Genomic DNA, 60948 nt, shown 5'->3' with positions numbered 1-60948 from the left:
AATTAAAAATATTTAACAATCTTAAATAAAAATAAATATGAGGATGGAATAGGTATATACATACATATTGTTAACTTCCTAATTTAAGAAATGAAATATTGCCTGTAATGATCAAAATAGAAGATGTTCTATCAACGTCTGACAAGATGTTTATCTGTCTTCTACCTGTAGCGAGAAAATTTTTCTTGAGTGATATTTAATATAACTAAATTCATATTATTATAGTATAATATGATCGTTAAATAATTACGGTAGGTGTGAAAATATGATTTTTATCAATTTTGAAACCATGCGTAAATTAAAATTAATATTTAATTCAACAGAGAATAAATTGAGGTTTGGGGATGGGCAGTAAAAACATAAGTATTTTGTTATTTTATATAAACTATTTAAAAAATAAAATTATTTTTTAAATTTTTAAATTAATATTAATGTAAATTTTTATACTCAAACTGACTTTTCACTATTTTTTTAATTCATTATTTTAAAGTAACAAATACTTTCTCCCATTTTCATATCAAATTTTATGTATAAAATAAAATAATTTTTATTTTATTTTCAATCAGTCTTTTTATTCTAAAACTACTAATGAAAAAAATATTATTTAACCAATTTATATTTTTTTTACATATTAATTTTTATTTTTCAATTTTAACTCATTCAAAATTATTTTATATGTATGTTAAATTTTTATTATTATAAAAATTAATTAAAAAAAACGGATAAACAGACAAGCTTGAGACTGTTTTCCGCTAGTATTTTATAATACTTTTTATTTTTAATATAAAATATTATTATAAAGAGGTGTGAAACACATGTTAGTTATTCGTTGGGGATGTGTGTGGCGACAATGAGGTCAATCTGTGAACAGCAATGGATTACAATCGCAGTGCTAACTGCAGCATTTCTGATACCTTTCTCACTTTCAGAATCGCCACCGTTATTATCCTCGTCCCCGTCCCCATTCACCTCCATTTTCAGTTTTGGTGATTCTCTTACTGACACTGGCAACAGGTATCTCGCTTCCCACTCCCCTAATCACTGCTTCTTTCCTCCCTACGGTCAAACCTTCTTTCACCATGTCACTGGACGCTGCTCCGATGGCCGCCTCATCATCGATTTCATCGGTTCCGTTTCTCTTCTTCTCTTACTCCTACTTTTCATTTTTCATTTCAACTATAATCAAATTACAATATGTATATTTAATTAGATCATCCATAAATATCTTATACTATGTGAGATTAGTGTGTTGTTGAGCATAAATATATATGAACTAAAATGTTAAAGCGAATGACAATGATGAAGTTGTAAATTCTGTTTTGTATATTAAATTCAAACATAAATGGTAAGAGTTAATTTAAATCCTGTTAAAAGTAGGTTTTAAGTGTTTGGAGTTGTTTTATGTGCAGCTGAGTCATTGGGACTTCCATTGGTGAAGCCGTATCTGGAAAAGAAGAGTGGGAAAGAGGGAACCAATTTTGCTGTGTCTGGAGCGAGGGCTTTAGACCCCAGCTTCTTTGAAGAGAGGGGCATTTCTATCCCAACCAATTATTCTTTGACAAAACAATTGAATTGGTTCAAGGAATTGCTTCCTTCTCTCTGCAGTTCTTTCACTGGTAAGTTCTCTATTTTTTTCTCTCTCCGATCACTCTGTACAATAACAAACCACTTCCTTACACACCTACCTTACACAACCACAGTGATAATATTAGAGGATCAACTTTAAAAAACACCTAGGGCTATTTTATTATTAATTTAAAATCTTTATTATAAAAATCAATAATACTATATATATAAGTCAATAATATAAAGACTCTTCTACACTGTGAATATGTATTTTCACTAATCATGTTTTCTAGAGCAACTGTGCCCATTTATAGTTCGTTTGACTTAACGTCCTTAAGAAAAATACCACAATAAAGTACATACATGTTTAATTTTGTTATCTCCAAAAGATCTATTGAGATATTATTTATTTGGAATTTCAAGATTTTATTAAGTTTTTCTCTCATGTGTTAAAAGATAAAAGAAGAACAAAAATAACATTTACTACATTCAGATACTTTCTTAAATAAGTCTTAAATAATGTGTATATGTTGGACACACCTATAGAATATCAATACTCACACGATACTCGTAAGACATGTATCGATAAATTGTCCAATTCAAAAAATATTTTTGTATTTCTGACAATTTCAGTACGGTTATAATACAATTTTAAAAAAGAGAAATAAATTTATTTTTCTACAATCTCAAACTTATTGTATAAATTTTTATTATGATTACAAAAATAAAAAACAATTCCCTTTGAATCACACGAAAAACATCTTTTTGTTAAAAAAAAAATTAAAAGATACTTGCGCAAATAAATTTTTATTAACAATTTATATAATTCATAATTATATAATATATAGATCTATGTTTTTTATTCTATATTTTAAAAATTATATATATATTTTTTGTCTGCAGTGTTTGTGTTGTAAATCTATCTACGCACATAATTTAACTTAATTATTTATCCTATTTTTGCTATATATCACGTTTAATAATTTTTAATGATAGTATAATTTTTTATCCATCTTGAATACCCACAGTTTTTTACATGCAATTTAAAGCCAGAAATTTTAATTGTCTTTAACACTTGATATATTCATACTCAATATATAAAATATTTTTGAGAATTTTCTAACACACAAAACATCAATAACTCATAACTCAGTAGTACTTCTTAGATTTTAAACTATGTAAAAACTAATATCAATTAACTTAATTTTAGAAAAACAATACGAAGAAAAAAAATATTAAGAAGGATTAAAAAAATCATAAGAAATTCATATTTCTCTTTATTAAACATATTCTTATACTAGAATAATCGAATTCAATTAATTAAATATTTACTTTGCTTTAAGATTGGAAAACCAATAACTATTTATGTCAAAAACAAATTTCGTATATGAAAACAAAAGAAATATATAAGTGATTTTTTTTAAAAAAATTTACCTAAGGATTATTACAAAAAAAAAACATCACTACCTCACTAAAAATAGCTAAAATAAATTCATAGTGATTTTAAAATAGATACTATTTTTTTTATGTTTTTAATAAAATAAGACTTTACACATCCTCTAATTTTTAAATAGACATTTTCTTTTCTTATCTTCTAAAAAATATGATTCAAATCCTTTACACTCTAATAAAGTAATATTTTTTTATTCATTTTATTTTAAATATTATATTTACTAAAACTTAAATAAAAAATTAAAATTAAAATTCTAAAATGTAAAATTTAAGAAAATTTCTGTATAAAAAAATTAAATGTTTATTCTTATATTCAAGTAATAATTTATCTAAAATGTAAATTTTTGTATGGAAATTTAAAATTTAGGGATAAATATACTTTTATAATATTTTTAATATATCACATTAATTCATTCAATTTTTCTGTTTATAAAAAGTTATTTCATTTTTATATTTTAGAAGATTAATATTTGATTTCGTAATTTTTTATTTTAATGTTAGTTAAATGATATTTTTAAATAAAATAAAAGAGAACAGTCTGGTTTCATAAAAAAGCATAAAAAGAGATTTATATTGTTTATTAAAATATAAAAAATAAATATTTTTTTAAAAGTTAGAAAAACTATAGGTAACATTTTGCTAAAAGCATATCTGGCTCATGTTTATGGATTTTGGAGTGATAGAAGAGTTTAACTTTTCATTTGAATTAGCACAAAATAATTTTTCGATCATTTTTATTTTCTTAGTCTTCTTCATAGATTATTCATAGAAACAAATTATGAGAAAATCTCCGTTTTTCATATTAACGTATTAAAGGTTTTTTTTTTTTAAAAAGTTGACAATTTTTTTCGTTAAATGGGTTGTCTTTCTCTGTTATTATTCTGTTTAAATAAAAAAGAAAATCATGTATTCATAATTTTTTTAGACAACATTTAAAGACAATTATTGTTTCTTTTGATGGAGATCTCACATTGACTAGAGATAAAGACATTTTATTGTATATAATTGACTAGAGATAAGAACATTTTATTGTATATAATTGATTAGGGATAAGGACATTTTATTGTATATAAGTGGGTGCAAACCTCATCTCATTGAACAGGTTTTATGGTATTGAGTTAGACTTAAAGTCCACTTCGTAACATGATATTAAAGTCAGCTTAAAGTCCACTTCCTAACATGGTATCAGAGTCAGCTTAAAGTCCACTTCCTAACATCTTTCCTTTTAATGTCCAAATTCCCCACCCTAATACCCTAATGTCGCAGGTCATCGGTCCTTAAAAATCTGGATAGAAAGGACAGCAAACAAGTTTTGTGAATATTTCAAAATTATAACAGATTTTAAAGTAATTAGTATGACTTTAAAGAGGATTAATGAAAACCTGTCCTTATTACTAACGTACGTTTACTTTCTCTTTGATATTATATTCAACTTTTCTTTAACACATATCTATCACTCTTTTCTACATTTGTTTTCTTATCTTTCTTTCCTCGACCTTCATTCACCCCAAAATAAGTAAATATTTAGTTTTTCTATTTATTTAACTGTGGTCAACTTATAAATAATTCTGTGTTATTTATATATAGATTTTATACAAATTCTATAATAATAATCCCTTTCTCTTTTACAAATTCACGAACATAGTATACAAAATGTTAAACCATAACCAAGTTTCTAAGTCAATAATAAGTGCCATTTTAAGTAATTTTTTTGAAGTAATAGTTCAATACATGTAGGTTTCTTGGTCTATCTTATGAAGAAGGTGAGCAAGGTATTCTTTAAAAAAATTAATATTAAACTTATTGAGATTTATGAATTTATGTGAGGCCTATTTAATTAAAAATGTTAAAGAATAAATTACTAAAAATTTCATAATTTTATGTACTTATTACGAAAAGATGAGGACATGCTTGTGGAAAGTGAAGACAGAGATATAAACCCATTGGCTAAAATTCCAACGTTATCACACATTGGCTAATAATATCAAATTCTGAATTAAAGTTTAATCTTACAGATTGTCGTGAAGTTTTTATGAACTCATTATTTCTTATGGGCGAAATTGGAGGAAACGATTTCAATTCTTTTTTGTTTGAACAAGACAGCATAGCAGAGATTAAAACATATGTTCCATATGTAATCAATGTAATAGCTTCAACTATCCATGTAAGTTTTTATATGTATTAAAACTTTAATTTGTTCTTCTACAATTACATATGTTACCACTTTAATCATCCAAAATATCTCGTCACCAAATTAATGTTTCAGACATTATGATTCTATTATCACCACTTTGATTTTCTATTTTAGACATGGGATAAGATGATATATTTTTTTTTATAGATTAATTTGGTGACTTGTTTTTCAAGATTAAAAATTTGAGGACTAAAGTTTTTGGAGTATTAAAGGTGGTAACATATGAAGATTTACATTTTTGTTTTAAAATATCTCATTAAACAATTTTATTTTAGCTTCAAAGCATCCTTAAAACCTTTTGTGTTGTTTTTTTTATAGGAGTTGATTGGTTTAGGGGCTCGCACGCTCTTGGTTCCTGGGAATTTACCAATTGGATGTAGTGTGAAGTATTTAACACTCTATGAAACAAAAAATAAGAATGAATATGACCAAAGTGGGTGTTTGAAGTGGTTAAACGAGTTTGCTGAATATTACAACCATGAGCTCCAAATTGAATTAGATAAGCTTCGAGCCTTCATCCTCATGCTAATATCATCTTTGCCGATTATTACAATGCTGCATTGGCTTTATATCGTGACCCCACAAAGTTTGGTAATTTTCTCAATTCTCATTGTAATTTATTATATGTTTGCTTCAAATATTCATATTCATACTCCATCAAAACAAATTACTTCATGCCTATAGTATTGTGATATATACTTTGATTCATATGCAGGATTTAGTGGTCTTAAAGCCTGTTGTGGAATAGGGGGTCCATACAATTTCAATGCATCGGTAATATGTGGTGATCCAAGTGTGATTGCTTGTGATGATCCTTCCAAGTATATTGGATGGGATGGGATGCATTTAACTGAAGCTGCATATAAATTAATCACTCAAGCTATTATAAAAGGGCCATATTCTCTCCCTTCATTTAGTTCCTTGAGTTTGAACAATGCAAATTTTGGCTATTTCAATAGCTGAACTTTCTTTTCCTTTCAAATGAAGTGAGACAAGTTCAATGTAATTCCCACTATATAAATATTGTTAGCACACGTATGTTTTATGAACATATTTGTTAGTCTTTAAGATTAATATTGATGTCAAAATTACTTTTATTTGCTGAAACAAAGAAAAATGAATGTCACACTCAATGTTTAAACCGTGGTTGGACAAGTTGTATGTTTTAAGTAAATACTAATCAAATCCTTTATAATTTATTATTTGATTAAATTCAAAATTTCATGATTGGACATATAAAAGTGAGAGACATTTATCTCAATTCATTGAAAGACCTAATTTCTTTTTTCAATCCCTTTTCTTAGTGTATTTTTTTCCAAATTCTTTTTATTTCGCTCTTTTTTTTTATAATTAAATGTGTACAAACCATAATTGCATAAACATATTTTCTTAATCTTTTCCAAATCTCATAAGATGGGTTATTATCAATTTAAAATGATAACTTCCCTAACTAACCAATAGATTTTTTTCCCATTAAATTACTATTCCAGACAAGAGTATTACGTGTAGGAAAAAATTTACCAGCCCCACGGTGAATGTTAAAATGTTACATATAAAAATATTGACGATCTCAAACCTAGAACATTGAGTGTAGCCAAGAATATGAAAACTCTTAGCTAGTGTAATCTGTCTTTCTTTCTTTCTTGTGTATTATTTGATATTGTCATTGGCCTAATTCAATAATAAATGTTGTCTCCTATTTAATGTTGATTATTCGAAATCCCTTAATTTGTGTTGATACGATAGTAATGTCTTACATATGAATGTCACTAGAAGATTTATTGATACGTATTATCGGGCTTGACACATGACGCTACAATTATATTTATGCCAATAACTATATTTTACACAACTGATATTGTTTAATTATTTTACATATTTTTCTTACATAATACATGTTAAATCTCTTAGCCTTTGTCTTTTGTCCTCCATAATAGGTTTTATTATAAGTGGAAGAGATATTTTGCACTTTGATCAACAATTAGCGACAAATTTTAGCTTTGGTTGAAAATAAAGGAGTGAAACAAATTCAAGATTAAGGTTAAAAGTAAAGTTAAATTTTCAACTTTTTTACCAAAAACAAAGGTACAATATGGATTCTCCTTGAAAAAAGTTTGTAATACATTTCTCTCCCTTACCATCTTAAGTATGCTTCTTCAACTTTAGAGAAGCAAGAATCGAATCCAAGTCCCTTTAGTGACCAAAAAACCTTATACCGCTACACCAGACAAGTTTTTTTTGTCACATTATGATTTTTATTATACTTATATTAATGTCATTAATGTCATTTATGTCATTAATGTCATCAATATCATTTATATCATTAATATCATTTATATTATTAATTTCATTTATATTATTAATATCATCAATATCATTTATATTATTAATATTATTATTACTAATAATATTATTAAACTATTAATATTAATAAAAATATTAATATCAATTTATAATTATTAAAAATATTGTGTATGTAATATTCTGTATTAGAAATATCACTAATACTTTTTTATAATTTTAATATTATAATTTTTTCTTTAATTAAATTAAATTAAAAGAAATAATTAAACTCAAATTACTTTTTTTAATTTAATTCTAACAACGTAATAAATCTTAAAATTATTTCAATTCCCTATAACCTTTTTTTATATTTTTTTTATTTTAGTTTGTTCATTACTTTTAATTCTCATAAAAAACTATACAAATCTAAATACGTATTTAAAAATTCGTATGTAACACTCACTTTATATATAAATTTAAATCTGTATGTAAAAATCAGTATGTAACACTTATTTTATATACGAATCCAAATTCATATGTAAAAATTTGTATGTAATGCTCACTTTACATACGGATCCAGATTCGTATGTAAAAATCCGTATGTAATGCTCACTTTACATACAGATTCAAATTCATATGTAAAATCCATATATAATTTCACTTTACATACAAATTTAAATCCACATATAATAATCTATATGTAAATAACAAATTGTAGTGATAGTTTATCTTGAAGTATTGTATTTTGAAAAGTAAAAACAAAACAACAATTTAGAATTTGAAGCAAATACCATGAAAGTTATTACCAACCATAAAATCACTATATGACTAATTAGCTTGGTAGTATATGTACAAAATATATATCATAAATAAGTATAAAACTTAATAAAAAAATTATCATTTGATAAAGTAAAAACTTATTTAAATAAAACGAAATTAAGAACTAAAGACATTTTTTTTAATGACCTAATAAATAAGTTAACATGATTTAACATTCAAAATTGATATTAAAAATTGATCGATAGATATTATCAAATGAAAAAAATAGTAAATAAAATATTAGAAAACAAACAAAATGATCAAATTTATAAAAATTTATATAAAAAGAATATTCTAATAAAATAAATTAAAAATTAAAAAAATTAAAATACATAATAAATTAAATATATTTAATATTCATAAATAAATAAAAATATGAGGATGGAATAGGTATATACATACATATTGTTTACCTTATCTGTGTTCTACCTGTAGCGAGTAAATTTTTCTTGAATGATAGTTAAATATAGCTAAATTCATATTAGTATAGTGTGAAATATGATTTTTATCAAATTTGAAACAACGCATAAATTAAAAATAATGTTTATTTTAACAGAATAAATTGAGGTTTGGGGATGTGTGTGGCGACATCGCATTCTCAATGAGGTCAATCTGTGAGCAGCGATGGATTACAATCGCAGTGCTAACTGCAGCATTTCTGATACCTTTCTCACTTTCAGAATCGCCACCGTTATTATCCTCGTCCCCGTCCCCATTCACCTCCATCTTCAGTTTCGGCGATTCTTTTGCTGACACTGGCAACTGGTATCTCGCTTCCCCTTCCCCTCAACACTGCTTCTTTCCTCCCTACGGTCAAACCTTCTTTCACCATGTTTCCGGACGCTGCTCCGATGGCCGCCTCATCATCGATTTCATCGGTTCCGTTTCTCTTCTTCTCTTACTCCTACTTTTCATTTTTCATTTCAACTATAATCAAATTACAATATATATATTTAATTAGATCTTCCATAAATGTCTTATACTATGTGAGATTAGTCTGTTGTTGAGCATAAATATAAATGAACTAAAATGTTAAAGCGAATGACAATGATGAAGTTGTAAATTCTGTATGGTAAGAATTAATTTAAATCCTGTGAAAGTAGGTTTTAAGTGTTTGGAGTTGTTTTATGTGCAGCTGAGTCATTGGGGCTTCCATTGGTGAAACCGTATCTGGGAAAGAAGAATGGGAAAGAGGGAGCCAATTTTGCTGTGGTTGGAGCGACGGCTTTAGACCCCAGCTTCTTTGAAGAGAGGGGCGTTTCTATCCCAACCAATTATTCTTTGACACAACAATTGAATTGGTTCAAGGAATTGCTTCCTTCTCTCTGCAATTCTTTCACTGGTAAGTTCTCCATTTTTTTTTCTCTCTCCAATCACTCTGGAGACAACTTTCTTCCACACCTACCCTACACAACCACAGTGATAGATATTAGAGGATCAACTTTAAAAAACACATGGGGCTATTTTATTATCAATTTAAAATCTTTATTATAAAAATCAATAATACTATATAAGTCAATAATATAAAGATTCTTCTACACCTTGAATAGATATTTTCACTTATCATGTTTTCTATAAATGCAACTGTGCTCATTTATAGTTTGTTTGACGTAACGTACTTAAAAGAATTTATTTGGATTGAAGAGTGGAAAATTGAGGGTGTGAGAGACTGAGAATGTGAGAAGAAATTGTGAAAAAAATGAGTGTGTTTGTATTAGAGTATGTTAGAGTGGATGTGTGAAGAAAATTTATTGAGATAGATGTAATGATTGTAAGAGTATTTTAAATTATTTTGAACTGTGTAAATTGTAAGATTATAAATTTACCCTTATATATAAAAAAATTATTAATTTGGTGCATATTTTAGTTAATTAAAATAATTTAGAGTTTCATTTATAAATAAAAGAAAAAAATGTAAAATTCAAAAAAATAATTAAATATAATTTTAAATGTAAGTATAATTTTATTATTTTTCCTTTTATTAATTTCAAAATTAATTTTGTTATTTAAGTTAATTTATTTAGATAATTTTAATATTATTTACAATTCTTTAAATTATGTTATGTTATATATATATATAAATTATTAATAATAATAATTTCCATTATTAATATTATTGTATGAGAAAGTAAGAATACCATGGTCTTTTCATCTTATTCCACACTCCTTTCTCTTCAAGAGAGGATCCTAAATACCCTTAACTTTTCATTCACCCTCACTCTCAATTTCCATCATTCCAAAAGCAAACACACACAAAAAAAAATACCACAATAAAGTTACATACATATTGAATTTTGTTATCTCTCGAAGATATTATTTATTTGGAGTTTCAAGATTTTATCAATTTTTTTTTCTTTAATTGGCACTCTGATGTGTTAAAAGATAAAAGATGAATAAAAACAACCTTTGGTCTTCACTCTCAAATGTAAGGAAGAATTAATTTAACTGATTATTTATCTTATTTTTGCTATATATCACGTTTAACAATATTTAATGATAGTATAATTTTTTATCCATCTTGAATATCCACAGTTTTTTACATCCAATTTAATGCCAGAAATTTTAATCGTCTTAACACTTGATATATTCATACTCTATATAAAATATTTTTCAACAGTTTTTATTTATACTCTATATAAAATATTTTAATAGTCTATCACACATTTGATGTAACTCTAATAATATCAAATTCTGAATTAAGGTTTAATCTTACAGATTGTCGTGAAGTTTTTGGGAACTCATTATTTCTTATGGGCGAAATTGGAGGAAACGATTTCAATTATTTTTTCTTTGAACAAAACAGCATAGCAGAGGTTAAAACATATGTTCCGTATGTAATCAATGCAATAGCTTCAGCTATCCATGTAAGTTTTTTTTTATATATTAAAACTCTAATTTGTTCTTCTACAATTACATATGTTACCACTTTAATCATCCAAAATATCTCGTCACCAAATTAAAGTTTCAAAGATTATGATTCTATTATCGCCCCTTTGATTCTCTATTTTAGACATGGGATGAGATGATAAAATGATATTTTTTTTATTGATAAATTTGGTGACTTTTTTTTCAAGATTAAAAATTTGAGGACTAGAGTTTTTGGAGTACTAAAGGTGGTAACATATGAAGATTTACATTTTTTTTAAATATCTTGCTAAACATTTTTATTTCAGCTTCAAAGCATCCCTAAAACCTTTTGTATTGTTTTTTTATTTTATAGGAGTTAGTTGGTGTTGGGGCTCGTACACTAATTATTCCAGGGAATTTACCAATTGGATGTAGTGTAATCTATTTAACAATTTATGAAACCAAAGATGAGAATGAATATGACCAAAGTGGGTGTTTGAAGTGGTTAAACGAGTTTGCTGAATATTACAACCATGAGCTCCAAAGTGAATTACATAAGCTTCAAGCCCTTTATTCTCATGCTAATATCATCTTTGCCGATTATTACAATGCTGCATTGCCTTTATATCGTGACCCCACAAAGTTTGGTAATCTTCTCAATTCTCATTGTAATTTATTATATGTTTGCTTTCAAATATACATCTTCATACTCCATGAAAACAAATTACTTCAAACATATAGTATTATGATTTATACTTTGATTCCTATGCAGGATTTAGTGGTCTTAAAGCCTGTTGTGGAATGGGGGGTCCATACAATTTCAATGCATCAGTAAAGTGTGGCGATCCAAGAGTGATTCCTTGTGATGATCCTTCCAAGTATATTGGATGGGATGGAATTCATTTAACTGAAGCTGCAAATAAATTAATCGCTCAAGCTGTTATAAAATGGTCATATTCCTCTTCCTCCATTTAGTTCCTTGTGTTTGACCAATGCAAATTTTAGCTATTTCAATAGCTGAACTCTTTTTTTTTTCTTTCAAATGAAGCGAGACAAGTTTAATGTAATTCTCACTATAAAAATATTGTTCGGACACCTAACTTTTATGAACATGCTTGTCAATTTTTACAACTTTGATCTTTATGATTGGTATTGGTGTCAAAAGTTTTATTTGAGCAAGTTTTATGTTTTGAGTAAGTACTAGTCAAAACCTTTATAATTTATTATTTGATTAAATTAAAAAATTTCTAATTAGGACATATAAAAGTGAGAGACATTTATCTTAATTCATGAAAGACCTAATTTCTATTTTCAATCTTCTTTTCTTAATGTATTTTTCTGCAAATTCTTTTTATCACTCTCTTTTTTTATAATTAAATGTGAACAAACTATAATTACATAAACATATTTTATTAATCTTTTCCAATTCTCATAAGATTGGTTATCATCAATTTAAAAGGATAACTTTCCAAACCAAGCAATATATTTTTTATTTTATTAAATTACATTTAGATCAATAACTATATTTTACCTAATACATAAGTGATATTATTTAATTATTTGACATATTTTTCTTACAGCATACTTGTCAAATCTCTTAGCCTTTGTCCTTTGTACTCCATAATAGGACACATTTTTAGCTTTGGTTGAAAATAAAGTAGTGAGGGAAATTCAATACTAAGGCTAAAAGTAAAGTTGAATTTCCAACTTTTTTACCAAAAACAAAGCTACAATATGGATTCTCCTTAAAAAAAATGTGAAATATGACTAATTTAAAAAAAATGTTACTTGATTGTGGTGGAGGATATTGGATATTTTTGGTGCCTACACTGATTTGGCCTCTCAGCTGGTTTTGCTTTTCCATTGTTTTGAATTTGTAGGACGACCTTAGCATAAAATAATACGGGCACAGGTAGCACAGTGACAAAATTAAAGAACAGCGTGCATAAGCAAACTCGTCATTCTTATTCCGTTCTGCTTTTTCCTATTAAAACGTCAAAAAAGAAAAAGGTACACAATCATTCATGTGTATTATGTGTGGTAGTGCCACAAAAAAATACACTTATTTAAAAGGCAAAATTATTTATAAAACAAGTTGATTAGGTTATGGACACTCACGCAGTATTTTTATTTAATATTTTTTTATTGATGAACGAGAAGAGTCTGGGATTTGAAAAGAAAAAGAAAGCGGTTTGTGTGGAATTGTAACAGGGTTGTCTGTTTTTGAATCCGGCAAACAAATGGCACATGGTTTGGGAAACCCCTTCATCATAAACCCCTCGCTCGCTCCACACTCACGCAAACCGATTATCCAAACCGAAACCTCCGAACATGGAAAGCGCCACTAAAGTCGGAGCGGCGGCTCAACCCACCACGGCTCCCCCCTCCTTCGACGGCACGCTCGGCTGCCACTTGGCTCGCCGCCTCGTCGAGATAGGCGTCAGGGACGTCTTCTCCGTCCCCGGCGACTTCAACTTGACGCTGCTCGACCACCTCATCGCCGAGCCCAGACTCAACCTCGTCGGCTGCTGCAACGAGCTCAATGCCGGCTATGCCGCCGACGGCTACGCGCGTGCCAGGGGCGTCGGCGCTTGCGTCGTCACCTTCACCGTCGGCGGACTCAGCGTCCTCAACGCCATAGCCGGAGCTTACAGCGAGAATTTACCGGTGATTTGCGTCGTCGGAGGACCGAATTCGAACGACTACGGCACCAACCGGATCCTCCACCACACCATCGGGTTACCCGATTTCTCCCAAGAGCTTCGGTGCTTTCAAAGCGTGACGTGTTTTCAGGTGAGTGAACAGTGCGTGTTTTGGTTTTGGTTTTGATTTTTGAGGGTGTGAATGGAATTGAAGAATCTGTGATTATTAGTATGAGTGTTTATGATTGTTCAGGCAGTGGTGAATAACTTGGAGGACGCGCATGAACTAATTGACACTGCGATTTCTACTGCTTTGAAGGAAAGCAAGCCTGTTTATATCAGCATCAGTTGTAATCTTCCTGCAATTCCTCATCCAACTTTTGCTAGAGACCCCGTTCCATTCTATCTTGCACCCAAGTATGCTTTTCTTGCCTTTTTCTACTTTCTTAACTTATCACTTTTCAAAACATTGCTATTTCTTAAAGGGGTTTTTGTGAAAAATAAATTGTAGGAGATATTTTATATTGATAGTTATAAAATTACTACTTTCCAATTTTAAAGAAAGGTTAGGACGTTGTGTGTTTGAAAAGATCAAACTTCATTACATCATTAGCAACCCTAAACCTAAGAAAGTCTAGAAAGATATTGTACCAAAATAAATGATAAATTCTACAACATTCCAAATCCCATAGTGAAGGGACATACCAGCAACGTAAACTCAATTAATGTATAGATAATTATCTACATTGTTTAAAACATAAAAAAGTTTAAAAAAATGGTCATGCTTGCAATCACGATTTGAAAACTAAAAAATTTGAAAAGCATCTTTAAAACCACGAGATTAAGAAAACTAAAAAATTAAAACTTGTATTTTGAAACACAACTCAATACACGACTAAAGTAACAAAAGAAAACGTGCTTCAAAGCACGATTTTAGTGCAATTCTCGTGCTTTGTAAAAAAAAGTTAAAACTCATGCTTGGAAGTGTAACTTCCAATTTGAAAAAAAAAATTATAAAAAAAAATCTTGCTTATAAACACAGCTTCTTTATTTAAAAATGTGTTAATTTTTTTCCATATCTGTAAATTTTCCAAAAATCACACCAGGTATCAATTAATAATTTTTTTAATGAAAAAAGCTTAACATTTAAAAAAGTAAAAATTCGGTGTAAAATAAACTGTAACAAATACTATAAATTTATTTAATATTTTTTGTGTAATAATAAGCATGTAGATTAATAAGGAAAATTGACGGAGGATCTAAATTTTTCTAAGGAAAAAAAATGGCTATGTACATCCTAGAAATTTTGATATAACTTTTAGATATTTGTGGTAAAAAGTTGCCAAACTTAACATATCACCAGATGACCCTGTGGTCGGTATATAGACTTCTTTTTTTCCTGTAAAAAGTATTAAAATGTAAATGTATATATATTCGGTGAAGCGAATTCCAGACAACCATTTTCATGAATAATGTTTGTTCTTGCATCGACATTTGGCAATAAGTTAATGGTGGGAATAAAATACTTTATTTTATGTAGGGCAAGCAATGAAGAAGGATTAGAAGCAGCAGTGGAAGCAACTGCTGCTTTACTTAACAAAGCTGTGAAGCCAGTGATTGTGGGTGGACCAAAACTAAGGGTTGCGAAGGCACAAAAGGCCTTCCTGGAGTTTGCAGAAGCTAGTGGATATCCAATAGCTGTTATGCCCTCGGGGAAGGGACTTGTACCAGAGTATCATCCTCATTTCATTGGTACATATTGGGGTGCTGTCAGTACTAGCTACTGTGGAGAGATAGTGGAGTCTGCTGATGCTTATATTTTTGTTGGCCCCGTCTTCAATGACTATAGCTCCGTTGGATACTCATTGTTGATAAAGAAGGAGAAAGCCATAATAGTGCAGCCTAATCGGGTGACCATAGGCAATGGTCCTTCATTTGGCTGGGTTTTCATGGCTGATTTCTTAACTGCATTGGCTAAAAAAGTGAAAACAAACACCACGGCTGTGGAGAATTACCGACGTATCTATGTCCCTCCAGGCATTCCTTTGAAGCGAGAGAAGGATGAACCTCTAAGAGTTAATGTTCTATTCAAACACATTCAAGTAAGTCTATTTGTATTGTAAGCTCCTTAAAATTTGAGATGAAGTGGTCCTGTGGCAGGAGTTGAAGCTGGAGTTCTCTTTCTGTTACTTGGTTCTATAACTAGCATTTCATTCAAAACCTGAGCTTCGTTTTTATGCTAAAGAACAAGATAGTTGTGAGCATTTACAGAATTTGGTTTGTATCTGTTAATTGAGTGGGTCAAAAGTGTGAAGCATTGCACAAAAACTGGGAACACAGCAATTTCAGATGATTCACGTGACATCGCTAAATATGCCACATTATTTTCATGGTTTCAATCGAATTAATGCATTCAATCAAGTTTCCCTGTAGGCCATTAATTGAATCTGTTGAACAGGACATGCTGGGCGGAGATACTGCTGTAATAGCTGAAACTGGAGACTCGTGGTTCAACTGTCAGAAGCTCCGTCTGCCTGAGAATTGCGGGTGAGAGTCGTTCTCTATGACTGCATCGAACAATATGCTAATTGCAACCATTATATTATTGGAATTAACATTGTCAATTTGAATTCCTTCTTTCAGGTATGAATTCCAGATGCAGTATGGATCCATTGGTTGGTCAGTTGGTGCTACTCTTGGATATGCACAAGCTGCAACAGACAAGCGTGTAATTGCTTGCATTGGCGATGGCAGTTTTCAGGTAACAGCACAGGATATTTCAACAATGATTCGATGCGGACAAAAGAGCATCATCTTTCTCATTAATAATGGAGGTTATACAATTGAAGTTGAGATTCATGATGGCCCATACAATGTGATCAAGAATTGGGACTACACACGTTTTGTGGAAGCCATCCATAATGGACAAGGCAAATGCTGGGTTGCCAAGGTTAGCATAAAATTTCAATAATCACTCAAATATCGTTTGGGCCTTTTAAATATGGTTGAATTGGTTTCAGTCCTCTAAATTTTTTTAAATAAATTATACTTACACTGCTGAAGTTTCTTAAAATTGCATATACTTCCTTACTTTTTTAACATTTGGAGCAATCTTCCTTATGTAAAATAGGATGGGGTCACTATCTTTTTTCAAACAATTAAGGGGAGTTAGTGCAATGTATAAAAAGTGTCATTGTAATGTTTCTTTTTTCAAAGGAGATTAGTGTAAGGGTAGAAAAGAACGAGGGTTAATGCAATCTAAAATAACCTGGGAGTGATAGTGTAGTTTATTTAATTTCTTTTATTAGTTATGGTCCTTATAATTTTTTCTTTTTTTTATAAAATATGGTAGTTGAAAGTGAATAATGCCTTGTGCAACCACTGATCTTTCTTTAATATACTATGCTAATTATCATCTGTAGTTGGTATCATTAAAGGGAAAGAGCACCTTTGTTTTGTGCTTTGTAAGCATATAGTCCCCAACAACTTAGATTGTATTATTTAAAACTTCGATATAGTAAAATAAGGAAGTAAGAGTCCGTTTGAAAATGGACATTGTTTCAAGCATTTAACTGATTTTAGACTGCAGATTTTGTTAATTACTTTACAAGAAAGAGTTACTTACTTCAGAAATTCCATATATAAATTGTTGTGAGTGTAGGTACGAACAGAGGATGATTTGAGTGAAGCAATTAGAACAGCTAGTGGAGCAGAGAAAGATTCACTATGTTTTATAGAAGTTTTTGTACACAAGGATGACACCAGCAAAGAATTGCTGGAATGGGGATCTCGTGTTGCAGCTGCTAACAGCCGTCCTCCAAATCCCCAATAGAAATTCCGTTCCTATCCTAATTATCGCCTAGTTGTAATCTGTATATCCTGTTAAATAAATTGACTAGATCATAATTTCCAGAGAAAAGCCTAATAAATGTGAAGTTCAAATAAATGTTTGCTTTTCCAGACTTATACCTGGACTCTCCTGTTGTTGTAATCACGAACTATTCTTGCTTTATAATTTATAATGAGATACTCTACAATGCAATATGGATTAGATATAGATTGGATACATTTTTGAATTATCCAAATTAGATTTTGGGTTGGATTTTGATTTGGCCTATGCAAAATGGATTAGATATAGATTACATACATTTTTGAATTATCCAAATTGAATTTTGGGTTGGATTTTGATTTGGCCTAAACTTAGGTTGATAATTTGGGCCAAAGTACTATTCCATATTCTGATAAAAAAAACTCTTCCATATTCTTCCCAAAGTAATTTCTCAATCTCTTTTTCCATTTTTTACTCGAATGTTAGAGATATTCATCAAGCAATAATTGAGGGCAGAAAAATAAACCATGACATCCTCATCATCATCAATTGCCAATTATTTGTTTTTCTTTTAGTCTAGGGCATTTATCAATATATATATATATATATATATATATATTATTTATTTTTCTATTTCTTTTTGAAGATCTGGTCATAACTCATCTCTTTCGTTTTTCTATTTTTTTCTTATTTCTTTTCTATTTTTTTTCTCTTAGCTACGTCTTTTTTCTTTAACTTCCTCATTTAATTTCTCTCTTCATTTACGAGAAAGATGACATTTAAAAACTTTAAAAAGAGTGGCTATCATTTCATAGAAAAAAGTTTAAATGTTTATTTTAAAACTAAAATAGGTGTAAGTATTATTTTATTAAAATATATGAAAATGAATAATTATTTTAAAACTAAATAAATGTGAGTATTACTTAGTATAACACAAAAAGAATATGTATGTTTTACTATTATATTATTGTTATTGCATCAACAATTTTGGTTGACAACAAAAAGAAAAATATTGAAAAAGCAGAACTAATTTTTGTTTCGCATAAAAATAAAAGTAGCTTGATCCTAAACTATAAAGGATCGAAAATTTTCTTAAAACAAAACAAAATACAGTGAGTAAAATTATATTAAAATCGAAAACATTTTAATTACTTTTTTATAAGGAAAAGTTTATTTGATACCTAATTTTTTTTACTCCCACTTTAGGATTCCTTTTAATAATAAAATATTATATTTTATTAATAAAAAATAATATGAGTATTAAAGTATCATCGCCCTTTCTATAACCCGTATTAATAGTCAAGATGAATATTAAAAATAGAAAAATATTACTTTTTCAGGTCAAATTTAAAGGTATAAGTTAATTATTTTTGAAAAAAAATTATTTCATAAGCAAAACTCACATTTCAATAAAGATTATTTATATTTCTACTTTTAATAATTGTACTCTGGACAAACTAATTGGAGACCTAAACCCAAAATATTCAAGATAGTCAATAACAAGTGTGTTCTTAACCTAATTTGTGATTTATCTATATGTGAGGTCTTACCTAGTATATATAGAGGAAGTCTTAACCCTTTGTTTGCCGTTATGATTCTCTCTTTACTAACTTGTTAATGCTAATTAATACAAATCTGCATCTTATACTATTTTCTTTACATTATTTATTTACATCGGCCTCCTACTAAATGATAAAAATTAGAAAAGTTCGGACTAAATCCACAACCTTGTAGTATAAAGAAATTTAGTCAATTTACATTCGACCTAGCCTCCATCAATATTTTTATTTTAATAATTCTTTACATTATTTAATTACAAATCAAATTTTTATTGTATATTTTTTCTTAAAATAATTACATGAGTGGTTCTTTACGAGTACCCCGGGTTGTTAATGTATATTTTTTCTACTTTAATACATTTTGTTTTCTGCACTTGGCAATTGGATGTGATATCATCATTGGAAAATGGAGAGCAGAAAATGCAATGATGAGCATGGCTGGGTCACTCCTGCTACCACTACTGCTGCTACTTCTTTCTACAACTGTCACTGTTTCCTTCTCCTCACTCTTCAGCTTCGGAGATTCCCTCACTGATACCGGTAACTTGTTTTTCATTTCCTCTCCCCAGAGCCCCAATTGCTTGCTCCCTCCCTATGGACAAACCTACTTTCATCGCCCCACTGGACGATGTTCCGATGGACGCCTTATCCTCGATTTCCTCGGTACTGCACAAATTCCACCATACCCACTTGCTTTTTCTATCAATTTCTCCCATTAAATTTCATTCTTTCTTTCTGTTTCCTCTGCAGCTGATTCTCTTGGCCTTCCGTATTTGGAACCGTATCTTGGTTTCAAGAATGGAGCGCTGAAACAGGGGAATACCGAGCAGGGGATGAATTTTGCGGTGGCCGGAGCCTCCGCGTTGGACCGCGGTTTCTTTGAAGAAAAGGGGTTCACTGTTGATGTCACCGGAAACTTTTCTCTGAAGGTTCAGTTAGATTGGTTCAAGAAATTGCTGCCTTCGCTCTGCAATTCTTCTTCCGGTGAAGTTATATTTTCTTTCCTTTTTTTTTCACTAGTAAGCTAATCCATTACAATTTACTATTTTTGAAGTAATTGTTTATTCTGTAACATACATATATGGTATTTTATTAGTTTTTAATTAGTTTTTTTGTTACATGTAATGGAATCTCCTTATTGGAATGTAAAGTAAACGTTTTTTTATAGTTATGCAATCATAGATTTCACATATAATTAAAATTGCTAGTTTTAAAAATAATTAGTTTGAACATTAATATATAAACTAATGGTTAAAACTTATATACAGTTTCCTGAATGACGTTGGTACTATTCTCCAATTCAAATTGGAGTTTTACACATGTAATTACATACTTTTTATTAACTAGATTATTGTTCTCTAAGGAATTTTTAATTCATTGAAACTTTTAAACTACTTACAATGATGATGTATTAGAGTTAAACTTATATATAAATATGACGCGTTTAGATCCGACCAAACCGAATGCAATATGCAGTTTGGGTAATGTGGAGGAGAATGATTGACATCAACAAGTTTGATTTAATGTCAGTATTCGGTAAGTCAGCCCAGCATCGTATAGTATTTACATATTTAAGATTTTCATTCACTTCATTTCTCTCTAGATATTTTTAATAGAGTGCTTTTCCATAATATCAAATTAAAGATCCTCTAATCAAGTGTAGTAGTCTATAATAACTATTCAACTAGAAGGATGAAGAGTTCATTAAATGAATCTTAAAATTTGATAAGCAAGGATTCTTTCTCATGCCTTTTCTTCGAATGTTGTCGGCATGTAGGTAATTTCTACTCTACTAGCTATTCCAATGGCATATGGGATTTTACATTCTTGCAGGCTGCAAAAATCTTATTGGCAACTCCTTATTTATGGTGGGAGAGATTGGAGGCAATGATTATGGCTATCCTTTATCTAAAACAACCGCATTTGGAGATCTTGTGCCTTATATACCCCAAGTAGTATCTGTGATCACTGCAGTGATCAGGGTAAGAATTTGATTTAATTGTTTATCAGCCATTCTGATATCTGTTCTATTTGTAATTAATGAGTCCGTAGTGTTTTATTGACACCGTTCTATGGAGTGTAAAGTGTATGGAAGGAAGAGAGAGATTTGAGGAAAGGAAAGTGGAAGACGAAGAAACAAAAGTTGAGAGATGTTGGTTTGAAATAAAATTGTCGAGTGAAGTAAAAAGCTGGGATGAAATTTGTTGAGTATTTAGCAAAATTTTCAGAAAATGAGCTTTTACTTATATCTTGGAGAGAGAAACATTATTGAAAAAGAGGCTACTGCATCTTTGAATGACTAATAACTAACAATTAGATTACTGCTTCTTAGAAATTATTTTTTATATTTAAAAAGGTCCTATTTCATGCCAGACAAAACTTCGTTTTGTTGCATTCCTCCAAAGGTGAGAGTCAGTAATCAGTTTCTTTTGAAAAGAAACCAAGGATTTGTGATTTCTTTTCTCTTTCTAGTTTAATTCATTGGCTAGTTATTGATTGGTTTATTAATTCATGCAGGAGTTGATTGATTTAGGGGCTGTAACATTTATGGTTCCTGGAATGTTACCACTTGGATGCAATTCTGCATATTTAACAAGATTTGAGACTACAGATAAAGAGGAGTATGACCAAGTTGGCTGTTTGAAATGGTTAAACACGTTTTATGAATACCACAATGAGCTGCTCCAGATTGAACTAAATCAGCTTCGAGGGCTATATTCTCATACCAATATTATTTATGCAGATTATTTCAACGCTGCATTGCAGCTTTACAAATCCCCAGAACAATTTGGTATATCTATCCTCTTAGCTTTGTCATGTCAACATTTATGGCTTGCAAGCAAGCAGAAAAGTCAGGCATATATATCCATGTTCCATTAGTCAGTAGTACTAATTGGAATAATTAATATGAATGAATACAATGAAACTAAATTTCAGGTTGAGTGTTTGACTTCACATTTAATACAGGAGCAGTACTTGGATCCAATATTTCAAGGGTTGGTTTTGTTTTCAGATCAGAATTAGAGTTTTGTTTCATTAACCTATACCGATATGTATAATGTAAACTTTCGTTGTGATAAAATTGTAATCTTGATTGGAGAACATTATAAAAAACACTTACCGAAATGTATTTAAGTTTTGTTGTTAGGATGTTTGTGATTTAAGCATGGGCTCTTGTTCTGAAAGAGTGACACTGAGATTTGCTTTGATGTTATTGTTTCAGGGTTTGGTGGAAATGTTCTGAAAGTTTGTTGTGGAGTTGATGGTTCTTACAATTACAATGACACGTACAAGTGTGGGGAGGCAGGGGTGGTTGCTTGTGATGATCCTTCACAGTATATTAGCTGGGATGGTTATCATATGACCGAGGCTGCATATAGATGGATTGCCATAGCTTTATTAGATGGATCTTACACCATTCCTAAATTTAATGTCTCTTCTTTCACAGCTGAAACCATCGCAGATATTTAATAACTATCTATGAAAATCGAGGATCGCTTTATGGAAGAGGATGTGATACCTGCAATAATACAGACTCTTCTTTAGCACCACCTTGTAAATTCATGTTTAATGAAGACACTATATAATTGCATGCTTTTCTATAAATATTAATTAATGTTCCGTCTGGCTAAGATTTGTACTATTTACTTTTATTTATTTTCGACATTAACTTTAATTTGCTCATGCGCTATATCTGTTTCATAATTAAAGAAGAAATCATAATTTCTAAAGTCAGTAAGAGACAAGAAAAGGAAAAGAAATAGAAGTGTTGAATTATTATTAGGTCTGCGACATTTTTCTTACTTTATACACCCACATTCCTCCAGATAAAAAAAAATGTGAATTTTAGCCACAGAAACTTATGCATTGATGACTGCTTCTTCCTGCACCTCCATACCAAATGTGAAAATATTTTTGTATCCTTTTGTGTCATCCCATACATAATCCAGAAAATGTTTTTAGATTTGGAAATGTTCTTTAGATTTATGAAATTCGGAAGTCTTTTTTGAATTTGAGATAAACTTATGGATTATGTAATCTGAAAGTTAATCACACATTTGAAAAAAGACTTCCGGATTACATAATTTAGAAGTTAATATCAATTCAGAAAAGACTTCTGAATTACGTAATCCAGAATTTAATCAAGCATCTGAAAAAAAACTTTCAGATTACATAATTCAGAAGTTAATCTCATGTATAGAAAAGACTTCTGGATTATGTAATCCAGAAGTTAATCACAAAAGGCTTCCGGATTATATAATCTGGAAGCTAATTACAAAAGACTTCTAGATTACATAATACAGAATATTAAAAAAGACATTTTTGGAATAAAAAACTTAGGTGAAAAAGAAGCCGTCTGTGTTGATAAAGAGAAGCTTGAAAGTTAAAAGTAAGAAAAAAGAGAAAATGAGTTGAAAAAAAACAAATCTATCGTGTTGGATCGAAAAGAGACGTAGAAGAGACATGTTAAGTTTTTTTTACCTGTTTAGTTGGATAGAAAAATGGAGGGGAACAATTTTTTTTTCTTATAAACATATAATTGTCTTTAATTATACGTGTAAAAATTTTAAAGTATAGAAAAAATATTCAAAAGTTAGAATTATAATTTTAGATGTTCTGCACATTTTTTTTTGGTCTCCTTTGTTTATTTAGTTTTATCGTAGAAGAAGAGAGCTTTTATTCGAGGTAAGACTCACTTCAGTTTTTCTCTTTTCTAGATATTCTCTCTTCAACTTAACAACATTATAGTTTCCTTCCAACTTAGATGGAGTAGATTGGAAGAATGGCAGCGGAAGCTTGAAGAGAATGAAGGAATGCACCTTGGAATGAAGTGCCTAGGGAAAGGTGAGCTCTGTTCAAGCTTATTTATAGGTCCTAACAAAAAAAAGTCAAAATAATAAAATTTAAATGAAAAAATCTAGATCTAAAAGAGTCAATGAAATTGTATCACATGTCACTCTCAATGTTTTCTTTCATGTGAAACACATGTTAAATGATTTTTAAGTGAAGTCGCACTCTCTTGTACATCTACTTTAAGATTCACATTGAATTTAAGGAAGTTTAAGTGTAATCTAGATGACCGTACGTTACTTTATTCTAACAATATTCTACTCTTATCCCAAATACAAAGTCCAAAATCTACACCAGTTCTTGGTCTAAATATATGGTTCAATTATTGTATACCACTAATCCGAATACACGACCCATGAAATCCTAAACTACTTTATACAATTATTTAAACTAAAATGTGGCTTCAAATTAATGTTGACTTGTCTCCTTTGGAGTTAGTTGAAACTCAATCTTCTTGTAATTTTTTTGATCAAAACTCTAGTTGTTGTTTTGATAACTTGAATGTTTTCTTAGATATGTTTTGAACATTTTTTTTATCATAGAGTTATTCTCTTGATGAAATACAAAGATAAACAAAAGTTCAATTAGCATCATACGTACAAGTAAGTCTACAAAAAAAACTTTAAGTATTCATCCTCCTTATTACGTGGATGTTTGTAGCGAGAGAATTTCCATCTATATCAATACGTTATTTGATTGATATTGTTTCTAAAATCTAAGACTTACCTCATAACAACTTCAAAAAAATTTAAAAATTATTTTATATACCATACACTTTTTACTTAATTTTATATTGTTTTAATAATTTTAGAAAAAATGATTAATTCCAATAGTTTCTAAAATATTTATTTTCTTCAAATTTTCTAAATGTACATCCCAATTTATTACAAACCTATATTGTGCCCCGAATATAATATCATGTCTAAAACCAGAATTGTTTCGTATGTTCAATTATCAACTGGTGGTTGCTTTCGTCCTCTACTGCTCACCATCGAATTAATTAGAATCCAATAATGTCAAACCGTGATAATAACAACTTAGTTAGCTGCACAGGTAGTAAGTACAACTCACTACTATTTTTTCTTGAATCTAATAGTTGACACTATTTTCACAGATATCTATACGAAAGATGAGAAAAGTGCGTCACAACATTGAAAGCTCAACTGCATTAGTGGCTCATATAACTTTCCCTCATAATTATATGCTCTACTTATATATGTGTGTGTTTTCTCAACAACATTCATTAAAATACTATGACCATCTATATTTTTTTAGCTATTACTTTCTTAACATTTGGTTTCCATGAGAAAGTTGTTTCGAATCCAAGTCCTGGTCCATATAATGCAATTTTCAATTTTGGGGACTCTTTAAGTGACACTGGCAATTTCCTTGCTTCTGGAGCTTTGTCATACCCAGTCATCGGGAAGTTTCCTTATGGTGAAACCTTCTTTAATCGTTCAACCGGGCGTTGCTCAGATGGACGACTAGTGATTGATTTCATAGGTATGTGGTTGATGTGCTGTGTAAATGTGTAAGCTTATTGTGATACTCACTTGTCATGATTTTTGAATTTATGTAGCTGAGGCATATGAGTTGCCATATTTACCACCCTATCTGGCACTAACCAAAGACCAAAACATTCATCTTGGAGTAAATTTTGCCGTTGCTGGAGCCACAGCACTTGATGCAAAATTCTTCATTGAAGCCGGACTTGGAAGATTTCTTTGGACAAATAGTTCATTGAACGTTCAGCTTGGCTGGTTTAAGAAACTTAAACCCTCCCTTTGTAGTACTAAACAAGGTACCACTGAAAACTAAATTGGAAACACTTGCATATGTTTTCTCTGTCATATGTTTCCGACAATAAACATGTATTTTATTACTATCCCCTTGTATGTCACAGATTGTGGTAGCTACTTTGAACGCTCTCTCTTTCTGGTGGGGGAGATAGGTGGAAATGATTATAACTATGCCGCCATTGCTGGAAATATTACTCAACTTCAAGCTACTGTTCCTCCTGTTGTTGAAACAATAACAACGGCCATCAATGTATCGTATTTCAAACTAAGTGCATTAATATTAGCCTGAATTCAATTTCTTGAGAAACGTGGTTGATAACAATATATAAGAGTGCATTCTATTCCATTTTGATAGGAATTGATAGCTGAAGGAGCAAGGGAGCTGTTGGTGCCGGGGAATTTGCCAATTGGGTGCTCTGCGCTATATCTGACATTATATGGAAGCGGGAACAAGGAGGACTATGATGGAGATGGATGCTTGAAAGGTTTCAATGATTTTGCAGAGTACCATAACAAGGAGCTGAAACTAGCCTTGAAGACACTAAGGCAAAAGAATCCTCATGCAAGGATACTGTATGCAGACTATTATGATGTTGCCAAACGTTTCTTCCATGCACCAGGACACTATGGTACTTGGCTCTTTTGTTTTTATTGTTTTGATTTAAAATCTATGTATGATATCGACTAATCGCAAACTATGTTAAAGATGGCTTTCAAATTAATGATTGTTCGTGTCAACAAGATCGTCATCATACATATTTTCCTTCTTATATAGCCTTTGAACATGTCTGAATGCAATAAATTTGTGTATTGAATTATTTATTATGGTGCGTTGTGTTGGAGAAATTTGCAGGGTTTTCTAGTGGGGCACTGAGAGCGTGCTGTGGAGGAGGTGGAGCCTACAACTTCAATATGTCTGCAAGGTGTGGTCACATTGGTTCGAAGGTATGTGCAGATCCATCGACACATGCAAATTGGGATGGAATTCATTTGACAGAAGCAGCTTATAGGTACATCGCCAAAGGTCTAATTTATGGTCCATTCTCATATCCTCCCCTCAAGACCTCTCCCTACAAGATAGCCTAGTGTTCATGTCTCCAAACTTTTCACACCAGGCTAAAATCTCTCACAGTGACCTCCTAATATTTATCACATCAAAAAATTCTATACAACTTCAAGAATTGTAAAACTATTATTTTTCATACAAGCAAGTCTTTGTCCACTGTCAAGTGGCTCTTGTTTATATTTGGATGTTTGGATGGTGAATTTAGGGACCAAAGAAATTGAGATGACAATGCATTATGTTGCTTGATGCAGATGGTGTTTGGTTATGTGTTAAATCTTGAGAACTGAGTTTACTTGTAGTCATTGATTTTGTTAAAATATAGATGTTTGATTATTTTAATAGATAAATGTGACCTTGTTCCAAATTTTTGGTATAACTAGATATGATGATAGAGAGTTACTTTTGTGTGGATTGAATAGATTATATTAAGTTTTATCATGCTTTCGTACACAGTTATTGAAATATCAAATACAGATAAATACTGGCATAGAGAGTTAGAAGGATGGATGAGTACGGTGAGAACATTTTTGGGAGTGGAGTCCATGAAAAAAAATTGTTTGTTTCATATATATATTTGTGGGTGAGACCTATATATATATTTTTAAATGACTAAACTGCACATTTTATAATATTTTTAATACGTGGGAGAGAAGCTTACATATTTTGTAAATTTTCAATTTTATTTTAATTTCTAATTTACGGTTACGTTTTTTTTTTTTTTTTTACAATTTAAGTCTCTAATTTAGAAAATCTACAATTTTTATTCAATATTTAATTTTATATACGTTTATTTCTTTTATTTTAATTAAGTAGATATGTATTAAGTTTAGGGTTTGAGTGAGCATAGTGAAATAAATGAAACCACCCTGAAAAGCACGTTTTACAATAATAATTTTAAGAACTAAATATGTAAGGAAATGGTCACAACAAAATTTGTGAGACCATACAAGTAAAATGTCAAATTAAGTTATAAAACATTAAATTATAATTTCAGTTGCTGTTTAGCATCTAATTAATGGTTTTATCTTTCCATTTCCCCCCAATTTTAATAATCAAAGTTTAAAAAATCTTGTTACAAAATTTATTATTGTTTATGACAAATTTTTGTACGTCACAAACTGTTGTTAAAAAATTATTTTTCTATTTATTATAAAATATGATTTCAATTTAATTTAAAGAAAAATAATATTTTTATTTAAGTATTAATTTCTTCTCTTAAAGTTTCTATCGATACTTTCAATTTCGAAACTATATGAAGATCGTCAATATTAGAATATTCACTTAATCCTTTCACAATTAACATAATATTTATTTTCAAATCATAATCATTCAAAATAATAAATATTTTGAATTTAAATTAAAAAAATATCATAAAGTTATTGAAATAAAATCTCAATATAAAAAATAGATTTATCGTATTAAAACGTTTATTTTTTAAAAAAACTCAGATAGTGTAATTATTTATGATAACATACATTAATCCTTGTATTTAATCGACTAAGTAGGTAATCCTTAAACATGTAAAAAAAAAAATTCAATAAGAAAATACACACAAAATTGCATGATTAACTTTTTTTTTCCTGCAAATTTATTTATATAATATATATATATAAACTTCTATAATTATTGTATTTTTTTTATAAAATTCATTCTAACCAGTACGTGCATCTTGAAAATAACATCAAACTTCTATAATTATTATGTTACGTCAATTATTTTTTATTGATTAGCATATGAATATGCAAAAAATTTAACACTCACAATGAAAAAATAATTGAACTAAGTTTCTTCTCTCAAAAAAAGTGAGTTTAGAATTTCATACTTCTTTTGTAACTTTGTAACAGTGATAACGATAATAATGATAATAATAAAAGAATAAAATGGATATAAAATAGTTGTTTTAATAATCTTAACCACAAATATGAGATATGATTATTAATTTTCATAATTATTTTTATTTTAAAAATCTCTATGAAAAATTTATTCATAAAAGACACACTTTTACATAAATATTTTACAATTTAAAAAATTAATTTATTACATTATATTAAGATTGAAAATTATTATTTTATAAAATCTAGAGTCTTATTTAAGACCAAAATCTTAAATTTAACATTTTCTGTATAATATATAAATCTACTTTAATAGAGATTTATTAATTACAACTTAATTTTTAAAATTAAGACTTTTTCTATATTTTTGTATTTGAAATGCTCTAATACTTTTGTATTGTATTTGTATATGTTCTTAAAAAGGAGTTCGTCCCAATAAAATTATGGTATTAGAATTTTAAATGTTAAAAGAGCTATATTAACTTTTAAAATATAGTTTGTAAAATGTAAAATGTTTCTTGATTTGATTTTTCGGGAACAGTTTGTAAAATGTTTACCAAACTTAGTGGGCCGGTGAAAACACATTCACGGGTCAAGCCCATTATAGTATTATTATATCTACTCGATGAACTGGACTATGCATTCAAGCTTCACGCTGTATGCACCTATAGCTGCTTTGAAGTTTAATCAGCATCGGGCCTGGGCCTGGGCCTGATATTAGGGGGGTGGACTGTTTCTTCCTGCACCTCTATATCTTCTTCTGACACCTCCATACAAAACATGAAAATACATTTTTATCCTTCTTGTGCCACCCCCATAGAATAACTTCCGGATTATGTAATCCGAAAACGCATTTAAAAAAAGACTTCCGGATTACATAATCCGGAAGTTAAAAAAGATTTCCAGATTATGTAATCCGTAAAGTAATCATTCATTTGAAAAAATACTTCCGGATTATATAATCCGGAAGCTAATTACAAATTTGAAAAATGACTTCCAGATTATGTAATTCGGAATATTACAGAGGGGTAGTTTTGGAAATACAAAAATCTATGGAGGTGAGAGAAGAAGGTATGGAGGTGCAAGAAGAAGCAGCCAGTGGGGTGTACTGTAATTTAGGTGCAAAAAGTCCAAAAGTAATGCTAAGTTTTCTAAATACCTTCTCAATTGATTAAAATAAAACTTTAACGATTATGCAATATTACTATAAACAAATTTATACTATCAATAAACCATAAATATCTTTATATGAATTTTAAAGTATTTAGTATAAAGTGTTTTGATATTGAATGATAATATAAAACTGTTTTATGTACCTTTTTATTTTCATTTTTATTTTTATTAAGGAAAACAAAAATCACATAGTCTTCATAAACTAAAAAAAATCATTAACTCTATGTTAAAATCTGAATCGATAAAAAAAACCAATAAAATCTAGAATCAAACTAAACAAAATCATTTTCTTTATTTAGATATAATAATTAAGAACTATAATATATATACAAATATATCTTAAATGATATTTTATAATTTAATTGTAACATATATATTGTATGTTAATTTTTAAATACAGGATTATATATTTTTATATAAAATAAAAGATAAAATCTGATTATAAATATAACATTATTCATATTCTCTAACCCTTTTTTCATTATAAAATGTATAATATTTTTTTAAGCTTGACAATATTTATATAGATATTTTTTTTTTTTGAAATTTTGTAATAAAAAAAATTATAAAAAATCAACTTAAACCAAATAATAAAACATTGATTTTTGGTTTCATTTTAAATTGAAATAAATGAAACCAAGCCACTATTGCTTTTGAATCAAAAGACTGATTTGTTGGTAGTCTGTTTCCTGATCACAAATGGATTATCGATATGATTGGAGAATAGAAATAAGAAGAAAAATGATTTTGTGCCAAATCCCCCTTAAGCTACTTTCTCAACCAACATAATTTTTTTATAAATCTAAATGACATCTTACACACCTGTAATTATTCAACAAATCTCACTACAGTAAACAAATCCAATTATTAAGTAATATTTTCTCCAATCGACAACAACCTCAAATATGAAACTGCAAACGAAATTAAGGCATTCTCAATTCTGAATTAAGGATCAGAAATCATCATCCTCATGATCCATGAGCTTCCACGAACCATCATTTTGTTGAACCATACCCTTATTCTTTTCGATCCTCCACGAAACGGGAACAAGCAATTCATCTTTCAGAGCATCCAAGGTCTTATTCAGAAGTGCAATATCACGATTAACCTCAAGTTTGAACCCTCCTTTGCTTCCTTGTGTTCCCGCCACACCATGCAAGTAACCCTCCAAATTATGCCAACTAAGTGGGTTCCCAGGGCTCTTCAAGTACATCGATTTTCGGGTATCGATCTTCAACTCCTCACCAACATCCGAATACCCCACAAGGGGGTAGTTTGGGACAATGTCTAACTCGTTTCGAATGCGTATGGTTTTCAAATCTTTGTAGCCAGAGAAAACCTTCCGAAAGTTGGTATCACCAACTCTTGGGCAGGCAAACACAATGGCAGTGACTGGAGAAGCCTTCAGAGAAGGATCACTTGGTTTGTTGTAACCATTTGCAACAATGTCCACTGCACTAAGGGTTGCAATTGCAGCACCTAAACTGTGACCAGTTATACTTATGCTTATTTCTTCATTCTTATATAGCTCCACTAGCCTTTTCACCTCACTTAGGACCTAATCATCAACATAAAAAAAATGTTATTCTGTATTTTATCTGAAGCAGAATTAACGTTATCAGTATCAGTTAATATAATTCCCTTTCTTAAGTTTATCTTTGTTCAAATGATCGATAATCACTAAATTTTCTCTTTCTTTGATTGGCAAGATTCTATCATTAGTTATTAATTTTTGTCGTCTGTGTCATTCTTTCATTGAAAGAACAAGAAAGAGGGCATAAAAAATGTAGGTGATTCGAGTTCAGGTTTCAACAGCTGAATGCCACTTAATAAGTTTCATTTTTTTAAGAGATGCATGTTTTATGAAAGGTGGTGAAAACATCACTTCCTATCAAGCGAAGTCAAACTTATCTGATATAAAAAATGATACCTATTTGGATCAAAAAAATGCTAATAGACAGTGAAACAAGGTGAAAGAGACAAACAAGAGAAAAGTGTATAAGCATGAGAGATAATATGATGATAAGATGAATGGATAAAAATGAATAAACACTGTTAATTAATTGAATGTTGAAAAATGAGATATTAAAAATCATTTATAAAAAACAGAAGCAATTACATGTATGCATGTACCTGGCTTCTGGCACTGCTCTTGTTAAAGGGAGAAAGTGGATCTTCAGAGGTGTAAATGGAGTACCAACCCTGGTGCACTTTAGGATCAGTGTTCTTACCAAACACTTTAGGAGCAGAAACCAAAACAAACTCAAGATCATTGACCCATTCCAAGGTCTGCACAGTTCCCCTCCATGCGATCACAATGTCTCTTCTCCCTAACGCAGCTTTCCCTTCATCAGTCGCCACTGCAACATAACCTATCCAATTTGATTCCCTGCTCCAAGCCTCTCTAGAAAATGACTTTATGATGAAAGCTTCAGGGAGATCGATTGATGAAGTTGCATACAGAAACTTGGTGACGGAATACGTGAAGGCGTTGCCATTCATCAAACCAACTTTGGAGAAGAAATTCCTCTTGGCATATCTGCTGCATCCAGCATACTTTGATACTTTCTCCGAGATGAAAGCGTCGTATGCCGCTTGAGCCATTTCACCGTAGTGTATGATGTAGCGGCGAAGATCAATGTCCAGAGGCTCCATCAGACCCTTCCAATGACTTTGCCCACTTAGTTCTCGCCATTTTTTTGCTATGCTGCTATCCATCTTCTTCTTCGCACCGATACCCCTTTTCAACAACGCTCTTACCGAGGGTTTTCTGCATTCAACAAGACAGAACTTCACCTTCATATTTTCAATCCTAAAGGCTTAAATGATTACTCACTCTGGAAAAAGGATAAATATGAAACCCCCTTGGCTTCATTCATGGCCGTTTCATTTGTTGTAAGCGTATAATATAAGGTTCAGAAATGCTAAAAAACATGTGTTCACAAGGAATATGTTGTTTTTTTAGAATAATACGTATTTTCTGTTTAAAACAATTATGACGTCTCAATTAGTATTTCATTATGTATAGAATATTTTAATCTGTTAAAACATTGTCATTCAGATGTTGTATAAATGATACTGAAGGGTGTGACAAAAGTAACGTGAGTATTTTACATGAACTTGGTGTTTGTGTATAGAGTTGTAAATTTGTAATTATGGATGAGTTTAGAAGAAATATTATTCTTGTAAGCAACATCTTGTGAATATGACAAAACCAAAGGCTGAATCACGAATTGAATATTGGAGGTTTTCAAGAGAAGTTTAGCCACACAAAAAGAAAGCAGTGGGGCCTAATAATAACATAACACTCCTAACTTCCATTTCGCAATTTCAAAACCAAAAGCAAAGTGATGTACTCTGCAAGCTTGCCTTCAAAGACCATTCGTCAGTTGCAGGATAAATGGTATTGGTGGAAACAATTCTCTTTTTTCAAGATTTGCAGGGTAAAGTATTCTAGGTCACGTGTTTTTATTAGTGATGCAAGTAGTCTTCTTATGTCTGACTGCATCTCTGGTTTTCAGATATGTGGAAAAAACGTGACAATGTCTTCCCAAACACTTGTGAAGAATCACTTCAGAAGATTTTCGGGGAAAGTAAGTTGTGTTTCTTTTTAATGTTTCATTTGAAATAACAAAATATAATGTAATAAGAATTTTTATCATAAGGCTAAACTGCAATTGGAAGTATGTTTGCCAAAAAAAAAAAAAACATTAGAGTGATTATTTTACCATCATACTAATACTTCTAATGCAGTTTAAAGTTTTTCACATGAGAAGAATTTCAAAAACAAAATTTATTAAATTAATCTCATTCTCTCCGTTAGTTTACTAAAATAGGTACAGTAATTAATGCAGGGACATTTTAAGATTAAAAGAATAATATTTTATGAAAAATAGAAAATTTTGAAATATTTTTACAAGATATAAATTTCCTGATTATTAATTGTTTGTGAAAAAAGAAACCTAATGTCACTGTTGAAGATGCTGGAAAGTTGAAGAAGGCAGGTATTTGGTGGTGATTGGTTAGATGCTTTGCGTAACTTGTAAATAAAAATTGAGTTTTAAAGTGGCAAAGCTAAGTAATGAAAGACAAAAACTAGTGAGGATTTCATGCCTGAGGAAGACGTTAGGAACAACCTACACCTCTCACCACAATTTCACCACACCAATATATTCTTTAGGGTGTAAAATCAAACTAAATTTCGTTTCTTTATAAACTTGTTTAAATTCATATATTTTAATGTGCTCTTCTTAGATTCAAATGTGAATGGCAGTTCTATATGAAATAGAAATAAAAAGAAAAATAATACATAACAGAAAAAATTTTGCTGTCTTCAAATTTTATAATGAAAATAATATTATAATTTATGGATTTATATATAGTTTTTCATAGATTTTATTTTTTTTACCTTGAATTATACTTAGAACTAATAGTCTTGCTTAAAATTTTAAGTCTTAAACTTTTGGAACTCATAAGATATTTTATTTTCTTCTTTGCTTTTCCCTTTTAATTATTTTTCACCTCGAACTTTCTTTCCGTGAATTGTTGTTTTTGGCCTTGTCTGCACTAAACTATTTTATTCTGAAAACTTGAGAGGCAAAAGGTCATGTTGGACGAAAGTGAAAAGAAAATAAAGTATTGTAGGATTGTAAAAGAGTGGGAAGTATGAAGAGAAAAAAGAGGTGTGAATAACAACTCCTTAATTTCTCACTTGATTGGAATACAACCAAACAATACCTTCCAAACCTCCCATAACATCCCATAACAGACCTCCCACAAAGGGAGGGCATTGCATTAGCATCCACATATATTGATCCTGCACTCCAATAAAAATTTAATTTCAATTTTACCCTTGTATTTCGCATTATACATTATGGCATGTGTATTTATATCTAAAGATACATTTAGCAATATGCATTCCAAAATTTATTTATTTAGAATATACATTTTGAAATATATTTCTAGATTTAAAAAAAAAATTGAAATGTGCATTCGATAATATGTTAGTACATTTTAAATTGTATATTTTATAATACACTTATAAACTATAAATATATTTTAAAATATTACTAGATTTCGCAGTTTAAAATGTTTATTTAAAATATATTTTTGAAATCCAGAAATACATAAACTATGCAATTTGAAATGTATTCTTTTAATAACATGTTTTTTATTTCACCGATTGCGGGTATAAGTTTAAAAACATGGGGGTGCAGAATGCAATGCCCCAAATATGATTAGAGCATAAGTTTGGTATTTTGTTTTGGTCCATGATGATATAAGGTGATTGTTTAACTATTGAGCTTCTCTAAATACAAGGAAACTTGACATTTCAGTTACACTGACATTTCCAGTAACAACAATCATCTGTCACCATATAAACAAATGATTATTAAAAGAAAAGAAATATAAGTAAATATGAGGAGACTAAACCAAAACTCACATATTAACAAAACATATACGTAAGTAATCTATACATATTCATAAAGAACTAAGAAAAAAAATTAGATAGAAGTCTATTATACTAATGAAATTGGTTTCTATGAATTTTGAATTGAGTGATTTAAATATTAGATTATACAATTTAAAAAAAATCACTATTAATTATTTTTAATATTATTTGACATTCTTTCTTATCAATTTGTAGTCTGGTGATTATGTTCATTTTTAAAAAGGGAATTTTAAACACATCTCAATTTATAAAATCAATGTATAAAGTGAACTTTACACCAACTTATATAATATGAACTAACATTATATTTAGTTGATGTGAGATCTTCAATACATTCCTCTTACACTAAGATTCGTCAACTTTTATGTGAGATTACATATTTATAGATGATCCAATAACAAGTCTAACAAATGTTCTCTAAAATAAACTTTGACTAATGGATGTGAGATCCCCAATATTACATTATTAACTACAAAACTTGAAAGACTTCTTTCTTTCTTTAGCTCCATGTACAAATCCACGAGTTATTTGCAATCCAAATGAAGTTGTCTCTTGAAATTACTTAAGACGGCATCTTACCTCATCACAGTCGAAGGCAAATTCTGTCTTTCAATGGTGATTTCATGTTAATTTTAATTTTAATTAAATTCATCTTAACTTATTACAAACTTTCTATATATGTATACTTAAAGCTTATATATTTGAATTTTAACATACTATGTGTAAATATTAATCGATTCACACATTTATAATTTATTCCCTATTTTAAAACTTTACTTTTAATTTAAATAAAACTATCATGACTGATAATATAAATATTTTTTATTATACTTGTTTTATCGTAGAATACTTGATTTAATCGCTATTAATCAATGATAATGGCATTATCATAATGCGCGCATTCGCATTCGTCTTCAATTTTTTCCGGTTTTATTTTAACCCTACAATAATCATGCAATGCACAAAAAATTTGCTAATTAATTTAAGATATGTTAAAAATTGTGTATAGTACAGCTCTATCCTCACACACTTTCTGCCTCAGCATATACTATAATTTTTTTTCATAAATAAAAAATATTAAATATATAAGTACCACCCCTTTTTGAATTTAATCTGTAATGTTTATTATTTAAATATATTTACATAATAAATATTTACTTTCCCCCTCTCTCTCACGTGTCAAATATATAACACATATCATCTTTATTTGGTGTCATTTCCTTTTTAAACAGTTCAAAGTCATTTTCAAATTGTCTTTTGTGGCATTGCATTCATATCAAATCTCTTCCCTTTTATCCTAACTCAAATTAGTTTTCCGCCCAATTCTAAATGGACCAACAAAGCAATTTTCACTTTTAATTACACTTCAACTTTCAAACCCTTCAAATTTAAGAAAGAAAAAGTCTTAACGCCGAAAAAAAAATTGGCCACTTTTTTTTCCCTTCAAAACTAAAACCTCGGTCTCCTTTATACCACAGATGATTCATTTCGGACAAATATATTTAGAAAACTAAGTAGCACATCAGTATTTGAAAAATTATTATAATAAAATATTATATCTTAATAAATATTATATCTATTAAGAGTGTACGCGGACAATTATAAACTATAAACTATAAACATACTACTATAAACTTAAACTAGTAAAAATTCATGCAGTCAATGCATGCAACACAACATATATAAACAACTAATTCATTTTTCCACACTTAACAAAAACCAAAACAGAAAAATTAAAATTTCTTTAGACCAAAATTATATATAATAATTCAAAAACGACTTAAACTGGATTAATTATTAGCTATCGAAGTATAAACAAAAAAAAAAATGATAGAAGCCGGTCTTAAAATCTTAAAAAGAAAACGGAGGAAATAAATTGTAGAGATGCAGTTATTTATTAAAAAAAAATGCTGTTTAGAATCTTATAAACTTAATTAAATTAAAATATATATTTTTTATTAACATTGTTTTTTTTTCTTCTAAAATCTATAAAAGGATGTTAATATGTTTAATACTAAAAATATGCACAACTTCACTTGTATGCTTATTTTATTTAATTTGATTTCATTATTATTTAAAAGCTTAATTAAGTTATTCAATTTTTAAAAACTTGATAATATGATCTTTTTATCCAATTAAAAGTTAAATTGGTAGTAAAAAAATATTGATAATTTGATTTTGTTTAATCCATATATATAAGTTAGTTTTGATTCATAAAAAAATAATTTATTTTTTTGTCTCTGAGAAGTTGTTTAGGCAACTCTAGTCAATTCAGTAGTGTCATATAAGAAATAAGGTGAGGTTTTCCTGTGAAAGTAGTTAATTGATAATAGGATGTATTTAGTAAGGTATTAAGAAATAGTAAGGTATTAATAGAAGGTTATTTTGATGTGTGAAGAAGTTAAGACAAAGTGAAGATGAGGTCCCAGTAGAAGGGAAGTCCGTTGATGAAGTTTAATAGAAATTTGCCTCTTTTGCAGGAATCTCTTCCTTCTCTAGCCAGACCTTCACTTGTTTCTCTCTTTGTCTCCCTCCCACTCCCAGACAGACATTCAGACAGCGACATCTTTGTTAGTCTTAGCTTTCACTTCCAATGACATTGCAAACCAGACAACCCTAATCCAAAATCCAATCCCATTCCCATTCCTGTTCCCATTCCACCTCAATGGTAGCTGGCAAAGTCAAGCTCTCTATGGCTTTCCCCAAGTCCCCTGCGCCCCCCACCCCTCCCCACACCTCTGCCACTAAATCCTCCCTCACGCGCTCCTTCGCCACTTACTTCTCACGCTCCTCCGCTCAGGTTCAGCCCCGCCCCTCCGACGTCCTCGACCTCCTCCGCCTCGTCGAGGACCTCCGAGAGAGAGAGTCTCGCCTTAAAACAGAGCTTCTCGAACACAAGCTCCTCAAAGAAACCGTCGCCATCGTTCCCCTTCTAGAAAACCAGATTTCTGCCAGGGATGCACACATAGAAAGTAACACAAAGAAAATGGAACAAGTGGAGGCAGACAACCGGAGGCTCAGGAACGAGCTTGAGGACCTGAAGCTTCGAATGGAAGAAGAGAAAACAGAGAGCCTGAGAAAAACTAAAGCGTTGGAGGATGAGATTGCGAAGCTGAAGAAAACGTCGTCGGATCATGTCTGCAAGGCATTGGTAAACGACGTGCATTCTTTGATGGAAAACGACTATCATTCTTCGGTGAGGCTTCAAGTGCCTTTGGAGGTGCCAGCGAGGTCCAATTTGATCAAGAGTTTGAAGAAAACGTCGTCGGATCATAGAGGCCTCAACAACAAGCAGTTTGAAGCTACTGTTCAAGATTTTAAACAAGAAATGGCTGAAAGTGAAAGGCCGCGTCGTGACTCGGAGGAACTCGCCGATTCTACCGAGTCCATTTTAACAAGACCACGTGCGCCTCGCGTTCCCAAACCGCCACCGAGACCGTCGTTGCCTTCTTCATCGATGGGCTCGCGGTATGCTGTTTCTGCGGCGTCGGAGAACGGCAATGTCGAAACAGAGAAAGTGATATCACGACCTCCGCCGCCGCCGCCGCCTCCTTTCAAGGCTGCATCTAAGGCTGCTCCGCCTCCTCCACCACCGCCGCCGAAGGGGAGTAGGCAGGTTACGGCGAAGGTGAGGAAGGTGCCGGAAGTGGTGGAGTTCTATCACTCCTTAATGAAGAGGGAATCGCAGTCCCGGCGAGAATCTCTCTCCGGCGTGGTGGAACTGCCTCCTGCGGCCAATCCACGTGACATGATCGGTGAAATTGAGAATCGTTCCTCTCACCTGCTCGCGGTAAGTGTGTCACCTGTTTTGGCTGAAATTACGACTGCGCCACTGATGTCAGTGTCAAATGGAAAATGCTGACTCGCATGCTTTAATTTGAAACGGATTTTTTTTCACGTAGGACATCAATTAAATTCGAATTTAGGTGCCCACGACTTTGACAATGCCGCAAAGTAGATAGTTACTTTATGGAATCACTTTTTTAATTGTCGAACTACAAAAGGGAAAAGAAGATCCTCCACTAACTATGTCCAAGAGTTATTGGTTTTAGCTCTTTGGTTAGAGCCTAATTTAATTTAGTTTAGCATAAAATAAATAAAGATTGCTTCTTCAATTATCTCCTCAACAATCTTTCCTTGTTTTTTTTTTCAGATTAAAACAGATGTTGAGACGCAAGGAGACTTTATCAGGTGCTTAATCAAAGAAGTGGAGGGTGCTGCATTTACAGACATTGAAGACGTTGTGCTCTTTGTTAAATGGCTTGATGACGAGCTTTCATATTTGGTACGTAATGTCGGATGATATTATTTCTAAAAATAATTTTTACTACAATATTGTGAAAAATGGCATAAGAATGTTAGGTACAAATAGTTAATTTTATATTGTTTTACCACTTGTTAATTTAGATTAAGATAAAAAAAATATTCATTTGTTGAGTTCGTTTTTATTAGGTGGATGAACGAGCAGTGTTGAAACACTTCGATTGGCCAGAGAAGAAGGCCGATGCGCTGCGCGAGGCTGCGTTTGGGTATTGTGATCTGAAGAAGATAGAATCCGAGGCTTCATCATTTCGTGATGATCCTCGGCAGCCATGTGGTCCAGCTCTCAAGAAGATGCAGGCTCTCTTCGAAAAGTATGCATATTCCTGACCCACATGTGAATATGATAACAACATTATTTGTAAAATGCTAATTGAACGTTCTTTTGCACACAACCTTAAAGAACACTCTAATGTTCCGTTAAAAATTGGGTTATGGCAGATTAGAGCATGGAGTTTTCAATATCTCGAGAATGGGAGAGTCAGCTACAAATAGATACAAAGTCTTCCACATACCTGTACACTGGATGCTTGACAATGGTTTTGTGAGCCAGGTAATTTTCATGATCAATTGGGAAGTGACATATGCTGAATTTTAAATTGCTCCACCAATTATCTTCAATGTCTCCATGACCAACGGCCAAAAGTTGTTTCAATTGATTTAGACTACTCCAAATGATTAATTTTGTAGATTTCTAAAAGAATTGTCTCGGTCTTATTTGTTTTATAGCGTACGTTACTTCCCTTTAAGTAAGCCTATTTATAAATATCAATTCGTTAAATGTCATCTGTGGTGCCTACTGTAATCACCAAGATGCAGTGGTGGTAGCAAAATGACAAAGCAAAAGGTTGGATTCTTACTTGTTTGTCTCTGCAAATCTCTGCATGCGCACATGTGAACTCACAGATCTCTAAAATCCATCTGTTTGTCTGCTTAGTCGTTTAAACTTGAATAAAGAGAACGAGATTCCTTATTGCTGACCATTAATATCTTTGTCGCATTCAAATGGCGCTAAGAGGGATCATGGATAGTACACTTTTAATACGTTTTAAATTACACGAATAATAGAGTAACTAAAGGCCACATCCTTCATACATGCCAATAAACAAAACATAATGAGACATGGATAGCTTGGTACGTAGGTTGCTATTTACAATTTCTAGTGTCACATATGACAATGTAAATTCTCAAATTTTGGTTAGCTTAAACTTTATGTTATGACAGATCAAGCTGGCATCTGTGAAATTGGCCATGAAGTACATGAAGAGAGTCTCTGGTGAGCTTGAGACAGTTGGTGGTGGTCCTGAAGAAGAGGAGCTCATTGTCCAAGGAGTTAGATTTGCATTTCGAGTGCATCAGGTAAATTTTTCATCGATAATACAAAACAGGTGTGAGGGCCCTCTGAAATAATAATGAGTTGTTGATGTTTGGCAGTTTGCTGGGGGGTTTGATGTGGAAACAATGAGAGCATTCCAAGAATTGAGAGATAAAGCGAGGTCATGCCAACTTCAATGCCATAGCCAGCAACAGAAATTTTTTTGCAGGTCTACAACCTACTAGTGATGGAGCAAACTCAGCTTCACAAAAATTAGTAGCGCCGATTTTGTTGTATAGATAGTGACATTTTGCTTGTGAATACCAATACAATGGCCATCACTTTATCCAGACACATTCATAATTCACCCATTCATTCATGAAGGACCAATTGTTTCCTCTCACTCACTTTGCTGTTGCCAATTCCTCCAAAACCACTTCCTTAATTTTATACAAAGAAATGCAAGTTGAAAAAGTTTAAACTACAATTTTAATCATTTAAGACTGAATATATGTCTAAGTTTTTTTTAAAGAATCCATTTAACTATTTATTTTTTAAAATATTATTATAAATGTCTACATAATTATTTTTACTTCCTTTGTTTACTATGACTTCTTTGCAAAAGTAATTATTCTAAAGGATTTTTTTTTATAAAATTAATGATCTTATTTGTTTCATAAGAAATATTTTTTATATATAAGTGGTAGAATATTTTGTGTAGGTATTTCATCCAAATATTTTACGTGTTTCATATACGACAGAGTTGGAAGAAAAAACAATTATTGCCTAACTTTAAGGATGGTAAGGTGGATTGGGACATGGCTATTAATTTGCAAGTGATGTACAGTCTATTAATTATCACAAACTTATATTAATTTTATTAGAACAATATTATTTTATTGATTAAGTATAGTACATTAAAGATAAACAATAGTCATATTAATCCCTTCAATGATAGTAAAAAAGAAAGTATATTTGACATTTTAAGTATGTATTAATCACGAAATCGTTTTTTAAACGTGTATATTTCATAAATTCATTATCAACACTCGTGATATGAACATTAATTAATTTGATAAAAGAAATGCAAGTTGAACAAGTTTAAACTATAATTTTAACAATTTAAGAGTAAGTATATAATCTAATTTTTTTATAGAATCCATTTTACTATTTTTTTTTTAATTATTATAACTGTCTACATGATTATTATTCATTATTTTTATTTTCTTTGTTTGCTCTGTATGACATTTTGGAAAACGTATTTGTTCTAAATGAATTAGTTAGATTTTTTAAGTTTAAGTTATTTAACACATTGCGGCTCAATTCCCTATCTAGCACAATTTACATCTTTATTTTCCTATCTAGTACCCTTTTGACTTTATTTTCCTATCTAGCACCCTTTTGTTTTTATTTTCCTATTTAACACTTTTTTATTTTTTATTTCCCTATCTAGCACCATTTTAAAAATAAATAAATAAATAATAAATTATTATTTTTTTAATAATTTTAATTTTGAATGCATTAAAAAATAAATATTTTTAATGTTTAAAATAATTAGAAAAATAATTAGAAAAATAATTAATGAATAAATAAATGAGTTTTTACAAAATAAAAATAAAAAAGTAATAAATTAAAAATGTTTACTTTAAAATTATTTTTTTTTAAAATGAAGAAAATAAAAAATTAAACTCTACAACAACATAAAAGTTGAATCTATAAACATAAATTAATATTTATTTTTATTATTATTGATGATGTAATCATGTTAATTTCAAGTAAAAAATACAGGACATATTTATAAAAAAAACCAAAGTCAATTAGTATTAATTAATAGTGGACACATAAATAATATTGAAGTGTTTACCTAAATGCAAAATTCTAAAAAAAACTAATACAAATGTTACACTTAATGCTTAAAAATGAGACCAAAAAAATAAGTATAAAAAATAAAAACAGCAACAATAAAATAAAAACAAAAAATAGATATAAATAAAGAATGACAGGAAAAAAAAACAACTAAAAACATAAAAGATATAAAATAAAGGCAAAACAAAATAAGATAAAGATAAAAGATATAAAAAAAATTCAAACAAGATAAAGATAAGAGATATAAGGCGATATTAAATAAGTATATGTTGATCATAAAAAGAAAAATAAATAAAAGATGATCATTCATTTGATATTTTCATTAAATAGTTTGTGCAAAATGAAACATAATTAATGACGAGAATTGCACAATCTAGTAATTTTTTTTATAATTTTAATTTTGAATGCATTAAAAAAATATATTTTTAGTATTTAAAATAGTTAGAAATATAATTAATGAATAAAAACATAAATAGAAATAAATAAAGAAGGGCAGAAAAAATAATAATAACTAGAAACATATTAAATGAATGATCATCTCTCATTTATTTTCCTTTTTTATGATCAACGTATACTTATTTAGTATCGTCTTATATCTCTTATATTTATCTTGTTTTGATTTATTTGATTTTTTTTATATCTTTTATCTTTATCTTATTTTGTTTTTTCTTTATTTTATACCTTTTATGTTTTTAGTTATTATTATTTTTTCTGCAATCTTTATTTATTTATTTATGGTTTTTGTTTTTATTTTATTGTTGTTGTTTTTATTTTCTAGACTTATTTATTTTTGCATTTTTTTCTTCTCATTTTTAAGCATTAAGTGTAACATTTGTATTAGTTTTTTTTATAAATATGTCCTGTATTTTTTACTTGAAATTAACATGATTACATCATCAATAATAATAAAAATAAATACTAATTTATGTTTATAGATTCAACTTTTATGTTGTTGTAGAGTTTAATTTTTTATTTTCTTCATTTAAATTTTTTTTTTAAAGTAAACATTTTTAATTTATTACTTTTTTATTTTTATTTTGTAAAAACTTATTTATTTATTCATTAATTATATTTCTAATTATTTTAAACATTGAAAATATTTATTTTTTAATGCATTCAAAATTAAAATTATTAAAAAAATAATAATTTATTATTTATTTATTTATTTTTAAAATGGTGCTAGATAGGGAAATAAAAAATAAAAGAGTGGTAGATAGGAAAATAAAAATAAAAGGGTGCTAGATAGGGAAATAAAAACAAAAGGGTGTTAGATAGGAAAATAAAGATGTAAATGGTGCTAGATAGGGAATTGAGCCACACATTGCACACCATGCATCATTTAAAAAAAATATTTTATGAATTTTTTGTATACAATTTGTTTTAAAAAATGACAAGAAATAAAATTATTTTTGTAAATTTTATAGTTTCATTAAAAAAGTTTTAGATAATATAAAAAATAATAATGATGCAATAATGATTTTTACCCATTTTATTATATAGTAGATTAGTTTGGGTGTCACTTCTCAAATTCATTTTAGTTATATATCTAGTTATTATAGATTTTGTCCCTTCGCTCATTGACCTTTATAATGATTAGCCAAGACAAATGAATTAAATATATAGTTGCTTACTTTACTTAAATAGAAAACTTATGTTTCAGTGTCAACATGCTATGATTTACTTTACTTAAAATTGAAAACAGCAACGCTTTAAAATCCATGAGCATGCAACGTTCTGAGGCTTCAACTAGTGGGAATAAAACTAAAGTCCCAATTTTCTACAAATTCAAAAGGTGTATTTAAGTATAATTCAACTTTATAATGGTAAGGCTCGTTTCTAATTATAATAATATATCGTGAAAGATTTTATAGTTAATGTGAGATTTCTAACTCTTCATCACGTCGAAATTTGTTAATTCGTACATAAGACTATATATTTGTGAGTGGTCTGATAACGTTCCGATAAATGACTTTGATACCATATTGAGAAGTGAACTTTAAACTTTATCCAACCTTACAAAACTAACTCATAAGATTATGTTTACATTTATACTATGAAATGTTCTTATTTCTAGTTGATGTGTGATCTCCAACACCCTTACTTTTTGTTCCAGATAAGAGTATTGATGATCTCAAATCTAGAACATTCTGTTGAGATCGTTTAAACTCTGAGATGACCATTGATCAAACCCTTGGAAGCTTCATGGGCTCCAAGGAAATGAGGGAGTTTCACCTGTAGAAGATACTTTGATGTTCAAGTGAGTTAGAACATATATATAATGAGTATAGTGTAAAATATGAGTTGAAAGTATTCTTATGTTGTGTGTATTATGTGAGTTGTCTTATTTCCCTTATATAGGATAGTGTTCTCCCCCATTCTTCTTGTATTTAATCTTATTATTGGCTAAATTCAATAATAAATGTTGTCTCCTATTTAAGATTGATTATTCGGATTTCTTACTTTGCATTGATACGACATTAATGTTTTTAAATATGAATATTGGTAAATGTTTATACGCAATATCGAGCTCAACTCATGATGGTACACAGTAAAAGAAAAAAAAATAATTTCTTCTTACTTACATTGTGTTAGGTTAGGTAAATGTATTGTTGACATGAATTTGGAGAGTGAGTAACGGTCTCTACTATTCATATTTGATATACATAATTTGAGGTGAATTCTTTAAAAAGAAAGGAGAGTGAGAGGGAAGAATGAACCCCATAAAATGAGAAGAAAATAGTAGAAAGTTGTAGCTGGAAAGTACATTTCCATTTTTCTTTCAGTCTATGTGCATGGATTAATTTTTGAAAAAGCTTACGAGTAAAAATGCAACTATGTTTGGATGCATTTATCTCTTCATAACTGAGTATGGAAATAGACATAATTGGTTAAAAGTGATGCCATAACCAATAATGCTTTGGAATGGTTAAAAAAAAATTAAATTCATGGACATGGTTGGAAGTGTAAGTGCATGGAGAGTGTGCATGATTAACTTTATTACTTCACCATTATAACATCACACTTTCCAACATTAAAAAAATGTACATATCGAGTCCCTAATCTGAAATGGGGTATGAATTGTGAGAAAAAAAATTAATGAAGGGTCCACGACTTCCATGGGCCTTCCTATTGTGTAGCCCGTATGCAAAGCATAAACAAAATAAGGTCGACAATGTTATTTTTGTACTTAGCTTTTATAACCCTCATTTTAATTAGTAGATCTATACAACTGAAATAAATGTACACAACTTTGAACTCAGTTTATGCTAAATTGGTTTTAAAGTTGTGTTTATAATGAATGTCAACAGGACACAAATGGTTGCAATAAACATATAAACTTTTAATATTACCTCAATTAATGCATGATTTAACTTTTATATAAATAGGTTTCTTTCTAATATATTCGAGTTAAATCATTATATTAAATATCAATAGATTATCATTTTTCTTTTTGTTGGAATTTATTTTATTACAATATTTTTTATAAAAAAATATATTTTAAGCATTTATATAAAAAATAATTAATTTTAAGCATTCATGTTTATTTTAAATAAAAATATATTAACCTTCAAAATTTTAAGGGATATTTTGATAAATAAATTAATTATATAATTTTTTATATATATTTCAGTCTTATCAACTATATCATTTACAATTTTTTCACTGAAATCTACTTATTTGAACTGATTCTAGTCACTTTTTTTACATCAAAAGAACTTAACTTTTCACTTTCTTTCCTTTTTTTCATTACCTTTCCACTCTAACCCTCGTCTAAACAAAGCCTTACCAAACTTGTAGCCACCACAATAATATGTCAAACAATGACAGTTCAGCATCATTCTGTGATTCAATAAAATTAGATTACAGCCTTGTAAAGAAAATACTTATCTAGGTATGCAACATTTTGATCACAGACTTATTTCTTTTGTAAATTATTCTTCAAGAATCCTATAATTTTATTTTACAATTGATTTTCACCCCTTTGACACTGTCTATCCCCCAAATAATAAAGAAAATCTTACACTACCCAAATATATAACCAAGGGAAGAAGAAAAGGGTCAATAATTTGTGTGGGGCTTCACCTTCATGAGGTGAGAGCTGCATATAGGAGCTGGTTCCAAGTGTCAGGTAATCCTGGTAGGCACCAATGGCTGCAGTCATTGCCTGCATGATCCCCACTATAAGAAGAAGGGTGAGCATCCTTCCTTAATTGTGAAAGGAGTGTAATATCAAGTAGATAAACTTGAGTATTCATCTTCTTTAATACATTGTTCAATATGGTAGTTGCTGGAGGTAGACCTGCTGGATATGTTGATCCAGACAGTGGTTGAAGCTCTCCACTGCAGCTTCTCCTTGGTTGATTCCAATCCTTCCCTCTGTTACAGTTACAAAGACATCGTAAAATACTTATTCAGCTACTCAATATTTGCAATTGCACATATCAAATGCTTCTAATGCTCCAATCCATTCTGTTCTAATTTCTCTGTTGCTTTCTGATAGTCATGAAAAGTATTCATTTCATGCAACATAGTAATGATTTTTTCAAACTACAAAAGAAATTTAATTGAAAAGGAGCGAAGGAGTTGCTTACTGATAATGAGTAGGAGAGATTCCTTGAAAGAAGATTTTAGTTTTGGTGGTATCAACATTCTGATCAACCCAATTTGCCCAAGTGGTTAATCCTTTATTGTATGCATCCAAACGGTCCATGTTCTTTACCAGATTGGGTCCATCTCTGATATAATCCCATCTGAATATGAAGATCACCAACAACCGTTAGGTCAGACCCAAAAACAAAAGGGACAGAGAGACAATGAGGTAATACAATAAAATGGACCCTCCCATGTTATGTTGAAATTTTGTATCCTCTTTCACCTTATAATATACATTAAATATTTTGCATAACCATTTCTGCATAAACGCATAATACCCCTGAGATTTTCCAGTGTGGGTCCACCAATGCCATGAGTTGAAAATCAACAAGTCCATGCCTTTCCATGCATTTCCAGCAACAATGGAGTTCAATGTAAGGACTCGCCCAACTTTTTCTCGAATTATGTCTACTAAATATGGTGTGCGGTATAGCTGTATAGTTACTCCATAGTCCTGTACAAACCCACCAAACCACTAATCATTTTCTATCCACTTTCCATGGCTCAGATTCAATTCCATTTACATCATACCCACATCTATATCTGTGAGATATTTCACAAACCTAACAATATAGTGCAAAACAACTAGGACTCCTCCAAATTCCATTCTTATAAAAGTCAACTCATATTTATATCATACATACATGGACTTTCATCTCTCTTATTCTAGCATGCTTCATCTCTAAATTTCTTTCAAAAAATAAGCACAGTATAAAAGTGATTAAAGTACTTTATCATAACATCGTTTTCAAAATAATAACTGTCAACAAACATCCTCTGTTCTGTCAACCTCACTTTTTTAATATAATAATACTATCTTTTATAAGTATTAGTGACTAATTATTGACTATCATTCTAAAATATATTAGTAAAGAATAAAACAATAAACTTTCAGCAAAATAAATTTAAGATATCAGTTAACGGGACAGAGATGTAACAACAAAAGGTTTGAAATTATTATTATGAAAAAAAATCTAAAGTCGGGGGAATATACTGCTGTTTATATTTATTGAAATCATTTCCATAAACATTGGAAAACGGTGATTATTCAAACTCAAGATGTGTCAACTTCTTACTAATAACGTGAATAGTTATTGGAATAAAACATTGGCTTAATTATATTGGTTTCCAACTAACCTGAATACACTAATGAATTGCTACCTACTGATTGAGATCTGAAATTTTCCGAGTTTTTATAATATTATGGATTTTGTGGCTTAACAATATTAGCTTGCCATAAGATCGTTTTCAAATAGAAAGGCCTAGCCAACTTGTGTCATGTTCTATGATTGATACCAAGCAAAGTAAGATAATGAACAAAATAATTGCGAGGAGCCTCCAAGTTGTAATCACAGGTTGGCATGCCCAGCCTGTAATATAGCATAGATAAACTCCAGTTTTGTGTCAAAATCAGACCCTTCTCTATGAAGTAGAATTTTGGTTTCCCTGCAACGTGAATTACTATGTGCTGTTTTTTCTTCCACTTTTTCTTTAGGGATCACTAGTACTTTTATTTCTATTCTTTATTTTGAATATTTGATTGGTCCTGGCCCAGCAAAAGGAATCTTCTCCTGTCCAAGGAACCATTCAAAGGTATATCATTAAAGCGTTGGTTCATTATATCTGCTTAACTTTGTGAGCAATGGGTTCAACCTTCCACCTATCAACTTTTGAAAAATTAAAACACAAGAAAAGAAAATGAAAATTCAATCCAGCTTCCCTTCCTACCTCCTCTCTATATCTTTATTTTAAAAGTGACAAGTGTGATAGAGAGGTGCAAGAGGTTTGATTTTGATGTATGGCTAACATTTCTCTTATTCTATCATAATGGTATGGAGATAGAGTACTTTGCAAGAAATTTTAAGCTCAAACTCTATTTTCCTTTATTGTACCAAAATAACATACATTTTTTTTCTAGCTTTTTGTCAAAATCTAGCTTGAATTCTGTAAACAAACTATAAATATAATAAGTGGGGTAGGAGAAAACTTAGGAAACTAATGATGGAAGAACCAACACGGCATAAACGATGTAAGAAAAAAAGTAATTTAGTGCGACAGAGAAACAAACAAGGAAATGAAAAAAGAAGAAACTCGTATTGAGTGAGGCCTGGTGATTTATACAAAACCAGAAATGAGACAAAGTTATAAAAAGAAAAGTAAAACAAAAGCTAACCTGGAAGGTTACAGTGGACAGTGATTCTTTCCTCAAAAAGCTGCTCTTGGTATTTGGCACCGACGCGTGAATCATACAAGATAGTGATTCCCACATGTTGAGACTCAGTGAATCACCCACAAACATTATCTTCTTACCCTTCCACCTGTTCAGGAAATCCGCACCATCGAACCTACGCCAGAAAAATTGCAGTAACACTAAAAAAATGTCGTTTATCAAACACTTTCCATGAGTATTTTTTACTAGTTTTACCCCTCTTTTAGTTCGGCAGAAGAAAATACTACAGGGGCAAAAAAAATTGAGTAGGCTGATTCACAGTATGAAATTGCACAAGGACAAAAGTTAAAACGTGTTTCTTAATTGTGCTATTCAATATGAAATCTGGGAAGAAAAGTGGTTGGTCCCTTCCACGGTATCAAATTTAAGACTTATTGCCTCATTTATCAAACAACTTCAAAAATAAACTTGGTTGGTGCATGTTTGGTAAAAGGTGGGTTGACAGTTGTTTTCTGAAGCAACAATTGATGTTTTAATGATAATTTTTCTAGAAATTTATTCTATTTGTAAATCCAAACACACTATTAAACTATTTCATGGAGACACGAGATACTAAAGCTGTATTTCAATGTTGCCAGTATAACTACTGCTCAAATATGTTCTCATATTGAACAAAACTAGAATGTAATTGTTTAGAGATCATGAAATTAAAAAAAAACTAGAGTTTCATGGCAACTTTGCCGACCTATAATAGAGTTTTAATACTAATTGAAAATAATTAAGACATTACATTAAAAAGACTTTGTTTTTTGTTTTTCCATAAATATTGAATCTGGGAACAAAGTTAGCACATGGATTGAGAAAGTTGACAGTACCTGGGTAAGGCACATGAATCAGGTTTCCAAGCATATTTGAGGTACTGCTTGTCAGGTCTTCCATACTTTTGGCAATCAAACTCAGGATCAATGAAGGGGCAGGCTGAAGAGTCATAGAGAGGATACGAAGGGTCAACCACCCAACTTCCCATGAACAAATTGCACCCATTTACTATTACTGCCTTTTTCCCTCCCAAGCCACTCACATTGTGGAATTTTGCAGCTCTTGCTTGGAGCAGGGACAAGAGGCAGCAGAACAGGGTGAGCAGACACAGAGTATAGACCCTGAAACCCATAAAAGAATAAATAGCCTAAAAGCTGAGAAAGAGATGAAAAACAATGTGAATGACACTTTGTGTGCTTATGGGTCATATATAGGACGGAGAAACTCAACAAAAAGAAGTGCTTGGTGGGTTCCCATGGTGGGTGCTGTAGGACACTGATTTTCTCTCTCTTGCAACGGAGGATCTTGGATTGGTTTCTCTATGCTGTGTGTGGTCATTATAGGATTTGATAAGGAAAATGTTTGTTTTTTATGGGAAAAATCAAATGTTACTTACCACTTAGCTAGGGAACTGGAATGCTTTGTGCATTTCATTCCATTGGTTTAGTAGTCTAAGCGTGTCTTTGATGAACAAGGGAAATTTGTCAACTTTGGATTAGGAAAGAAAATTTGATAAGAGATGTGTGAGAATTTAATAGGATACATAAGATTGTTTGGATTAAGTTAGAGAAAATTTATGATAATGATGCATTGAAGTTTGTGAGTGATGTGATGATTATATGAGATTTTTTTTTAAGTGGTAAAATGTAAGTTTAAAAGTTTACTATTTATTTTAAAATATTTGAGTAATTTTGAGTTTCAATTAAAAAATAAAATGATAATATTCATAATTGTAATAATTTTTAGATGAAAAATTATGAATATATGTAAAAATTGAATATTGTTACATAGAAATAAATTATTGAAATATTCATAATTTTAAAAAATAAATGTAAAATAAATTTGCATTAAATTTAAATAATATTAATAATTTTATAATAATTTATAAAAATAATTATTATTATTTTAAACATTTTTATATATAACTATATATGTTTTTTTATATTATAATTTTATTTTATCATTATGTAATGTTTAATAATTTTATTTATATTCTTTTAATATTTTTGAAAATTATTTTACTTTTATTATATTATATAATGGAATATATTGTATATATATAATAAGATTAATAATAATAATAATTAATAATATTATTAATTATTATTAGGTTTAATTACCTTTTTCGTCCCTATATTTATAGCCAATAGTCAATTTGGTACAGTGGTTTTTAAAAAATTCAATTTGGTCCCTAAGTTTTTTAAAATATATTCAAAATGATTCTTTCTGTTAAATATCACCAAACGGTGTTAAGTGGTGCTTATGTGGCAGATACGTGTAAATTATGTGGATGGTGCTTACATTACTTTAGTGAATACTAAATTAGGGTTTCACACATGGATAAAGAGCTGCAGGAATAGAACAAGTTCTGTTTCACACATTAGCAGCCACTATAATCTAAGTAAGCAGCTGAATGATGGGCCCTTGAGGTGGAGAAGTATTGTTATCATCCCTTCACTTACAAACCAAACCTTCACTTAAATGTTGGACCACACATCACAAAATTATGTCAGAGACCAAATGTTGGACCACACATAAAAACTGTTGCACATGGTGGACCTACATCATAAACAACTCTGTATATGTTCTAAAAGTAATAAAAATTAGAACCACTCTGAAACTAGTAAAAAATTACTAAGGAACAACACAAAACGACACCACGGTCTAGATCGCAATCGCTGCCCCTTCACCACCTCTAGACCACACCACATAATCGCTCCTCCAAATCGACCATGGGAACGCAGCTCACCATCGTAACTCACGATCGCACCACAAAATCGAATGAGGGGAGCACACCTCCGAATGGAATCGAAGCAGGAAGCACACCAGAATTTGAATAACCTAAACCCTAATTCAGTATTCACCAAAGTAATGTAAGCACAATCCACGTAAGTTACACGTGTCTGCCACATAAGCACCACTTAACGCCGTTTGGTGATATTTAACACGTTTGGTGAATTTTTTAAAAACCACTGCACCAAATTGACTATTGGCTATAAATATAAGGATGAAAAAGGTAATTAAACCTAATTATTATTAACGATTAATTAATTACTATTAATTATTATTAACTATTATTTTATTATTAATAATTAATAATTGATTCTGACTTCTATAGAGTGCATGAAAATCTATTCCAACACAAATGGAGAATATCAATTCAGACTTCACATTAACTTATCTAGAAATCCGATTTTGCAAATCAACTACTAGAAGACAGAACAAAATTGATTCTCCCAGCAAAGAATCAACTACTACTAACATAATAATAAGAATTAAATTTTAAAAATAAAAAATAATTAGTTGTTATATTGATTAAATTAAATATTATTTTATTAATTAAATTAAATATTATTTAATATTTAAATTATTTTTTATTATTAATAAATAATTTTTAAATTAGTATTAAAATTGTCAATTATTTAGATTAAATTAATAATTAAAATTTATAATAACTAATTAGATATTAATTTAAAAATTATTTATTAATAATATAAATTAATTTAAATAATAATAATTTTTGTAATAATTAAAATAATATTTAATTTAATCAATATATTAATTAATTATATTTTTAAAATTAATTTATATTTAATAATTTTTTGAAATGATTATTTTAATCTTAAATATACATAACAATAATTGTTTAAGTTAATTTTACAGTTTAGTTATTGAGTATAGTTCAGTTCTATGCTCCAAGACGTAACGATGCAAAAAATAAATAACTAAATATATATAAATAATATAAACATAAACATGTAAATATAAACAAGAAGGTATAATTATTTAAGCACATAAATTTACAAAACAATTCAAATAAATTATATGTCTATTTCAATATGTCAAACTAAATGCTGTAAAAATAAAAACACAAATAAGTCTTCACAACAAAACACTCCTCATGTCTATTAGAGGATAATTAAATATATAAAATATCAATCACAAATTTCTAAAGTTTCACTGAGAACCACATATAAATAAATAGATTAATCATATTATTTATTATGTTTCGAAAGATATAGGTAGTCAATATAAACGATATAAAAACTAGACGATTTCTAAAAATCTATAATGAATTCAAATATACAAAATATCTATCATAGTCTCATAAAATACTCGGTCATCAATTTATCGATATGAAAGTTTACGTACTATTTATTTAGTCACGATTTAGCTCATTGTTAACTAATTTTACATACAATACATGATCCTCCAATTGTCAATATGAAAATCATTGATTATTTTATCATAATTTGATTAACATGATAATCTTCTTACGAGAGTTTTCACAATTATTCTTGAATAAGTGTTAAAAATTATTTTTTAATTAGCCTCACATAATAAATAACAATCTGTCTAACGAGTTCCGCAAATTAGTCCACTAAACGAGATTTCGTTAGAAAAATCTAGCAAAATTACTTAGATACAAAAAAAAGAATAATGATTATTTCATTAAATATTTTTATGACGAATAATGTTAAGACGACAATAAGTAAAGACTAACCAATAATATATTATAATATCTACATTTATGTAGTTTTGTATTGTATTGTATATTTGAATGATGAAACTAAGTAGCATTAACGAAAATGTAATGTTTGATTGAAATGGTTGAAAGAAAGATAGGAAAATGGTACTAACTCCGGTCTGACAAGCCACCCTCCATTCCGCGGCTGCATTTGTCGGTTTCCTCTGAGAATCTGCAAAGCCCAATAAACAAAGGCACAGGAGCACGCAACCAATGTCGGCCATAGATTAGAGAGTGATCCATAAGCATGCACCAAATTGGGCCCTCAGGACCCATACGCCACTGTCTGCTTTAACCTCATCATCAACTTTAGCCACACTATAGTCCATTCTGGCTGTTAAAACGTGCACATCTTAACTCCCAATAAAACACTAATGTCTTTTCTGTTGCTTCATAATCTTCCACACTCCCAACACAACATTAACAAATTTTGTCACCCACTGCAGTCTTTTTCCGTCACTACTATACTATTTTTCTTAACAACTTATGCCTATTATTTTATTACAAAATAACGTCACTCAAATAATTTGATCATTAATCTATATCCAAAATTTCAATCAAATCAATAGTCGAGTTGATTTACATAATACTAAATTCAAATTATTGAGAATCAAAATTATGTTTTTATTGTATTGCATTATTGTTTCAAAATACGAGGTTCTTCTAAGAAAACGTTAAAAGCTATATTTTTAAAAAATATTACTTTTTTTTATCTACTTCTCATTTATTTCATTTGAATATTTCTTGAGTTTACCATTTTGTTATGTCATGGTTATGGTTAGTTTTTCCAAAATTTTCCAGCTAATACTATTTAAGACTCATTAATTAAGAGTCATGAGTACTATTCGTATGTAATCACTTTTGATTTACATACGAAAAAATTCGTATGTAATTAAATCACTTTTATTCTTATATACGAAAAAGTCTGTATGTAATCACTTTTTTTCTTACATACGAAAAAAGTTGTATGTAATGTTTATTTACATACTGAATTAAATTTGTATGTAAATATCCGTATGTAATGTTTACTTTATATACAAATTTAAATCCGTAGGTAATAATCAGTATGTAAATGGATCATTTCTTATAGTGATATATGTTCTATGTGTATGTTTTGTGAAAAATATGATAAATCTATTAAGCATTTATTGTTTGAATGTTCTAATACTTTGCATATTTGACTCTGAGTCTCACTAATTACAATATTGTATCACCTCTTTACAAAATATTTACAAAATTTACTATCGACTTTGTACTACAAATTCTTTACATTTTTTCAAGATACTTAAAAAATGTAACTTGAAAATCCTTGTTGCAGCACCATCCGGTGTATGTTATACCAATGTTATTTTATCCCTCACTAATATATAGTATGAAAATTAATGTATTAAATAAATATTTTGACACAGAATATATTTTAAATTTGTTACATTTAAAAAAAATCAATATTATTATATAATGCTAATTTTAACTATTAATGCTTTTCAATATTAAAAACAGTTTATAAGTAGATAAATTAAAAAAAAAGATAACAAAAAGAAAAACCTTTAAAAATTTATTTATCTAAGAAAAAACAGCAACCGAATACTCTGTTATTGAATAATAGGTTTGCAAAAACTCTCATTCAATAATGTAGAGCAAAATATGTATTTTTAAAATTTTTGGAGGCTAAATACCAACTTGTCTAGTTAACATGACGAAAAAGATTATGCTTGATAAACAACGAAACCATTGGACCACAAATAACAACGGAGAAGGTGGAGGAGAAGAGCGAACCAAAAGTTTGGAACAATATTATTTTTTTTTTTGTAAAAAAATGGAGTTCAGGTTTTTTATATATTTGATTTAATTTTTTTTAAAATTAGTGTAAAATTGTTTTATTGGGAAGTGAAAATCTAATATTTAAAGAAGATATTTTATTACGTTAAAAATCTGTTAAGATAGTTGTAAGGTAAATACATCCCTGTATTAAATCATAGATATGATTTCCTTTAACTAGGATCAATTAATTAACACAATTAGAATATATTTATAGTTATGACTTAATTGTCGTTATTATTATTAGCTGTATCCACATTTTTTATTTTTATATAATTATATTTAATAGTAAAATTGAATAAACAATATTATTATTCACACATCACACTTATATTATTAGTAAAAGTGAAAAAAAAATATAAAAACAATTATTAGTGTATTCTCTTATATATTCAGAGCAAAAATTATTCACCTTTTTCACCTTCAACATTACTTTCTTAATTTTATTACTTTCATTCTCATTGCTAACATGAATCAAAGTTTTAGAATGGAGTTCCCTGAACCAAAAGTTTGGTCTTCTCGCATTCCTCATTCTTTCCGATGGAATGATATAACTCTTGCACCCTATGAAGGCAAATTGTGACGATCAATTTTCAATGGCATCAACGACCCTAATTACCCTAATTAAAAGCTCTTTTTCCCTGACACCCCACCACGCACTTAAATTCTGAAAACACAAACGTCCTCTTGTGGAGTAAAGGGTAACCATTCATTGGTTTATGGTTTTCCCACATTCCCATGAGTTATACAAACTACCCTTTTTGTGGGGCTGTGCAGCAGTCATATGCTTCACCACCCTCATTCTTGCTGACAAATTAACACTGAGGTTGACAAATTAACACTGATGAATGACTTACCTTGTTTTGCATTTAGATGCTTCAGGGCAAATGTTGTGCTTGTTTGTGTTTACTTTGTTTGATAGTTTGAGTTCTTTGACATTTTTATGAGGGATAGATTGGGAACATGAAATGATGGGATGAGGGTTGTTATGAACATGGGGTATAAAGGTTTGTAAATCCCTTCCACTTCATTAAGCACCGTTTTGGTTTCTGAGAATTTCTGAAAATCGCAAAGTAACTCATCTTGTTCAGCACAAAAACCTTGAGAAAGAATGAGATTTGGGTTGTCCATAGTGGTGGCTGGGCAATGACGCATCCCACAATAGCTTGCAAATCCCAATCCATAACGCGTGCAAGTTCTTCATGCAAGTTCTTCAAACTGCAGATCACATATATATAAAAAAAATTAAAAGAGATTAAGGAAGAAGAGAGATACAAAGAATAGAGAGAAAAACCGAGAGAGAAAAGATAAGGAAACCAAAAGATCAATTTGAGAGAGTTACGATGATGAAACAAAAAATGGAGAATCGTTGTTAATGGAATGGATTTTCCAATTATTATAAGAAACAAAAAAAAACAATAACTATATACATACTTCCGAATTTGCGAGCAACAACAGTGTAGAAGCCATTGAAAACATGGTTGATTTGATTTCGTGGTTCATGAAACGAAACTACGACTTATGATATTTTGAATATAAATAGAAAACAAAAAAGATGTTTCATTGGTTTATAAAGCCTTCAATTTAGTTTTAAATTTAAAAAATTCAAAATTTAAAAACTCAAAATTTGAATATTTCAAAATTTCAAAATTTGAATTTTTTTTTTAAATTTAATATTTTGAAAATTTAAAATTTTTAAAATTTAAAATTTTTTAAAATTTAAAAAATTTGAAATTTTAAGTGAAATTTGAAAATTTGAAATTTGAAATTTAGTTTTTTTTATTTAATAGAGTAGTTATTAGTTTTTTTAGATTTTGCAAAATGTGAAAATAAATATATAAAATATGATAATATTTAAAAAAAGGTTTTTATCTGGAAAAAAAATAAAAATATCTTTCTTTCAAAGGCTTAAATAAAATCAGAATTAAAAGAATAATTAGATAAAAGAAAATAAACAAAAACAGAGAAAATGGAAAGAGAGAAACAAAAACTAACATTTTGTAATCAAATCAGAAGAATAATAGTTGAGTTTTTTCCTGTTCAGTATATCCCTCTCTCGAACTTCCTAATGCACTTTCCCTTTTCTTCCTAATCCCTCCTTTCTCATGTACTAACCCATCTCACTTCCACCTACGCAGTTTTATTGGGTACTTTTTTTCTCTTTCAATTTTTTATTCAATGAACAAAGCCCTACAATTCTTATTTGTTTGTTTTTCTGTACGTTTTTTCCTTTCCAATGTTTTATTCAATAATAATATTATCATCAATAAATAAAAAATAAAAGTAAATTCATACATTGCAAAATTACACTTACTGGTTGGGTTCCTGGGTTCGTGGTTGTGGAACGTAAGAACGAATTTTTATATTTTGAATATGAAGACGAAAAGATCTATTGATGGGAGAAAAAGATGCAATCGTGATGTTTTGTTTTGATTTTTAAAAATAATGTTATCTCTTTTGTTATACATTTAAAATTGTTCAAAAAAATTGAAATAATATATTTTTTAATTTTTAAAATAATGAAACAAAATATAAATCTAAAAATAAAAATAAAATAATATTATATCACAGTTAAGAGGAGAATCCCTTTATATATAGGTATAGATTATTAAATATAATAATATTTTTTAATAAAAAATGAATTAAAAGTCATTTGCATTTAAAGTGATAGTATACTCCACTCTCGTGTCTTTCACATTAAAAAAAAAATTAGGATGTGATTATTTAGAAAGGAAAGAGATATTTCATATGCTTGTCACTAAATTTAGGCATATTATCAGATTATTTCTGTTATTCTGTTGATAATTTGTTCTTTGACTCTTCATAAATAAAACCACCTGTGAATAGAGCTTGAACAAGTACCTCCGCAGCCTTTCTTTCTACAAATTTTATTGATTAAGAAAAACCACGATGAGACAAGTTTTGAGAAGGGCTTTAAGCGCACTTACCAGTTGCATTAATTTGTTTGATACACTTCGGAATCTCTTTTGGTTGAAGTTTTCAAGGGTTGATTCAATAACAGATGGTTCAGCCTCACACCACGTTGATGCAACTTCAATGGGGTTGATTCCAACTCCAAGCAGAATGGCTCTGAAAGAAGAACAGAGGACATATCTGTCTCATGACTTGCTTTCCAGAATTGCGAGTTGTTTAGGGCTTATGGACTTTCTCACCTTCCGTTGTGTCTGCAAAGATTGGCACATTGCTTCTTCAGGAGTTTCCCATGAAGATAAATCTTCTATGTTTGAACCTTGGTTTCTCATTTACGGAGCAGCAGATTCTCAATGTTCGTTGATAAGCAACGAGTATAAACGGTACATGAGCCACCTACGGGAAATGGACGGGGCAGCATGCCTTGCATCATATGAAGGATGGTTACTTCTGTTTCGGCAGGTGTTTGGGCAGGGATCATTGTTCTTTTTTTCCCCATTTTCAAAGGCAAAAATAGATCTTCCAAATTGTCCCTTCACTGCAGTAACTGACCATATTGCTGCATTTTCAACTGTCCCCACTGCTCAAGATTGCACGGTTGTTGTGGTTAGCAGTAGCAGTTTTTATGAATTACAACTGTTCATGCTTTGCCGGGGAGAGAAGGTATGGACCCAGTACAGGTTTTTGGGTTATAATAAAAGAATTAAAACAGCTTTGTTTTATGAAGGGGAGGAGTTTCACTTTTTGGACGGGGCAAATGGTTTGATTACCTTCAATCCTTCTAGAAACCCTGAGTGGAAATCTTATTATATACACGCAACAACACATTTATCTTCGGAGGTTTTAGTTTTGAAGTATACATTAAATGAAAGCCTTTTTGAACACCATAATGATACTGGTATGGTGAGATACTTAGAGGAAAACGATTCAATCTCAACCTGTGGGACTACAGTTCCACACTATAGAGGTCGATGGGACATGGTAATTGGGAGTGAAAGCATAGCCGCAAAAAATCAATCTGAAACCCGTCATCTTAAAGGGGTATGGATCCAACCTAAATATTGCTATGTTCCTCCTCGTCAGAGATGGTAACTTGTTAGGTTCCTGCTCTCACTCTTTCACGGATTTCTTATTTCTTTCAAAGATTACATTTTATTGCTTCTAATCACGTTTTCGATTTTAATCACTTATTGCTTCTTAAGGATTGGATTTTTTTTACAATCCCGACTCTCCTTCTTTGCTCTCTAATTCTGCTTCTTTACCGTTCTCTCGTGGCTGACGAACTAAAATTATTTAATAACTAAACAACGGATGTGAGGAATTTGCTTATGAGAAATGATCTTTGAGAACTTTAAGAAATGATACTTTAACAACATTAGAGTCGTCAGAATTGTATATAATTATTAATCTAATATATCTAGATATAAATATATAATAATAAAAAAATTATAATTAAATAATATAAAAAATATTAAAATAATAATATTAAAAGTTGTAACTTGTAAATATATTATTACCATTTTCTTATTTATAGTAAAAAAAAGAGAAAAAAACAAAAAAAAAAGTTAAGGACTTTTGGCATTTAGGGTTTGACTTTTTTTATATATTTTATTAATAAAAAAGTAAAATTTATCATAAATATTAATTATTAAATAAATTTAATTAACACAAATATTTTAATAAAATAATAATAATTAATAAAAAAAAATTTAATATAAAAAATATATTTATTTATAATAAATATATTATTTAATAATAATTATTATAAATATAATAATACTATTTAAATTTAATACAAAAGGTTTCTAATTAGAATATTTAAATTTATGAATATCTAAATTATTTATTTTTGTATAACAATTTAAAATTTTGTATGTAAATTATTTTTCTTCAAATAACTCTATTTTTTTCAAAATTAATTATTTAAAATTAATGGTATTATTG

At 29.6% G+C, this 60948-nt stretch overlaps 9 protein-coding genes across 11 annotated transcripts; 7 read left to right on the top strand and 2 right to left on the bottom strand.

Annotated features, from left to right (window-relative positions):
- The first annotated feature begins 829 nt into the window (after nt 1-829).
- Nucleotides 830-6303, top strand: LOC137832514 (GDSL esterase/lipase At1g28590-like). Its single transcript, XM_068640710.1, is given in 6 exon segments — nt 830-1127; nt 1410-1616; nt 5034-5182; nt 5531-5720; nt 5723-5803; nt 5928-6303. Coding segments are annotated over 6 exon segments (1167 nt in total). The 5' UTR covers nt 830-835; the 3' UTR covers nt 6176-6303.
- A 2566-nt stretch (nt 6304-8869) lies between these two features.
- LOC137832515 (GDSL esterase/lipase At1g28580-like) lies at nt 8870-12292 on the top strand. Its single transcript, XM_068640712.1, is given in 6 exon segments — nt 8870-9192; nt 9450-9656; nt 11030-11178; nt 11535-11808; nt 11934-12106; nt 12108-12292. Coding segments are annotated over 6 exon segments (1155 nt in total). The 5' UTR covers nt 8870-8915; the 3' UTR covers nt 12183-12292.
- A 796-nt stretch (nt 12293-13088) lies between these two features.
- Nucleotides 13089-17769, top strand: LOC137832513 (pyruvate decarboxylase 1). 2 transcript variants are annotated; one of them, XM_068640709.1, is made up of 7 exons: nt 13089-13171; nt 13322-13954; nt 14057-14220; nt 15344-15905; nt 16262-16350; nt 16447-16753; nt 17465-17769. In XM_068640709.1, exons 2-7 carry the CDS (start codon nt 13493-13495, stop codon nt 17633-17635), a joined length of 1755 nt encoding a protein of 584 aa, XP_068496810.1. In that variant the 5' UTR covers nt 13089-13171; nt 13322-13492; the 3' UTR covers nt 17636-17769. The 2 variants fall into 2 exon arrangements, with proteins under 2 accessions (XP_068496810.1, XP_068496809.1); XM_068640708.1 differs by lacking the exon at nt 13089-13171 and having other exon boundaries at nt 13178-13954.
- Nucleotides 17770-19533: 1764 nt separating this feature from the next.
- LOC137832510 (GDSL esterase/lipase At1g28600-like) lies at nt 19534-22823 on the top strand. Its single transcript, XM_068640705.1, has 5 exons — nt 19534-19854; nt 19942-20175; nt 21025-21173; nt 21709-21982; nt 22415-22823. Exons 1-5 carry the CDS (start codon nt 19617-19619, stop codon nt 22660-22662), a joined length of 1143 nt encoding a protein of 380 aa, XP_068496806.1. The 5' UTR covers nt 19534-19616; the 3' UTR covers nt 22663-22823.
- Nucleotides 22824-25152: 2329 nt separating this feature from the next.
- On the top strand, nt 25153-27271 carry LOC137832511 (GDSL esterase/lipase At5g45910-like). 2 transcript variants are annotated; one of them, XM_068640706.1, is made up of 5 exons: nt 25153-25545; nt 25622-25843; nt 25946-26091; nt 26197-26470; nt 26695-27271. In XM_068640706.1, exons 1-5 carry the CDS (start codon nt 25296-25298, stop codon nt 26925-26927), a joined length of 1125 nt encoding a protein of 374 aa, XP_068496807.1. In that variant the 5' UTR covers nt 25153-25295; the 3' UTR covers nt 26928-27271. The 2 variants fall into 2 exon arrangements, with proteins under 2 accessions (XP_068496807.1, XP_068496808.1); XM_068640707.1 differs by having other exon boundaries at nt 25289-25545; nt 26685-27271.
- Nucleotides 27272-30684: 3413 nt separating this feature from the next.
- Nucleotides 30685-32809, bottom strand: LOC137832506 (phospholipase A1-IIgamma-like). The gene is made up of 2 exons (XM_068640701.1): nt 32046-32809; nt 30685-31470 (listed from the first exon to the last, which is right to left on the bottom strand). The coding sequence occupies exons 1-2, from the start codon at nt 32712-32714 to the stop codon at nt 30865-30867; spliced, it is 1275 nt and encodes a 424-aa protein (XP_068496802.1). The 5' UTR covers nt 32715-32809; the 3' UTR covers nt 30685-30864.
- A 4869-nt stretch (nt 32810-37678) lies between these two features.
- On the top strand, nt 37679-41402 carry LOC137832505 (protein INCREASED PETAL GROWTH ANISOTROPY 1-like). The gene is made up of 6 exons (XM_068640699.1): nt 37679-39154; nt 39518-39649; nt 39817-39998; nt 40126-40237; nt 40909-41043; nt 41119-41402. Exons 1-6 carry the CDS (start codon nt 38030-38032, stop codon nt 41242-41244), a joined length of 1812 nt encoding a protein of 603 aa, XP_068496800.1. The 5' UTR covers nt 37679-38029; the 3' UTR covers nt 41245-41402.
- Nucleotides 41403-46677: 5275 nt separating this feature from the next.
- On the bottom strand, nt 46678-51226 carry LOC137832504 (protein trichome birefringence-like 38). Its single transcript, XM_068640698.1, has 5 exons — nt 50564-51226; nt 49692-49863; nt 47797-47972; nt 47458-47616; nt 46678-47242 (listed from the first exon to the last, which is right to left on the bottom strand). The coding sequence occupies exons 1-5, from the start codon at nt 50857-50859 to the stop codon at nt 46951-46953; spliced, it is 1095 nt and encodes a 364-aa protein (XP_068496799.1). The 5' UTR covers nt 50860-51226; the 3' UTR covers nt 46678-46950.
- Nucleotides 51227-58983: 7757 nt separating this feature from the next.
- On the top strand, nt 58984-60096 carry LOC137833577 (F-box protein At1g49360-like). Its single transcript, XM_068641918.1, has one exon. It carries the CDS (start codon nt 58984-58986, stop codon nt 60094-60096), a length of 1113 nt encoding a protein of 370 aa, XP_068498019.1.
- The last annotated feature ends 852 nt before the right edge of the window (nt 60097-60948 follow it).

The sequence above is a fragment of the Phaseolus vulgaris genome, chromosome 6 (assembly GCF_000499845.2).
Source record: "Phaseolus vulgaris cultivar G19833 chromosome 6, P. vulgaris v2.0, whole genome shotgun sequence".
Taxonomy (NCBI): Eukaryota; Viridiplantae; Streptophyta; class Magnoliopsida; order Fabales; family Fabaceae; genus Phaseolus; species Phaseolus vulgaris.
This window is presented reverse-complemented; position numbering and strand designations above follow the sequence as displayed.

Bases quoted from the DNA above. Each gene is read 5' to 3' on its own strand.
- LOC137832513 (XM_068640709.1), top strand. From the start codon at position 13,493: ATGGAAAGCGCCACTAAAGTCGGAGCGGCGGCTCAACCCACCACGGCT. The intron at 15,906-16,261 runs GTAAGTCTATTT...TCTGTTGAACAG, and splicing joins TTCTATTCAAACACATTCAA to GACATGCTGGGCGGAGATAC. The intron at 16,351-16,446 runs GTGAGAGTCGTT...TCCTTCTTTCAG, and splicing joins CGTCTGCCTGAGAATTGCGG to GTATGAATTCCAGATGCAGT.
- LOC137832510 (XM_068640705.1), top strand. From the start codon at position 19,617: ATGATGAGCATGGCTGGGTCACTCCTGCTACCACTACTGCTGCTACTT. The intron at 19,855-19,941 runs GTACTGCACAAA...TTTCCTCTGCAG, and splicing joins CCTTATCCTCGATTTCCTCG to CTGATTCTCTTGGCCTTCCG. The intron at 21,174-21,708 runs GTAAGAATTTGA...TAATTCATGCAG, and splicing joins TGATCACTGCAGTGATCAGG to GAGTTGATTGATTTAGGGGC.
- LOC137832511 (XM_068640706.1), top strand. From the start codon at position 25,296: ATGACCATCTATATTTTTTTAGCTATTACTTTCTTAACATTTGGTTTC. The intron at 25,546-25,621 runs GTATGTGGTTGA...GAATTTATGTAG, and splicing joins ACTAGTGATTGATTTCATAG to CTGAGGCATATGAGTTGCCA. The intron at 26,092-26,196 runs GTATCGTATTTC...CCATTTTGATAG, and splicing joins CAATAACAACGGCCATCAAT to GAATTGATAGCTGAAGGAGC.
- LOC137832506 (XM_068640701.1), bottom strand. From the start codon at position 32,714: ATGAAGGTGAAGTTCTGTCTTGTTGAATGCAGAAAACCCTCGGTAAGA. The intron at 31,471-32,045 runs GTACATGCATAC...GTTGATGATTAG, and splicing joins AGAGCAGTGCCAGAAGCCAG to GTCCTAAGTGAGGTGAAAAG.
- LOC137832505 (XM_068640699.1), top strand. From the start codon at position 38,030: ATGGTAGCTGGCAAAGTCAAGCTCTCTATGGCTTTCCCCAAGTCCCCT. The intron at 39,650-39,816 runs GTACGTAATGTC...CGTTTTTATTAG, and splicing joins ATGACGAGCTTTCATATTTG to GTGGATGAACGAGCAGTGTT. The intron at 40,238-40,908 runs GTAATTTTCATG...ATGTTATGACAG, and splicing joins ACAATGGTTTTGTGAGCCAG to ATCAAGCTGGCATCTGTGAA.
- LOC137832504 (XM_068640698.1), bottom strand. From the start codon at position 50,859: ATGGGTTTCAGGGTCTATACTCTGTGTCTGCTCACCCTGTTCTGCTGC. The intron at 47,973-49,691 runs GTTAGCTTTTGT...GGGTTTGTACAG, and splicing joins TGTCCACTGTAACCTTCCAG to GACTATGGAGTAACTATACA. The intron at 47,243-47,457 runs GTAAGCAACTCC...TAACTGTAACAG, and splicing joins ATCTCTCCTACTCATTATCA to AGGGAAGGATTGGAATCAAC.
- LOC137833577 (XM_068641918.1), top strand. From the start codon at position 58,984: ATGAGACAAGTTTTGAGAAGGGCTTTAAGCGCACTTACCAGTTGCATT.